The 54,729-nt window shown below is 52.3% G+C and overlaps 2 protein-coding genes across 8 annotated transcripts in view; both read left to right on the plus strand.

Annotated features, from left to right (window-relative positions):
- Nucleotides 1-6,627: 6,627 nt before the first annotated feature.
- BDKRB2 (bradykinin receptor B2) lies at nt 6,628-35,784 on the plus strand. 2 transcript variants are annotated; one of them, XM_070250329.1, is made up of 3 exons: nt 6,628-6,983; nt 29,046-29,153; nt 32,099-35,784. In XM_070250329.1, exons 2-3 carry the CDS (start codon nt 29,080-29,082, stop codon nt 33,267-33,269), a joined length of 1,245 nt encoding a protein of 414 aa, XP_070106430.1. In that variant the 5' UTR covers nt 6,628-6,983; nt 29,046-29,079; the 3' UTR covers nt 33,270-35,784. The 2 variants fall into 2 exon arrangements, with proteins under 2 accessions (XP_070106430.1, XP_001489322.1); XM_001489272.5 differs by having other exon boundaries at nt 6,677-6,983; nt 29,041-29,153.
- Nucleotides 35,785-45,058: 9,274 nt separating this feature from the next.
- Nucleotides 45,059-54,729, plus strand: part of BDKRB1 (bradykinin receptor B1) — a 20,700-nt gene continuing 11,029 nt past the window's right edge. For 3 of the 6 annotated variants that reach the window (XR_011432306.1, XR_002803673.2, XR_011432305.1), the window contains exons 1-2: nt 46,260-46,396; nt 52,588-52,695. The gene's annotated coding sequence lies outside the window, so the exon portion shown is untranslated. Of the gene's footprint in view, nt 46,397-52,587; nt 52,696-53,434 lie in introns of all 6 variants that reach the window. The other 3 variants (XM_070250331.1, XM_070250330.1, XM_023628349.2) reach the window with 3 other exon arrangements.

Consider the following 54,729-nt stretch of genomic DNA (forward strand, 5'->3'; position numbering starts at 1 on the left):
ACTCCACTGTGTGCAAATTTTCTTTTAAGTTTTTAAATTCAGATAAGACCCCTCCAGCAGCTGTGAGGAAGAAGGGTGGGAGGGGCCAGAGAGGAAGTGGGAAAACAACTGGGGCCTCTGCAATGACCAGGGAGAGAGGCTGGGTCCAGGCGGGTAGTCCCCGCGGGGACATGCATGTGAGCTCATGGGAGCTTCAGTTTCCTCACTGGGGACGTGCGCAATGACTCCCACCTGGGAGCTGTCCATGCCCATTGGAAGTGCCACCTGTAACCTGCCTAGCAGCGCCTGGCTAGAGCAAGGCGCTCAGCTCTTAGGAGCCTGGCTGATTGCGCTTTGCCAGAGGGTGGCTGTGACTGACTTTGACTGACCTTGGGGCGCCTTGAGGTGAGCTGTCCCCTGAAGGCTCTGGTGGAGGCTGGGAGCTGCGGGGGCTGCATTTGCAAAACCAACCTGAAGGTGAACCAGAGGGGAGTTACTCAACAGTGAAGCGCACTTGGCTTGAGGCCCCAGCCTGTGGATCAAGTGACGTCACCCTGGGCAGAGGAATGCAGCCCAGAATGTTGTGTTTCTCTCTCCCAGGGAGGCCCGAGCATTTGGGTTGGGGCTCAATCAGAACCTAACTGAAGCCCGGCCTGGGAAGAAACGGGTGGAGGGCAGACAGCTCCCGGGGGAGCCTGACTTGCCTGCGATCCACTGGGAGAGGGAGACTCCGGCAGGAGCTTGCCATCACCCAGGCCTGGATTCCCCCTCCAACTCGGCCGTCTTTCGCTGGGGGCCCTCAGGCAGGTTCCTCAACCTCTCTGCCTCATGGCAACGTTCAAACAAGTAGCACATGGGAATGCATCTCAGCAAATGTAAAATACTCTAACCAATTTGGGGTGAAAAGGATGCTGAGGTGATGGTGATGAAGGACTGACCGCTGAGTGGGTCAAATGGCCCCCGGGTCAATGTCCTTCCCTCCCAACAGCATCAGCGGGCTGAGTGTTGGAACCTGTGAGTGTGGAGGAAGCCAGAAGGGGGATGCTGCTGGTGCAGCTGCTGGGAAAACGGTCTGGCTGTTCCTCAGAAAGGGTAACAGTCACCACAGGACCCAGCAATTCCGCTTCTGGGTATTTACCCAAAAGAACTGGAAACAGGGACTAAACAAATACTTGTACCTGAATGTTCATGGCAGCCTTATTCATGCCAGCCCAAATGCCCATCAGCTGATGACCGCGTAAACCAATGTGCTCTGTCCACGGAAGTGACGGCTGCAGAAAACTGCGAATGCACCAAGTGATACCAGACAGCAAGCTTTAAAATGGCTAATTTTATGTTATGTGAATTTCACCTCAATTTTTTAAAAAGGATGGAAGGGAGCGTGCTTATGGTCCACACGCCGAGAAGAGAGGAACAATTTGGTGAGGGCTGAGCGTGACCCAAATTCCCCCTCGGCCACCTATGGTGGATTTGTTGAAACCCCCATTTTACCACGAGGAACCTGGGGTTCGTGCCCAAGTTTGTGCCACTTGTGATGGCAGCACCGGGCTTGAAGTCAAGGTTGGTACCTCTGCGTCCACCCCTGCCTTGTGCCTGTCGCTCTGCTGTCCCTGCCTCAATCATCTTTTCTGAGTTTCACAATCTGCAAGGCAGGAGTTATTGTTTCCGTGTTAGGAAAGGGAACTGATGGACAAGGCAGTTAGAGTCACATGTGCGGAGCCACCGCACTAAGAAATGACTCGGGTACAAGAGGACCTGGCCCCATAGCCCTAAAGGAAGACGAGTCATGGGGCTGTTGCAGAACACAGACAGAAAGTGAGCGACTGTACCCGTGAGCTCAGAGAGGAGGGGGGCTTCTGGAGCAGAGGCACCGTGCTGCGCTAGAGAGCAATGGGAGTGGGCGTGCAGAGCTGAGGGGAAAGGAATCCAGGTGAGGGAACAGCGTAGCAGAGCGCAGTGTGAGCCCAGATCAGAGGTGCAGTGGGCCACAGACTTAGGTGGCCAAGGGGCCGACTGGTAGACAGACAGGACAGGTGGACACAGCCAGGTCATGCAGGGGGCTGTTCCAGGTGCCAAGCCCTCCCTGCTGTGTCTTGCCCGAGCACCAGGCCCACCGTACCACCACTGGTGGCCAAGGGATGGAGCCCCGATCTGGGATGGGAGGAGGAGGGCAATTTGATGTCCTTCCTGCTCCCCTTTCCTTCACAGCTCCAAACATTCCAGCCAATCACTGCAGCTTCCTCCCGGCCTCCGCAAGTCCTTTGAGGAGAAGCTACAGCAGACCCCATCAAATCCCAACTCCACCGCCCCCTGCAGGGACTTCCCTCCCCAGCCTGGGTTTTCTGATGGAGATGACAAGGAGGGAGTGGGAAGGGGAGAGGAGAGGCCCGGGCACTGTGCCTGCCTGGGGGGCTCCAAGCTGGTTAACCAGACAGCTGGGTGCCAAGGCTAGGACAGGAATAGGGGGTCCCAGGTTCGGTGAGGGGTTCGAGGACCCTGCGGGTGGAGCCGGCTCCCGGGGGATCCTGTCTCAGCAGTCAGTCCCGGGAGAGGACCAAGGGATGCCAGGAACCAGCCTCGGTTCCTCTCCTGAGGACTTCCCAGCCTTGGAAGCCCCCCAACCCCCACCCCCCGCAGCAGGAAGTGAGTCACCACCTCTCAAGGCCTACCGGCGACAGCCGGCGGCCAAGGACAGCGTTAGGAAGCGTGACCAGGCTGACTGGCAGACCAAGGGCTGGTTCCCGCCAAACCTGGGGTGATCAATGATCTGCCAGCCCCACAGGACCACGTCCCCCCACCCATCTCCCAGGGCAGCAGGGAGACGGACAGAGGGACGGAGGCAGGACTGGCCTCCCCCCAAGGCCCTGTCCCAGCCCCTCCGGCCGTCTTTGCCCCAGGAACAGTGAGGGGTTCACTCCCTCCTGGAATCGGAGGAGGGGGTTGTGGGGGAAAGCCAAGTCGGACAGAAACTGTGGGGGAAATGCTCCTATCGAGAGGTTAAATACAAATTTTTCCAGACGAGTTTGTCTTCTGCCGTGTTTCCACTGTTCTGGTAAGAACAAATTGCACAGGCACGTATCAAGCTGTGACACGTGAATTGTGTCGTTTTGGTGATTTCGCGTAGGGGTTAAATGCGCTGGTATTGGCGTTGAGCAATATAAAGATGAATGGTAAGATGAGTGCTGATTTAATTAAAAATTAAATTTTTTATTTTCCTTTACTTGGAGCAACACAGGGCTGCACAGGAGGCCTGCGGGGTGGGACAGAGGCAGGACGGAGAGGGTTGCACAGCAGTGGGGATGTGCTCTGCAGGGTCCACAAGTGTGGGTGTTGGCGCCAACCAGTCAAACTACAGGCTTTGCACATGTTTTGCTATAATCAAAGTCAGACTTACCTTCTGGTCCCGCCTTCCAGTTTTCCAGGACCCGTCCGTCTGGGGCGTGTGGAACAGAGAAGAGGGGGTGGCTTTCCGGTCAGGATGTGGAGCTCTGGACAAAAGCTCAGCCCACGCCTGGAGACCGATGGACAATGGCCTTGCCGGGGGGTTGAGGACCTAAGCCTCACACACAGACATTTGGAGAGAATGTTCTGAAACGCTGGGGTGGAGGGGCAGACATGCATAAACAAATGTGAGCATACACATCTATAGTCTGCTTTTGTGCTATTCTGTCTTGTTTGGTCTTTTCTTCACCCCAAGGAGTTGGATTTTTCTCATAGGCTGGGTTTTGTCTTCATTCCATCAGCAGGTGTTCACAGGGTGCCTACGATGTGCTAGGAAATAAATAGCAATAAGTCAGACAGCAGTCCCTGCCTCCTGGAGTTCACATCCAGTGGGGCTGCAGTGGGAGGCAGTCAGGCTGCTGAGTGCTGACAAGACACAGAGCCCTACCAGACGCATCAGGAAGGGCTCCTGAGCAGCCTCCTAAGAGAAGGGCAGGAGTCACCAAGTGGACACAAAGGAAGGGAGCTCCAGGCAGAGATCACAGCACATGCAAAGGTCCAGAGTCAAGAGCCATCCTGCCACGTTCAGGAGCCTTGGGTGGTTCCATGTGGCTGAAGCTTAGGGACTGGACGTGAAGCTGGAGAGGCCAGAGGGCAGGAGGGCAGGTTCTTAGCACGCCACAGAAAGACGCCCTGGCTTGGTGGAAGGCCGTCAGGGTTATACAGGAATAACGTGATCCCACTGAATGCAGCTGAGCTGGCTGAGGCCCGGAGTCCTGGCAGGGCTGAATGGGGACGGGTATTAGTCAGTGGCTAAGGAGATTTTGCAGGAAGGGTTTAGCCAAATTTTCTCATAACAAAAATGAAGTACGAAAGACATGCTAATGGAGATATTAATTAGTGTGGGTTGTTACTGAGTCCATAAGGAGCTTCCTTTTGAAATGGTTCCCCACCCTGGCTCTGCCCCTAGGCAGGGCACTGACCTCAGTGACAGGCTCCTCCTAGGCATGAGTGGGTCTGATTCATTCACTTTTGCCTAACAATGCACAGCCAGCTATGTGGATGCCTGATATATGAGTGGATGGGTGGGTGGATCAATGCATACATGCCTGGATGGATGGATGGATGAGTGAATAGACAGGTGAGTGGGTGAGTGGGTAGATGAATGAATGGGTAGATAGAAGTGTAGGTGAATGGAAGAGTGGGTAATTGTTTTATAAGATTTGATTTGAAGATTCTTTTGATAGCAGGACACAATACAATGGCACTTGGATAGATGAAAGGCAAAACTTTTTGTTACTTTAGTTCCAAAAGAGAGAAGGCTTCCAGGCAGGGCCATACAGGGGTGCACCTGGGGAGAGGTGAACAGCAAGCTGGTGCTGTAGGCAGCCGCTTATGTATGGGAAACTGGTTTCTCAGACTCCCTGAGGATTGGCTAATTTGAATAATTTTTCAAGTTCCAGGTCTAGGGGCTGTCCATAGTGATGAGGTACCCAGCCTTGGGGTGATTAGGGCGGTTGCAGATTCGGGACCAGAGTGTGAGAGTCTGATAAGGGAAGTGATTAGACTGCAAACAGCTGCTCGAGAGCTGACCAGCCTCCAGCCAGGACTCCAACACTGGGTCAAGACATCTTTTTTTAAAAAAGCTATATTACAGTCGTGGATGGAGAAGTGTGTAGATGGATGGACGGATGGACGCCTTTTGAAGCTCTGTCAGTCAACGGTATTTACAGAATCATCGACCTTGGATTCAGATTTTTGAGGATCCTCCTCTCATAGATGTGGAACCCTAGAACGTCTGGGCTGGAAGGGACTCCATGAGGTCTCTGTCTGTCCTGATGGGTCTCCACAAGCTTCGGATCATAGGAGACCCCTTCAATAATTCGATGAAAGCCACAGATCCTCTCCGCTGGAGGAAGCACAGACACACAGTCCCATATACCATTAGAGGGCTCATGGACTCTGGGAAGCCTGTCCACAGAGGCCCGTCCCCACCTGGGAAGTCAGAACCTGCAGATTAAAGAGCCTCAATGGCGTGTGCAGAGGAGTCAGCAGAGACACCCCGGTCGGGGAACGGACTTTACTGAAGTCTATGCAACCAGTTCACAGCCAAGCCAGGCCCAGATCTTGGGCCTCCCCACAAACCTTTCTGGGACTCAGTTTCCCCATCTCTATGTTGATGGAATTAGACCCCATCACTGGTTCGTAGACTTGGGTCAGAGAAGATACAGGGGAACAGGAGACAGCAGGTGGGGTTCCAGCCTCCCTGTCCATTCCCCAATCCACCAGGCCCACTTCATCTGCTCTCTTTTGAAGGAAAGGCTTAAGGCTTTTTAAAAAAGTGTTTGAAGCCCCTGCGCTTTCCAGCCTCTAAGCTTCTGAGAGAGTTGAGTGCTGCGGATTGTCAGTAAGTCTCCAGAGTGAAGGCAAGAAAGCTGATCAGGGTTGAAGGGGCAGGAGACCACAGCCAAACACCCCCAGAGAAATGGTTGTGTCTCCGTGGGACACGCACACTTAACCGTCGCCAGAAAACAGGACCGGGAAGGATACTCATTCTCTGAAGGTGTCTCTGAGTTTCTGTCACCGTCACCCCACGGGAGGCATACACAGCATAAAAAAAAAACAATCAGAGCTCCTCCTGCCCACTGTCTGTGTGCATCTTCCGTGTAAATGCCCGCTGTTTGCACCTACACTCAGACACAAAACAATCATGTAGGGAAAATAATGGTGGCAATACACGTTATATTGGACAATTTTATTAACATATGGAGTGGGCCAGCCACCTACCTCATTGCCAGAAGGAAGAAAACTAGTATTTAGGAGCCACCTGCTACTCATCCACTAGCCACAGCCACTATTTCATCTAATTGAGAAAGGGGATAGCGTAGTGGTTAAGAACACGGACCTTGGAGCCAGACCGCCTGGTTCCTGTGAGGATTAGCAAGTTGATGGATTTATGTGCTTAGGAAAGTGCCTGACACAGAGGAAGAGTTACATCCGTGGCAGGCGGTTGTCAATCCTTACCACACCCCCCCAGAGATTTGTCACCATCAGCTCCATTTCACAGCTCAGAGAGGTTAAGCAACTTGCCAAGGTCCTCAGCCAGGAAAGTGACAGCTCTGGGACTGAAATCCAGGACTGGCCGACCGGCAGCAGAGGACATGACACAATAGCCACTCCGAGGCTCTAGTGGGCAGCTGCCGGTCTACACAATAGAACAGTGCTTGGGCTAATCTGGAAACCTTCCGTGTGGCTCACCAAACTCTCCAGGCAGAGCCCTGAGCGGCTGCAGCCACTCCACCTGGACTTTGCAGCCCTGGGTCCTAGACACTGCAGCCCGCTGGCTCGGCACTGGGCAGGACCGCGGGGCCAGGCTGGAGGTGGAGGGAGGAAGTGCTCAGGAGGGCTATGACATCACCGCCCAGCCCTTGAAAGATGAGCTGTTCCCGCTGCCACTCCAGCTCCGCTCGTCTCTGGCGGCTTCTCAGAGGGGCAGGGACGTCGGGTGGCCCCGCTGAACCAAGGGAGGAACCGAGACCGGCGCGCGGCTTGCTTCAGACAAGGTAGGTGCTGGGCAGGGGCTGGTCCAGCCACCGCCTCACTTTTGCCAGAGGACAGCAGGTCCCAGCGCCGAGGGAGGGCTGGCAGGTGGGTGTCACAGGGGCCGATTCCTGGGCTGGGGGAGAAGTTTTCCTCGGGTCCCGGGGAGTTTGTGGAAAGTTCCCTTCCTTCCCTCATCCTGACAAGTGACTGGAAAGAGGAGTTGTCCTGTTTGTTCTATGTTTGTCTTCTTCCTGAATCGAGGTGACAGACAGCATGTGTGTACTTGTGTGAGCGACTTAGTGATTTGATTTTTATAGATTCGGGGTGGACGCCTCGGACTAAAGCAGCAAGGAGCACGTGTGGTACAGCCGGGGTGGGCGTGGGGTTTAGAGGCTGGAATCTAGCTTTTCACTCATGGCTCTGCCACTCACGGGCCCTGTGTGAGGCGGGACAAGTTACTTAACCTCTCTGAGCCTCAGTTTGTCTGCAGAGTACTCTGCTCGCCTGCTCCCTGGGGTGGCGGGGGTTAGATCAGACTGCAGCCGGGAGGAGGTTTGTAAATGTCAGCTCACGCTTCTCGTCCCTCCTGTCTCAGACCTGGCTGTCCGGGTCGGAAGGATAAAAGGTGTGCTGGTTCAGAGCACAGGCTTTGCATCCGGCCCTGGGTCGGAATCCCAGCTCTGCTCTCGTCCCCTGGGTAACATTTTTGAGCAAATTATTTTCTCCCTGTTTCCTGAGCCATAAAGATGACCTGGCAGGGTGGTTGCAAAGATAGAAACGGGTTCATGCCTGTGAAGCGCCGCATATGCAGTCGGTGCTCGATAAATGGTAACGATTATTAGAGCAGCTGAGGGCAGGGAGTGTCATGAGCCTGGGCTGGGTGGGCGATGGGTGTTGCTCTCCTGGGCAGGTTAGAATGTGCCTCCCTGAGTCACAGGTTGCCTGTGGCTCCCGCGGGTGCAGGATGTAGGAGCTCTGGCCCAGGTGTGGACAGCGGGGCCCCCTGGGCCAACCCACCTCTTAGTCCTTCTCTGAGCGAGAGACGATGGTGATGCTGGGTGATGACAACATTCCGAAACTGGGAGCCCCACAAGCTGGAAGGAAGGATTTGCTGTTTTTCCCTGCCTGGGGCCGGAGTCGGGGGGCGGCTAGGGAATAGCCGGGAGAAGGAGTTTTGGCAAACATTGAAAATAAGCATGTGCTGGCTCCCCAGGCAGGACCCCCGGGTATCATTCCAGCTTGGCTCTGAATTCACAAAACCCTCGCAACTGTGTGCTCCAAGCCCCTCGTGGTACAGATGAGGAAACCGAGTCTCAGGGCAGGGACGGAACCTCAGCAAAACCATTTGCTCAACCTCCAGGAAAATGCCTCAACCTCAATGGGACTCGGGCCCCGTCACCAGTCAACATGGGAGGTTCGATTGATTGACTGAGCCTGGATGGTGAGACTGAGGACTGGGGATTAGGTGGAATTCAGGAGACGCTGGCCAAGGGCACCAAGCAGGGGAAATAGCTGGGCCACGTGGTCTCAGCTAATATGGTGACTGCATTCAGATTAAAAGTTCAGAGGGGTGCGAGGGGAAAGCTGAGGGCTCCCTTCTCACCAGGTGGTCAGGGAGAGGCCACCCCAGGCAGGGGAGATGCCCTGCTGGCCCACCAGGGCACTCTGGTTTTCAGAATGAAAATAGGGTTCTCGTCTGTGCCTTCGTGGCTGCCTCCTCTGCACTGAGAATGGCAGCCAGCACAAAGAGGACACTGGTCAGTGTTTGTTGAATGACTGAATGGTTGGGTGGATGGATGGATGGGTGGGTGGATGGATGGATGGATAAATGAATATTGGTCACGTAGCAGATACTAAAAGCACACAGAGCATACTACTAAGTGGAAGAAACCTATCTGAGAAGGCTACATACTGTGATTCCAATTATGTGACATTCTGGAAAAGGCAAAACTATGGAGACAGTAAAAGACCAGTGGTTGCCAGGGGTTAGGGGACAGAAGGATGAACAGGTGGAGCACAGAGGATTTTCAGGGCAATGAAATGATTCTGGATGATACTGTCATGGTGGATACGTGTCGTTACACATTTGTGCAAACCCACAGAACACGCAACACAAAGAATGAACTCTGGTGCACCCTGCGGACCTGGGTGATAACGACGTGTCCCTGTAGGTTCATTGGTTGTAATAAATATACCTCTCTGATGCGGGATGTTGATAGCGGGGGAGATTATGTGTGTGTGAAGGCAGGAGGTATAGGGGAAATCTCTGTACTTTTCACTCAATTTTTCTGTGAATCTAAAACTGCCCTAAAAAACAAAGTCTATTTAAAAAAAAAAAAAAGCCACACAGAGCAGATCAGAAGGCACGTGAGCATCTCAGGGCCATGAGTCAAATGGTCAGAACTTACTAAGACTTGATACCCTGAATGCGTCACTTCCAATACCCACCCGGTCCAGGGACGCCCTGACCCCTGAGTGTCTCAGTGCACATGCTTCCGGAGATGGAGAGCTCACTACCTTACAAGGCCAGCTGCTCTATTTCGGGAGAGTTCTACCGTTAAAAAGTCCCTCCTTAGGGGGCCGGCCAGGTGGCGCAGCGGTTAAGTTCGCACGTTCCGCTTCTCAGCGGCCCGGGGTTCGCTGGTTCGGATCCCGGGTGCGGACATGGCACTGCTTGGCAGCCATGCTGTGGTAGGCGTCCCACGTATAAACTAGAGGAAGATGGGCACGGATGTTAGCTCAGAGCCAGGCTTCCTCAGCAAAAAGAGGAGGACTGGCAGTAGTTAGCTGAGGGCTAATCTTCCTCCAAAAAAAACAAAAAACAAAAACACAAAAAAGTCCCTCCTTAGACTGAAGCTAAACTCCACTCCCCCTGAGCGACGGTCCGCTTTCTATTTCTCGGAGTTGCCCTGAGTAAGTCTGGTCCTTATTGGTCCTCCCTGAGCTAAACATCCACAGCTCCTTAATCAAAACAAGCTTTCCACAACAAACCCACGAAGTCAGCTGTTTCTTTGACTCTGTCATCAAAGTGGGATCTGTGGGGTTCTGGAGGCTAGAATAATGTGAACCTCCCAAAAAATCATCAGAATACAAAGCAGGGTGGAACAAACATGAGCTCCAGGTTCAAATCCTGATGCTTTCCTGGCTAGAGCTGCTCTCTGAGCCTCGGTTTTCTCAGCTGTACAATGGGAATAGTCATTCCTGTTTCTAGGACCCTGGCGAGGTTTAACTCAGACGGTGCTGATGGGGGGCAAGCAGGTGCTAGGTTCCCACAGGTGCCCACCCAGCGGAGGGATGGCCTACGGGGACAGGAACAAGAGCCTGTGTCTACCAGAAGGGTTGTCTGTGTCCTGCAGCGGGGCCGCTGTGGTTTTGGGGTTCCTGGGAAAAGAAAGGGCACCCCCATGATGCTCATGTTCCCAGGCCGTGCATCTCTGGGCGGCGACAGCAGGAGCCCTGTCATACCTCCCTTAGGGGCTCAGATTTTAGGTTTCCGCCCCACCCACCCCCAACACCTCGCGGCCTCTCTGATCCCTGTGGCCCGTGGAGCGCTGTGAGGTGGGGCGCAGAGAGCTGACTTCCAGACCCAGACCCAAACCCTCTAGCTAGCTGAGCAAACTAAGGCAAGTCACTTTGCTTCTCTGAGCCTCATGGGTCCGAATCTGAAAATCAGCAGTGCCTGCGCCGGATGTCTCATGAGGGGTTGTAAACTGTAGAGTGCCAGGCCCTGGAGCAGCTGCAGCGCTCCTGTGGTTGTTATTGCGGTCATTTGCACCCGTGATGCCATGTCTCCTCCTCTTTCCTGCGGGTTCCCCAAGTGGCCTACTCCAGGGCGGATGTGGCCTCAAGGGGGAAGACCAGCCATTTTCAAACTCTGTTGTACATCCGAGTCACCCGGGTGTTGGTCCCCCATGTTGACGCTGGGGCCTCCCTTGGGACTCCCGCTGAGATGACTGGGTGCCCCAGGACTTGCCAATATCTCCAGGGACTTAGAAGCAGGGGACCTCCGTCCACACTTTGAGACAAACTGCCTTAGCAAGGGGCTCTCTGAGGGGAGCAAACTTGTCCCTGCCCACCCTCCCAGACCTCTGTCCTCACAGCCCCCAAACCCCTCCCGGGGCTCCATCACTGCCCCCTCCCACCTCGTCTCGGGCACAGACAGAGGCCCCCTCCCTGAGAACTCGGGGCCTCAGGCGGCTCCCAGCCCAGCTCTCCTGGAGGCAGGTTTGGACCTCAAAGTTCTGGGAAGCGCCATCTACTGTGCACATGGAATACGCCTGCGGGGTGACACCTGACTGCGGAGGGGAGGTCACTGGGGTCCTTCCAGAACCCCTGCAATTGCACCTTCTCAGCACGGGCGCTGCCTCCCAGGAAGCCCGGGGGTGGGAGGGACGTCACCTCTCGGCTGCACCTGGCGCAAGTGTCCCCCTCTCTGGAGCCCACTTTGCCTGTTAGTAAATCGAGGGGTGAGAGAAGGGGCTTCTAGGGTCCCTTCTGCCCAGAAATGTCCAGAAATGAATGGCTAGAATGCAAGAACATGACAGGGGAGGTGAAAAGTCAGACCAGGTGGGAAAAGGGTGTGGACACCTGGTCCAGGTATGCTTACACCGGGGAAAGGTCCTGCAGACAAGGGGGTCCTCACACAGCCTTTGTGGCAGCCACAGCAATGGAAAATAGGGGACTTGTGAAATGTATCGGGGCTCCTGGAGAGATGGACTCTCGGGTCCATGGTGCCTCGGCCCCGTCCCCACTCTTCCCCCTCCTTCTCCCTTTTCTGCTTCTTCTCTTACTCCTCCTCCTGCTGCTTCTTCGGAAGCCAACCGCAGGGATGCTGGTGGGAGCCTGAACCCTGAGCGGGGGCGCTTCCCCTGCTGGGGCAGAGTCCCAAAGCCCCAGCTGGGTGCTAACTCGTCTGGCTGGGACGCCTTGCACGCCCCGGGCAGTGGACATGTGTGTTTACCGTGAGGATAAATATCAGCCTCAGGGACTTTCCTCACAAGTGGCCTGGGAATGTCTCCTGAGAGTCTGTTTGGACTGTGGTGCCTGTGGCCAAGGGGGTGGAGGTGGGGGCACCGGGGGCAGTCACCTCACAGGACAATCCCTGGATCTGGGGGAAGAGCAGGTGACAGTTACTCCCGAGGCAAGAAAGGGAGCCAATGGCTAATGAGATCCTGGATGCCAGGGTGATCCCACTGGGTCCTCACCGCACCTCTGCCCCCTGGAGAGAATGCTCCTAGTCCTTCGAGGGGGAGTGCCCAGGCTCAGAGTGGGGGCCACTCGCTTAAAGCCACGCTGCTAATAAATGGCAGAGCTGGGATCTGAATGGCACCCGTGCAACTCCTCGTCCAGGCTCTTTCCTTACACAGCAGGTTGGCCTCACAGGCCAGAGCTGGCTGGACTTAGCGTGGCCTAAGAGGGTGGCAAGGTGAAGCAGCCAGATAAACCAGAAGTGGGGGGACCAAGGAAACATATAAAGAAAGAAAAGTCAGGCTGGCTGCAGGTTTTCCACAGCGGCAAATGCATCAAACCCAACAGAGGAGCGTCTGCAGACTTAGGGGAGAAACAGGTTGCGACTCAGAGTGGCCCTTCACGAGTGAGACACACTCCATGTGAAAGTTCCTCATCCATCAGGAAAAGAGTCACTCAACAGCATAACCCAGGGGACAGAGGCGTGAATGGAAATCAAGATCAGAGGCTGGGGAAGGATTTTCTCTGTCCTTTTCCTTTGTTTCACTGGGACACCAAATTCAGAAAATCAGTCTGAACCTTGTGACAAGTGGCTTTTGCAGCCCGGCAGGAAATCCCGTCTTCCCAGAGTTTCCCTCGACAGCAACTCCTCTGGGCGCTGTCCCCACGGCCCCACTGTCCCCACTGGATCCACCTGCTCAGCATGGGTGGTTGAGGAAAACAGGAAATCATTGAAGAAACAGTTCGAATATTCTGAACATTTTGTTTTCAATGAAAACATGATTACGCATTTATTTACCAGTTTTCACATAAGCAGGTCCTTTCTTTGAGCATGAGTTGGCTGATTATTTTTCTTACGTAAGCTAACCCATAATTCATCCCCGATTCTTAAACAAACAGGAGAAAACACTTGGCTTACTTAAATATTTTCATTACCAAAGTAATACATGTTCTTCAGAGAAAAACTGGAGGCTACCACAAAGAATTAAAAAACACAAAAGCAACCCGGGATCCCAGGCTCAAAGGCAGCCACTACCAGTGATAATCTGGTATCTTGCCTTCCAGATTTTTTCTTATCATGTTGTATATACAGTTCAGCGCCCAGCTTTTACTCCCACTTGACATGATGTCAGAAGTATTCTCTTTTTTGATGAACTCTTTGGAGCATCATTTTCACATATTTAACAAGTACCCTGTCCTAAAAGTCTCAGCTTTTCTTATTTTCCTCTTCTAAATGATGATGAGCATCTCCATGCACAAGGCTTTTCTCTTCCTTTTGACTATTTTCAGAAATCCCAAGCAAAAAGGAAAGGGCATTTTCTACATTCTTGATTTGCTTTGCCGAATTATCCAAAAATGGAATTTTCTGGAGACAAGTTGGGGAGCTACTCAGCCCTCTCCTGCTTGAGCCTAATCAGAGAAGACATCCAAGCTACTATCCGCCTGCCCCTCTGTCTGTGGCTGGCCCAGGAAACACCTGCAGACCAGATCGTTCTCACGTTGTCTTGGCTCCAGAGCTGCCTACAGGAATCGAGCCAGGCAGCCGGAGGCTGGAGACGGGGTGCTAGCATCGCATCAGACGCCAACTCCTACTCATAGTGCCCCTGATATTGAGTGAGCACCTACAATAACCCATCCCGTTTCGTGGAGAAGGAAACAGAGGCTCGGAGAGGTTAAGGGACCTGGCAGGAAGCAGAGACACAGAACCATGGCCCCACTTACCCCACAGCAGGCTTGGAGCAGGGCCTCTGCCTGGCACAGAGGCACAGTGGGCCAGGTGGGGCATCTCAGAGGCTTTTGTTTCTGGTCCCCAAACTGTGAAATACAAGGGGGCTAGGCAAGCTCCTGCATGTCAGAAATTCTTCTTGAAGCCCTGCTTGGGAAACAGGAATTTTCCACTTCCTTTAGCGCCAGAAATGATAAACCCCTTTATCTGCGCTCCCAGGCACGATCTGCAAAGGCCTCTGAGCCCTGGACCAGGTCACAAGACCCCTTGCCAGCTGGGCTGAAACCACGGACCCTCTGCAGGGTGGCACAGTAGAGATAACCATGCTTCCCCCTTCTTTCCTCACCCCTCCCGGGCCCCCCGCCCCAAGAAGCAAGTCAGATGGGATAGAATAAGTGCACGCTTTGGGTGGTCTGAGGCTGAACTCTGCACTTCACAGCTGGGTGGCCTTCTGGGGGGTGGTGGTGACCTCTCTGAAGTTCATTTTTCACCCTGAAATTGAATGAGGTCACACCCAGTGTACTCCTCTTACAGTGTTGCTTGGAGAATTAAGGGAGAGCAGATCTGTGACTCTCCTGACATACACTCCAGTACCTTTGAATCATACAAATTTAATATATGTGTCTTGAACCCGAAAGGCCGAGGGATGAAGGGGGCTCTGGTGTTGGATGGGGCAGCCATATATAGTCCTAGTGCTTAAATTCATAGAATTTAAAGAATCTCGGTCCAAATACACCAAAAACATTGCCAGACTTTACTTGAATACCTCCAGTGACAGGGAACTCACCACTGCAAAGAGCAATGCAATTCCACAAACATTCAATGAGCAGCTCTGTTGCGCCAGGACAGGGGATTCAGAGAAGCAAGATTCTGCCCTATGCTCAAAGGACTGACCATGCGGAAGTCAGGATGGGCGTAAAGAAAAAGAAGTGCACACCTGTGTGTGTCTGCATGTGTGTGTGTGTGTATGCATGCACGTGCAAACAGCAATGACTAGAATACGTATTAATAGAAAGTTGCTACAATGTGAGACCCATCCTGGCATCAGAATGGACAGATTTAGAAAGGTGCCAATCACAGACTGTCCAGGCTGGAAGGACCTTGCAAAATAACCTGTGTCATCACCTACTCCTTGCCCTACAGATGGAAACTGAGGCTGGCAGAGGGAAAGCCACCTGCCCAAAGGCACATGCTGAGTCAGTGGCCCAGGGTAGTCTAATAATAACCATAATAGTAACAGCAACAATAACAACTCTGATGGCAGCTGCCAGGGGTGGACGCCGGCTGGGTGCCAGCCCCTGGGCTAGGTGTCTGACCCCCTCGCTCATTTCATCTCACGACGCCCGACAGGGGGCACTATGACTATCCCCAACTTGCCACTGAGGAAGTGGAGCTTCAGAGAGAAGTGAGGAGCTGGGGTCGAGCCAGGTCTGTCTGTCACCCCAGCCCTCCCGGCAGCCCTGGCCCCTGGCTGGCATTTGGCCACCAGGGCACCTTTGTGGGAACCCCAAAGAGGGACAGATCATGTTAGTAAGAAGCCCCTGGGCTCTGAGAGAGCAGCCCCATAGGTGCCGGCAGACGGGGGTCGGGGGGGAGGTTCATGAGCCCTTCCTGAGCCCCAACCTCCAGGCCCCTCCAGGGAGATCTGCCTTATACACTTGACCAAGAACAACTCGGCTCTTTCTTGGTTCTTTTCCTCCCTCTGATGGCTTTGTGAGTGGTTACCCGGGTCCCCGCTTTGAGTCTATGACCTTGGAAGAATCACTTCTCTGAGCCTCAGGTCCCTCGTGTGAAAATAGGCATAACAGGCCCTTCTCAGGACAGTTGTGAGGATCAGGGAGAGCACCGATGCGCAGACCGCCCTCGCATAAACTGTAAAGTGCAGTGCCCATTGCTGCTAAGTAATCGGCATGGTGGGGTGGTGGCAAGTGCGGAGGAGTGGGGCCAGGACATTCGTGCAGGATTTAGGACGGGTCATCTCCCTCTCAGAACTTTAGTTTCCTTACCTGTTAAGTGAGGGTTGGACTAAAAAACTCTCTAAATGGCACGATTCTTCCGCTCGAAAATTCTATGGCTCTGACATGTCTGTGGTACTTGGCAGTTTACAAAGCACTTCTGCTTTTGAGAAACATGAGTTCGAATCCTACCCCATCTGCTCACTTAATAGCCGATGGCCTTGTCCCAGGCCCTTTACCTGAACTGTGACAAGCCTCTTGCTGGAATCTGAGCCCGTGTTGCTGTTTATTGAAATGAGGACGATGCCGTGAGCTCCCCCTTCTTACAGGACGGAGGGAGGCCCAAGGACCTGCGAGCAGTTAGCACAGCGTCCCAGGCCTGGCTCTGCTGCTGAGTTTTGCTGAGGCTCAGTTTCCTTGTCTGTAAAATGGGGATGTCAGTGCCTGCCTGCAGTTGTTGTGAGCATTAAATGAGTTAATATTTATGTGCTCAGAACAGAGCTGGCATATGGCAGATGATATGTGCATTTGCTGTCAACATCATCCTCATCATTATATTATTTATCCTTTCAGCAAATATTCCCTGAGCACCTGCCATGGGCCAGGCCCAGTGCTAGGAGGAGAAGATACAGTGGAGGGGACGACAGAGCCATTTGGGGCGGTCACAGAGCTCTCAGCCTGGCAGGGAGAAAGACTGTTAAGTGAGCTGTTTACATAAAGTGTGCTGAGAACCATTCATAACGGGAGCACAGGGGCTGGGGGCCTTTCTGCAGAAAGGACTCCATGGGGCCTGGGAAGGCCTCCTGGAGGAGGTGACATTAAGCTGGATCTGAAGGATGAACAGGAGTTAGAAGGGCTCCTGTCCTGTGTAGAGTGGGGAGTGGGCAGGGAGGTAGTCCCATGGCTATGGTGTGCTGGGGCCCAGGGTCCTAGAGACAATTATTACATTGTCAGGAAATTTGTGAGCTCACTGACATGTCACACTGGACTTGAAATCAGCCATGGTGGGAATACTTACACCACGGAAATCTGCAAAGGCTACAAATCAGAGCTTTTGTCCCCAGAGAGCCAGTTGTTAACATTTGCCAGCTCACCACTGCCTCTGTCTCCTGTCAGTCTGCCCACGAAGCCCACCCTTGTCCAGAGACCCCCAGGGCAAAGGGCAGGACAGAGGGAGCAAAAGACTCCAGTTCCACTCTTCTTCCTGCGAGCAGTCAAGGGGACCCTGGGAGTATTAACTGAAAAAATCTTTACTGGGAAGCTACCCTATGCCAGGGGCTTATTGGTGAGTCCCGAGAATTTGTCCCTTGAGCACAAGTTTCCACACCAGGACAGATAGACCCCGGAGTGCTGTGAATCGGCAAAAAAGAAAAGAATGAAAAAAAGGCAGACGTGGAAGGAAGCTGACATCTTGGCTTTAGGAGCAGCAGAGGTTGGGAACAAGAGGAACTACTGAGGTTTCCTGTCCGCCTTCTGAGGACGTAGGGACCACCTGAGATCCTGCAGGTGGAGGTTCCAACACAGGACCCAGAGTGCCGCCCTCCCCTGCTCCATGCCCCCTGCCTACCCCATCAAGGCCACTGATCAACCCTGCTCAGCCCTCACTTCACCCTCTCTGGAATCCCCTCCCTGCAGCTCCCCCTCCCCCCATCCCCCTCCCCCGTCTCTCCCTCCCCCCACCACCCCCTCCCTGCATCTCCCCCTCTCCATCTCCCCCTCCTTCCATCTCCCCCTCCCTCCATAAACCCCTCCCTCCCTCACTCCCTCCCTGCACCCCCCCCCCCATCTCTGGCGCCATCATCTCTCCCGCCTGGCTCCCCCCTGGCTCCCTGCCTCCAGATTTAGCTTTGCCAACTCCCTCAACCCAGCCAGAGGGATGGCACCAGTCATAGCCCAACAACATCCTGCTTCAGCTGTCAGGCATCCTAGTGGAGAAGCCAAGAAGATGAGGTCTCTACATAAAAGCTGTACAGTTGAGATGGCCTGGTGTGTGTGGACGGGATAGAGGCTCCCCCAGGAAACCTCCCATGCCCCACACCCTTGGGCATAACTCCCCACCACCTGGGAGACAACTGAGGGCAGGTGCCAGCTCTCATTGCCACTATAGTCACACTATAAAGAGAGACAATGCAGTGAGGTTCCAGGGCTCAAAACCCAGCTCCACCAGTTATCAGCGGTGTGTCTCTAGACAAGTCACTTCACCTCCCAATGCCTCTGCTTTCCCATCTGCAGAATGGGGATAGTAACATCTCCATCTGCGATGGATGTGGATTACATGCATTAATTCATGGAAAGCATTTGGAATGCTGCTTGGCAATCATCGTAAGCCCTCAAAAACTGAAGCTATTATCGTGTCTTGGTGGCTGGAACATAGTAGGGACTCATAATCTGGTTGAATGGGTGAAGTATAAGCACTGATTATTGATTACATGTTGAAATTATATTTTAGATATACTGGGTGAAAAATATATTATTAAAATTAGTTTAGCCTGATTTCTTTTTCCTTTTTTTAATGTGGCTACTAGAAAATGTGCAATTGTTCCGTGGCTCACAGTATATTGCCATTGGACAGCACAGCTCCAGGCTGTGGGGGGGCACAGAACAACCCACCAGGATTCATTAACGAGTAAATTGGAAGGGAGAAAAGACAGAGTGAGAGATGCCAGGAAAAGCTCTAGAGGAAAAGAGACTTAAGAGACATACCAACCAACTTAGTATGTAAATAAGTCAGGTTCTGATTCACGAAAATAACAGTAAAAAAAATAGCATGAAATGTACGAGACCATTGGAAACTGGCAGCCCGCCTGGACAGTCCGTGCTCATCAGGAGTGATTGTTAGGTTCTTTTCGGTGTGATAATGGGTGTGTGGCTATACTTTTTGAAAAGAGTCCTTATCCTTTAGAGATGCACCCTGGAACATTTATAGATTGAAGGACAGGCGTGTGAGATCTGTGTCAAACCTTCCATGAGGGGTGGGGCGGGTTTTGGCATGGAAGAAACAAGGTTGACCGTGAGCTGGCGACTATCGGAGCTGGGCGATAAGCTCATGGAATTTCATGTACTTATCACCTGTCTGCTTGTTTATGCAATCAAAACTCTCCCTAAGAATAACTAAAAAATACCTGGCTTTTTTCTGCCTGGTTCAAATCCTAACTCCACTGCTGGCTGTACCTCAGTTTGCTCATCTGGACAACAGGGACGATACCACTACTCCCTACCCTGCAGAGGATTATCTGTAATGCGCTTAGAAAGGTGCAAACAAAGTACATTTATTCTGCAGGCACTTTTCACATTGTCACCAGTCTTCACAATACCCTCTGCAGGGGAGTGATTCCCGTTTTACCAAGACGCCTGCCCCAGCTCATCCTGCCAGACAAAGCCAAGACACGGCCCAGGTTTGCCTGGCTCCCGAGTCCGGGCACGATGCGAATGCCTGTGCTTTTCCCCACCTCCCTGCTTCTCCAGTCCTGGGAGATTCGACGTCCATTCTTCTGCAGATCAACTTTAAAAAACGTGCTGCCCGCCCCCTACTCCTTTCTAGAAAAGACCTGACATTGGCAGAACCCAGCGCTCTGGAATTCTGAAGGTTGACTCCCTGCATTCCAAGGGGCTCCACCTCCTCCACCTCCTGCCTTGGAACTGGGCAGAGGGCGGTGGTCACGTGGCCGGGGCAGGGCTTTGACTTGACTGTGGCTTTGACTCGGGCAGGCCTGACAGAACGGGGCCGGGACTTGGGATCCTTGGAAGCTTCAGGGAGCTGGGCAGGGATCCAGGGAGATACCTCTGCTGCGCCACACCCGGTGAAGGGGAAATGGCTGAGACTGACTCATTCCACCCTGCTCCATAAGAGCCTTTGGATGCCAAGGAGTGAGGAGATGAACCCCTGGAAATGCAGTGTGTTGATCCCATTGCCTCTGCTTGCATGCTTCTCAGACTGGGGAGCTCACCACTCCCCATGACACCTCATTTCCTCTTTAGGGACATGGTTGTGCAAAGGTCTCCAGAATCGTGTCTTACAACCCCTCTCTCTCTCAAGGAGGAATGCAGGCCCAGAGATGTCGAGGCATTCATCCAAGGTCACACCAGTACTCAGTGCCAAGGCAGAACTAGAACCCAGGGCTCTGACCCCCAGACAAGGCTCCGTCCACTTCTTTGCTATAGAGTCTCAGACAAGGGAGGGATCTCTGCTGGCTGAGAGGTCAGGGAAGGCTTCTCAGAGGAGGTGACACTTGAGACAATCCCTGAAGGATGGTGCTAGGATGTGGTTTGAGGTCCAAGTTCTCTTTGTCCTGCCCACCATGTCTGTGCTGTTCCCCCCTAATTTCACACTGAGCATGGCAAACAAACAGGGAATAGAAGTTTGTTGAATGAATGAATGAAGAAATGGGCAGGAAGGCCATTCACAGGAGGTGAAAGGGCAATGGTATAGGTCCCTTCAGAGCCAAGGGCATGTTGTGGGGTCCTTTAGACCCCAGAGGTCACCATGTGCAGGAAGGGACAAGCTCCCCCTGCCCCAGATTCGGTGTTCCTCACTGCTCCTCTGCACGCGCCTTGGGTAGGACCCAAACCACTTCGTGCCGCGAAGCGTTGTTTGTCCTCTGCAGCTGGCTGGAGGCTCCGTCTCTGTTTACTCTGTCTTCCTCCTCCGTGTTTTGTAAACTGAGCTGGTTGGGAAGACAGGTCACGGCACACGCCTGCATGTGGCGGAGGCCCCTGGCCAGCTGCCCTCTCCTCCCACCCCACCGGGGCCAGCACGACCCCCGGGCCACCATGGACCTTCAGGGAGCTGGAGAGTCTGCGGTAGAAAGACCAAACCCGAGCTGTTCCCGAGGAATTGCTTTTCTGGAAAACACACTCCCTCTGGACCCGCAGCCTTCCTTTCTTCCGTGGTCTTTGGTTTTGTTCTCTGCCAAGGATTTCTATTGCCTCTCATTATAAATGATTTACATGCTCATGATAGAAACCCTGGAACATCCAGGAAAGAGGGAGGAGGACATCTTTATAGTCACGCAAAGGCAGCTGCTCTTCAGGTTTTGGTGTGCGCCACCCCCCACACACATTTGCACGGGCTGGAGGTATGAGGTTTGGGTTTTTAAACATGTTCACAATCGGACAATGTTAGCACACAGCTCAGTCTTCCACACGGGTTGGGGGCAGCTGTAGGATGATAAAAAGGAGCGGGTGGCCTGGGTATCAGGATTCCAGGACATGAGTTCCAGGTTGACCTCTGCCACTAACTGGCTGTGTGTCCTAGGAGAATGTCCACCATCTCTGGGCCTCCACGTCCATTTCTGTAACATGAGGGGGTCTGATGAAATCGTATCTAAGAGCCCTTCCCACCCTGTCATCCCAGGATCCTGTCAGGCCCACCCGGGAAGAGTTTCCAAGGATGGAGGAAGAAGGAAAGGGGGATATGCCTGCTACAAGAATCCCAGGCTTCAATTAAGACAGCCCCTCGAGCAGTGTTCCCCAAGGACCCTGGACCCCTGAGTGCCTCCAGACCCCCGGTCACCTCTGGCTGCGACCAGACCCCTAAAATGCCCCTCCAGCAGGAATCAGGCAAGGCCTTGCTCTTCTTGTAGGCTGTCATGTACTGAGTGGCTTTAGACATCTAATCACCTCTCTGAGCCTCAGTTTCCCTCTCTGTAAGAGAGGTTGGGGCTAGGTTGATCACTTTCTTTTTAAGCAGCACAACTCTTTCCTCCAATAAAACTGTGTGTAGAAACCTCATATAGAGCAGAGAGAGAGGGAACCCTGACGTTTACAGAGCAGCAAAAGTGTGTCAAGCATTGTTGTAAGGGCGCCCCATTCTTTGACCCCACAGAGTGGGTGCTCCTAGCATTCCCATTTGACAGATGAAGACACCGAGGCCCTGAGGGCTTCCGCTGCCTGTCCAAGGTTCTACACAGCTAGCAAGGGTTAGAGCTGGGATTCTGACCTGGTTGAATCTCAGTCATGAAACCCCAGGTCCCTTGTCATTCCAACCCCTTGGGGACGTCCCCAGACACCCAGCCCACGCTCTTCCACATTCACACACGCGTGTGCACGCACACACACACACACTGTGGTTGCTCCTCAACAGCCTGCCTTCCAAGCTCTGCTCAAGCCCAAACCAAAGGTAGCTGGTGAGACTGAGAGACTTGGAGGTTGTCTGCCCCAGAAAACCCACGTCACCAAAGCATCCCAGTGACCAAGGCTGGGGTCGGGGGGTGGCGATTCTCAGCCCCGCATTGACCCCGCAGCCGCCCCCAGGCAGCCGGCCAAGCCCTGGTCTGAGTGGCAGCCACCTGCACGGAGCTTCTTCCCTTGAGCCATGAAGCCGCAGCACCCGCTCCGGGCTGGGGACAGCCAGGCCTACAAGCTCAGTCAAGCCCTCAACTGCCCCGTGGGGGTGTCCTGCACCAGGAGCTTTGCCAGGTGGGAGAGGATCTGGTGCAAGAGAAAAGACTTGGGATCTGGACTCGGCCAGACCCGGGTTTGAATCCCGGCCTTGCCCCTGGCTAGCTGTGTGAGCCTGAACCATCTCGGGCTGCTTTGCCAAGCCTCTGCCTTCTTATCTGTAACATGGGAATAAGGATGCATCCACCACAGTGTGTTCTTAAGGATGTAGCGGGTGGGGCACACAGTGAGTCCTTTCATTTCCCATTGCTCTGCCCTGCAAATGTGTCTGCTGGGGAGAAAAAGAGAACTAACGATCGTCTTGCCCTCTATTGGTCAATCAACGATCATTTTTGGGGCACGTACTAGGGGTTAGGCACGCAACAGAAAAAGGAAGAAGTAACACATGCGCCTCTGACAGACGTGCTCTAACTAAACATCACGGAGAAGAGGGGTGGGCAGAGGAGGAAGAGAACGCCACTGCTCGAGGGTGTTCAATCGGAGAAGGAGACATGTATTAAGAGGTTTATTGGGAGGAACTGGCTTATGTGATTATAAGGGGCTGGCTAGGCAAGTACAAAATCCATCCAGAAGGCTGTCAGGAAGGGCAGGCTGGAACTCTCAGGCATGGACTCAAACTGCTGTTTACAAGTGGAATTTCTTCTTCTTCTTCTGGGAAACCCTCTGCTCTTAAGGCCTGTCATCTGATTGAATCAGGCCCACCCAGATGGTCCAGGATAATCTCTCTCGCTTAAATTCAACAGATTATCGACTTGAATCTCATCTGCAGTAACACCTAGAGCAGCGCTGGATTGAATAACTGGGGGCTGTAGCTTCGCCAAGATACACATAAAACTGACCGTCGCAGGGCCCTCTGGAGGCTCCACAGAAGGGTCATAACTGAGCCGGTCTCGACTTCAACAGGCAGAAGGGCAGGAGGGCGCTCAGGCAGAGGGGCAGCCCCAGCAAAGGCGGAGGTGATGGGAACGTAAGAAACATCCTTGGGGGACGGGAGTGGTCACCGTGGCTCGGACACCATGAAAATATATTCCATGCAAAGGGATTGGAATAAAGGAATGGTTAATGATACAACAATGAACAAATACGATGCATTTTTTAAAGGTGTTATGAAAAACCATGGAACAAGAGGGAAAAATTCCCTTGATGTGATATTCCATTTAAAACCAGAGATGAAAGGATGGTTAAATGTGGTTACGAAAAGAGCTGTGTTTAGGGATGGAACTTGGAGATTTAGTATTTTTAAATGCTCTTTGCTGTGGTTATATAACTGAATTCAGTGGGTCGTCTCCTGGTGAGTGTGGAGCCGAGAGGCACAAGGAAAGAATAAGTAGGCGGAGAAAGGTTTATCACCTGCACAGGCAATGGAGAACACTGGGGCTCTCTCCCAAAGCGGTGTCTCCCCGGGAAGGGGTGTGGGGGCCCGTCTATCGTTAGATCAGAAGGAAGTCCATGAATGCGTAGTCAAGAAAAAGGCGGGAGATTGGGTCTTACTGTGTAACCACGTATGTCCCGTGGCACATGTGTGGCACATATGCATACTACTACATACAGCACATGATCGGAAAATGGCAGCTTGGTCCCTCCCAGAGGAGGAGAATTTAAGATCGCAACGAGATTATAACGGGGACGGAAGGTCAGGCTCTTCCTCAAAATTTCTGTCTGCAAAACACTCAACAGAGGATGTTAGTTTTTATCAGATCCTCGGTACCACTTTCTTTGCCTGGCTCCCTGGCTACAGTTACATTATCTTTTAAAACAAAAAGGGAGATGTTATTTTTTTAAGGGGAAGGAGTGGTGTTAAGACGTCAGATGAAATCGCTCATTCATTAAAACCACAAAACCCAAGGTGGGGAAAAGAAACAAAACACGCAGGACAGAATCCCCTGCCCATAATAAACAGGAAAGAGATAAAGACTAAGACAAGCGCCCGGGGTGTCTGAGGGTGGCAGAGTCAGGCAGGCGTGCCTTGTCCCCTGCAGAGAGCAGCATGGGGGAGGCACTAGGCTTCTCAGGCTCCCTGAGTCCCCCCATAAATATTTCCAAAACATCCCAGGCCCAGAAAGTGTCCAGATGCCGGAAGGGCCCCATGCACGTGTCTGGGCTGAACTGGAGCTTCCGACCCAGCTCTCTCCAGGAGTTCCTGGAATGGAGGTTGGCTTCCAAGAACCCCATCCTTCCCCCGAGACAGTTTTGGCCTTGTACATGGCTCCTTGGGAACTCTGGGCTCAGGCCACACTTCTCCCTGCCATTGAGGCTGGTAGGCATGAGGCCCCATTGCCCGTCCTGATCCCCAGTATTTACTGTGACCTGAAGTTTACCTTCGTGACTGTCTAGAAACAGCATCCTTACTTGGTAATCATGTCAATCAGATTTTAAAGGGAACATTTATTCTGGAGAGGGGTCCGGGAAAGGGTTCTGGGCTGGGGTCCAGGAGACCTCGGTCTTTCCATCTCTGTCCTTGACTCCATCTTGCTGGTGGTCTGAGAGATTGCACTTACCTATGGGGCAAAAGTTTTTCAAGAGACTAGATGCTAAGATGCACACGATATAGTCGCAGGCACAGAGGAGGGTGGAAAGAGCCAACGAGGCAGGTCCTCCCATGAGGAGACGCAATATAATGGGACAGATGTGCCCACACACACACACACACACACACACACACACACACAAGCGGCTGTTACTGAGGGAGGGGATACGAAGGAGAGTACCCACCCTCCGCAGAGGACAGAACTGCACAGTCTCAGGGGTCCCCCTGGATTGGCAGGCAGGTGATGTCCCAGTGACAGCTGGTCTCTCCATCCAGCTGTGGAATCAGCGTCTGGAACCCTGAGCTGGGTCTGCGAGCTGGACAGCAGGCCACGTGGAAGGGACTCCTCCTAACCCCACATGCCGTGGTGTGGCTGAAGCAGACGGGCCCTCTCAGGGAGTGCAGGAAAAGCTGCGAGCATCCGGGAACACATCCACCACGTGCTTCCTGCATTTGACACGCAGTGACTCATGGCCTCCTCCCAGCCGCCCGAGGAGCTGGGGGCTATTTTTATACTAACCGTCATTTTACAGTCAAGAAAAACGAGGTTAAATAACAAGGTTGACGGAGAGGCACCAGTTCCAGGTCTGCTGCGGAGCCCACGAGCCCACCCACCAGGCCAGGCCTCCCGGTTTGTGACGCAAGTTTCCAGCTAGCTGTGTTAGCGTGTTTCCACATTCAGTCATTCCAAGGCACAGTTTCTGCCTTCTCTCTGTCACCTGTACAACTATTCCTTTAATACGGACTTACTTTTGAACCATAACTTCACATGGCCAACTTACATCGAAAATTAGTACCATTTGTCATTAAAAAAAAAAACAAACTGTAAAAATAAATACGATGGACTATAAACCACGCTATTGCAGTCTGGTTAGACTCGAGGGGCCAGCCCAGGCCCTGGGCCCGCTTCCTTTGTTGAAAGGGGGTTACAAATACCAGAGAGGTGTTGAAGACACACAGCACCCCCGGAGGCTTTCTCCACGGCCTGATCAGGAGTGATCATCCAGTGTCCCGTCCACAACCTTTGCTTTGGGACACACCTCCTGGCTGTAACACACAGCCACAAGGTACTGGACTAGAGTTGGCTACGAGGTGGGGGGTTCCGCACTAGGCAAAACTTGGCCCTTGAGAAAGTGATGCTGTGCATTCTGCAGCGGCCACAGCCTCTGAGCCCCTCAGACATGGCTCCTGGGGACACCAAAATAGCCTCCCTCTGAGACTAAAGTGGAATTTGCTCCCGACAGCACCAAGGTCCAGTGTTTATGTGATTCAGCGAGGGGAAATATTTTTAAAGTAAGTCTTCTTGGACAGAATTCTGAAGGAGACGGAATCCGAGTGAATCAGAATGTTGGATGTTCCCTCCAAAGCATCAGTTTGAAAAATGAGGGAAAAGCCCAGAAGCAGAGTCCTCTCCTTTCCCATCCCGACTCGAGCCACGAGGATCAGAGTCTGGGGGGCATGGGTCCACCCACCTGGCTCCGTGGATGAGGAAATCGAGGCCCAGGGGGGATTCAGGGATTCCCCGAAGATCCCACACAGAGGCCCGCCCTGCTGCCCACCGCCACCCAGCCACCAATGTGCCCCCTCATCCAGCTCCCCCCACGTTCCCGTCAATAGTCCTCTGACATCCGAGTTTAGACTCCCAGGATACATTGGTCAGGGTCCCAGTAGGAAAGAGAGGGCCCACTCAAACTGGGTAATATGAAGAGAATTTTAACAGACGCTCTGTTTACAGAGATGTAGACAGCATGCAGGGCGTCACAAGGGCCTCAGAGCTAGCCCACAAGGGCCTGAGCCAGCCAGAGGAGGTGGCCGTTACCAGGATCACCAGCACAGCAGGTGGAAAGGACGCCTGGATAGGAGCATAGGAGCAGGGACACCAGCCCAGGCCCAGCCTGCCTGGGGGCGCCGGAGGGAGGGAGCCTGGAGCCAGCGCCGCATCCTCAGTCTCCTCGTCTCTCAGCCTCCCGCCATGGCATCCCCAGCGGGAAGCTGGATGGCAGAGAGTCCACGGTGCGGTTCCCCTGGTCGCGGGGCTGCTGGGAGCATGACCTGGCACAGCCCTGGCATCCCACACTCGGGGGTCCTACCCCTGGGCACGCCTCCAAAGCACATGCAGAGAAACAGCCAGAATCAGCCAGAATTGCCTCAGACTCCCAGTTTCTCCCAGGTCCTGAAACCCTTGCTCTCTGGATACCACAGAGAGAAAAGCTCTCACCTTTGTTTTGAAAATGAGAGCAATGTTTACAGCCATTAGCAAGCAATTAGGATCGGACAGGGCTCATTCAGCCAGACCCAGGGACACCCAACCAGGTGGACTCATCACTGAGGCCGTGAGGAAACACTGTCACCTCCCCAGGTGATGGAGCTGGGAGGCCCTCAGTCACTTGTGTGGCTGTCGCTGTCCCGGTGGAAATAGGGGGCCCCGCGGGCAGGCTGAGGTCCCTGAACTGGACAATTTAGCTACAGAGGGAGCCCCTTGGGGACAGGGGCAGCTCGTCTTCACTCTTCCCCACTCATCCTCCAGCACTCGAAAAACTTACTCAATGATTGTTGTCGAGGAATGAGTGATTCGAGCACATGGCCCCTGACCCCCAGTTGAATTTTCTTTCCAGGCCCAGGCAGGGCCCCTCAGCAAGGCAATCCACTAGGTCTTTCTTCCCCTCCCCCACCTCCCTCCTTGAAGGATCAGAAGGACTTTGCTGCTCATTGCATCTCTCACAAGTTCCAAATGCTGACCTCAGCTCCGCTTAGGGGTTTGGGCAAAGCTTTTCCGGGTGTTCATTGAGTATCTTGCGCTTCATTTCCTGCTTTCCACTCATCCTTTTTTTCCAATTGTGTTCAAATTTCCTGAACTGTCCGCTGCCTTATCTCCACCTCCCACAACTGAAGTAGGAAAACTGGGCTTCTAGAAGCCGGAGTGTCCTGTATCTGCACAGACTCCTCCAGCCGAGGAGTGGCTGAAAGCTGGGATGGGCAGATCCGTGGCTGCACCCAGGAACACACACACATGCCCGCCTGCACCCAGGTTTCACCCTCTTCCTAGACAGGAGCAAGAGGTCACATGGTCCTCCTGGAGAGAGATGGAAGTCTGGCACCGGAAGCGGGGGTTTAAGCCCCACCTCCAAGTCTTGCCAGCAAGGGCACTCGGACAAGTCACCCCACCCCGTTCCCCCTTTGCAAGGCAAGCATGCAGCCGATGCCTACCTCCCTGGGGGGGAGGGCAGGTAAATGTGAAGCGGGATAGAGAAAGGCTTTGTCAGCGCGAGCCCACCAGACAGAAGGCTTCCACTTTTCACCCGGCGCTCCGGCGAGGGCCCGACTCAGAGCGTGAGAGCACCTTGCAGCACTAACCAGCACAATGGATGGCAAATACTCCTCGGTACCCATCTCCCTCATTAGGCTCGAAGCCCCAGGAGATCCTGCATCTAATTTGCCTCCATTGCACCAGGGTGAGCCTGTCCTCCAGGCCAGACTGCTCCCCGGAGCTCTGGGCCCAAAGGCCACTTACACCCCAACCTGCAGGTCTCAAGAGCACCTCAGACTAACAGGTTCAAGGCTAAACACGGGGTCCTCTCTCTTTGTCAGCCCTACCCTTCTTCCTTGATAGGAAACTGCAGCAGCTGATGAGGGAGCATCCTTGACACCTTCCTCACCCCCTTCCCCATCCCCTCCATGTCCAATCTCGCACCAGGCATGTCTCCAAATACCTCTGGACTTCACCCTCTCCGGTCTGCATCATCCCATGCCTAGACTGATGGGCAGCACCTGCCAACAGGTCTCCCTGCTTCCAATCTGCTCTGCCACAGTCCCACCTCCCCCAGCAGCCACCAGGGCCTAACACACACCAAGCATCTTCCCGCCTCAGGGCCTTTGCACCTGCTGCTCCTTCCTCCCAGACACCCTCCTCGCCACCTCCATCCTTTCACCCACTTTACTCCCCCTTACCCTCAGGTCTCATAATAAATAGCCACTCACTTCCTGCCCTGGGCTGGTTTAGGACCCGGTGTTACGTGCGGTCATGGGACCTTTCACTTCATTGCTGTTGTATCGGTTTGCAATTGTTGGTGACTGTTTGAGTGATGGCTGATCCTCCATTGACTGTAAGCTCCTCAGGACAGACGCTGTGCCCATTCTCACCTTCATGTCCTGAGTACCCAGTGAGCAGTAGGTGCTTAACAAATCTTTGTTAGGTGAAGGCCTCCACTCCCTTCCCTAGTGGAGCATGTGCGTGTTTATGGTCTCTGGCCCCCCCATCTAATCATCTTTTCTCCTCTGGTCAGCCCAGCCGAGGCCTCACTCACGTCCCTCTCTGAGGCCAAATGTTCTCAGCCTGGAGGAGACCAATGTTCCTGTCTGTTCATGAGGACTCTGTGCCCGTCATGGCCTCTTCCAGGTAAGTCGAAGCAATTCCTCGATTCACTATTTATGGTGTGCGGGCGGGGAAGAGACAACCTGACAACACCCAGGAGAGGGCGACCCTCATCTCCTGGGTGACAGTTGTGGCAACAGGCAACGTTACATGCTCCCAAGGGCTGGTGAGGCTGGTGTTCGAATCCCCGTAGACCTGTCGGGAGCAGAGGGAGTGGACTGCTCTTTGGGGCTTTAGGGGTGGGAGCAGGAAGAGAAGGACACATTACTGTGGTCATCTGTGAGCTATTCCGGATGAACTTGGAAATCAAGAGAGTGAAACTCTGAAGTCGACACCAAAGGAATCAGACAGAGATGGGCCCGGTCATTGTGCCACCGGGCCACCTTCTGATGATCCTGTGGCTTCTTGAGCCAGCTATGGGCCAGATGCCAACCCGTTGGCTAGAGGTTGTCTTGCTGGGAAATAAACAAGTAGCATCTGGTGCTCCTTCAGTCTCTAGAGAAACACACCACGAGAGACAGCTCCCCAAGCCCAGGCACTGAGGAAACAGCACTTCTGTCGCTGCAGAAATGGGGCCAATGGCTGGACCAAGGGGTACCCAGGGGAATCTGACCTTCCGAGGCTCCGCAGAGAAGTCTGCCAGTCTCCACGGGTCGGGAATCGAGGGCCCAAGGAGGACGGCTGGTCTCTGTTCCATGATGTTTGGGGCCTCGGCAGGAAGACTCAAAGGCTGGGGAACCAGAATCAACTGAAGGCTTGGCTGGGGCCGGAGGACACTCTTCTGAGGTGGCAAGCTGGTTCCTCTCCACGGAGCCTCTCCACGCGGCTGCTTGAGGGTCCTCCACGCAGGGGCTGGACTCCCCCAGAGCGAGCAACCCAAGAGGCGAAGGAGGAAGCTGCAGGGCCTTTAATGACCTAGTCACGCAAGCCACACACTGTCACTGCCGCCACGGGTGGGAAGCGAGTCACTAAGTCCAGCCACATTCACTGGAAGAGGAATTATCTCCACCTTTGGAAGGGAAGAACATCAAAGAATATTAAAACCACCGCTCCACCAGAAGGGTCTCTCCGGGGCACGTTTTCTACTCCATCCCTCCCTCCTTCAAGCCATCGGGTGCAAGACCTCACTTTCTTAGCATCCAGTGATGACTCTCCTCCTCCCCTTATGCAAACTTGCCACTTCTCACCTCCCTGTCCAACCTCTAGTCCGCCTTCCAGAACATGCCAGAGGCTTCCCCACTTATGTGCCTCTGCTCGAGTTGCTCCCTCTGCCTGGTCTGCCCTCCCTCCTTCTTGTACCCTGTTGACATGCTCCTCATCCTTCGAGACAGCTCCAGAGTCGCCTTCAACCTTCTCTACCTCCTCCCCCGAGTTCTGTGTCCTCGCCCCTCCTCCCACCCCTCAGCACTCATCACACACACAGGAGCTCCTGCAGAACAGGGACCAGGGCTATTCCCCGCTGGTCCCCCAGCCAGGGTGGAGCTCAGCACAGAGAAGATGCTCAAGACGCCTTTCAAGGGTAATTGCATTGATGAATGAGTCCATCGCAGGGCCCCAGTCTGGCCCCTTGCAGCCTGCCAGCTGCTCCAGGAAGCAGAGGGACTTCCCTGGGAAATCCCAGAGGCCATCAGCAGATTCTGCCCCATAATTCATGCTCAGCTCCTCCACCAGGAGCTTGCCCAACAATCAACCGTTGTTGACTGAGGAAGAGCCCTCTACCTCCCCTGGCCCACCCCGTGGGACACTAGGAAAATGCCCCACAGTCCTGCCCTGGGGGTTGTGCTGTTGGCTTTTCAGTGTGTCTTCATCCCCACTCTTTCATCTGCACCTTGCAACAGCCATGCAAGGCAAGTCGGGAAGAGAGTAATAGTCTACTCCAAAGAAAACAAAATGGAAGCTCAGAGAGGTCAAGCAATTTGCCCAAGACCACACAGCTAGGACAGGAACCGAAGTCTGTCTGAGCCCCATGTCACTTTGCTGAAGGTAGAGATGAATTAGCCTTAAAAGCAACACTCCTAAAAACAGTCCTGTGGTCTGAGCCTCACCCAAGACTGAAAGAGGAGCCAGTGGGTTCATGATGAAGTCGCCGATACAGGAGCAACAAACTGCAAACAGGGGTGCTGGAGTTTGACACTGGTTGTTTTAATAAGTTCACAAAAACAGATACTTATTCATTTTATTGAACAAGGCAAGTGCTTGGGGCTTTTTTGCACATTGTCTCCAATCCCCACCAGACTCCAGAGAAGTAGATTTTGTTATTCCCATTTTATAAGGTAGGTCTTGAGGTCAGAGAGGTTAATTAACTTACCCAAAGTCACACAGCTAATGGATGAGCTGAGATTCGAACCCAGCAGACTGTCTGGCTCCAAAGCCCCTGCTCTCCCTTTCTGTCACGGAACCTCTGATCATCAACACTTTGCTGATGGAAGCATGATGCCACCCTCTGCCAGGAGGAGACAGGGAGTGGGCAGATGGGCTGTGGTCTTGGAGCCAGAGAACCTTCCTGTCTGGAATAATATCATCTTTCTCTTCTAATAAGTTACTCACCCATAGCCAGACCATGAGAGGCTGAAAGATGACCCGCTCCCCTGGGAGGGGCCCGAGGCGATAAGGAACGGATGTGCTGTGCATCGTCTCATCAAGGACGTTTCAGGGAGGTCCAGAGTCCACGACTTGCGATGCTTAGGGCTGGTGATGGACGCTGGCCAGAGGAACGTCCCAGCGGAGCCACAAGGTGAACAGGAGCTCTCAGTTCAGGCCCAAGGAGAAGAGGCCCCTCTCTCAGACCCGGCGAGCCAGAGAGGCTCCGAGAACGGCACAGACAAAGCCTGCGTCCCCCCGACTCCACCTTCCGGACACTGTTTGCTGGGCGGACGAGCCGTCTTACTCCCCCCCTCCTCCTGCCCCAGTTGTTTCTCCTTCTTCCCGTGACCTTGAGGTGTAACAGCCTCTCTTCCACTTTCTTTCAGCGCCGAGATGCTCAACCTCACCTCGCAAGTGCTTGTGCCCGCTCTCAACGGGACCCTCTCGCAGAGCAGCCCGTGCTCGCCCTCCGAGTGGGTGAGCTGGCTCAACGCCATCCAGGCGCCCTTCCTCTGGGTCCTGTTCGTGCTGGCGGCACTGGAGAACCTCTTCGTCCTCAGTGTCTTCTGCCTGCACAAGAGCAGCTGCACGGTGGCGGAGGTCTACCTGGGCAACCTGGCCGCGGCGGACCTGATCCTGGCCTTCGGGCTGCCCTTCTGGGCCGTCACCATCGCCAACAACTTCGACTGGCTCTTTGGGGAGGTGCTCTGCCGCGTGGTGAACGCCGCGGTCTACACAAATCTCTACAGCAGCATCTGCTTCCTCATGCTGGTGAGCATCGACCGGTACCTGGCCCTGGTGAAAACCATGTCCATGGGCCGCATGCGTGGGGTGCGCTGGGCCAAACTCTACAGCCTGGTGATCTGGGGCTGCACGCTGCTCCTGAGCGCGCCCATGCTGGCCTTCCGGACCATGAGGGAGTATGCAGACGAGGGCTACAACATCACCGCCTGCATCATCGTTTACCCATCCCGCACCTGGGAGGTGTTCACCAACATCCTCCTGAACTTCGTGGGCTTCCTGCTGCCCCTGTGCGTCATCACCTTCTGCACGGTGCAGATCATGCGGGTGCTGCGCAACAACGAGATGCAGAAGTTCAAGGAGATCCAGACAGAGAGGAAGGCCACGGTGCTGGTCCTGGCCGTACTGCTGCTGTTCGTCATCTGCTGGCTGCCCTTCCAGATCAGCACCTTCCTGGACACGCTGCTGCGCCTCAAAATCCTCTCCAGCTGCTGGGATGAGCACGTCGTCGACGTCCTCACGCAGATCGCCTCCTTCGTGGCCTACAGCAACAGCTGCCTCAACCCGCTGGTGTACGTGATTGTGGGCAAACGCTTCCGCAAGAAGTCGCGGGAGGTGTACGGGAGGCTGTGCCAGAAAGGGGGCTGCCTGTCGGAGCCCAGCCAGACGGAGAGCTCCATGGGCACGCTGCGGACCTCCATCTCGGTGGAACGCCAGATTCACAAGTTGCCGGAGTGGGTGGGGAGCGGCCCACCCTCGGGGAGCAGCAGTGGGAGCGGACGTCCCCAGGGCTACGCTGATTCGCGTGAGGACTGACGGACAGGTGCTCTTCAGGATGCGCCTAAGAAGGAATGGAAGGCACCCCACGTGTGACCTCGGGCGACGAGGAAGTGTCTCCATTAAAACACAGGAGCAGAGTTTGTGCCCTGCCCAAGATGCAGTGAGCAAGGCTGTGAGGATGGGTGACCCTGTGCACCGCAAGGGCTCCATGAAAACGACGGCATTATCGTCTTATCTGCTGCCTCCCCTGGGCAACTGTGCTCCCTCCTAGGACTGGAGATGGGGAGAGGTGTGACTGAGCCTTCCTCCCACGTGGCGTCCCCCCTGCCCCAGCACGACAGCTCAGATCTCCAGGAGAACTGCCACCCCGGCTTTGGTGTGGTGGCTGAGCCCACGCACGGGGCCTGGCTGAATTTTCGCCTGAGGTCTCTTCAGTCCTCTCAGCTAGCACTTCAGAGGATGATTTCTCGGATTGATGAAGGTTAAACCCTGGGGGTCCCTTCCCTGGGAGGAACCCAGAGACCAAGATTCTGTTTCTCCCCTCGCCCATGGACAAGGTGCAGCCTGAGCCAAAGAAAACCCAATAAGCACTGATCCAGCACTTGCTGTATATGCAGCATTGAGCACTGTGGGCAGGAGGGAAAACAGAGACGTTGCATCTTCATCTTGAAGGAACTTGCAGACTCCTGTGGGGACGACAGCGCATGTGCCACCCCCAGCAGGCTGTTCTAGGACTGGTCCAGCGCAGCCCTGTGGGCAGCGCAGGGGCAGAGGGAGAGAGGCCGGAGCCGGCTCAGCTATCAACTAGTTGCACATTGCCTTGTCTCTGCCTCAGTTTCCTCCTCTGTAACATGAGGTCGTTGGAGCACTTGGAAAAGCGAAAGATGCTGTGCATATGTGAGGCTTTATTATGCGCACAGAACAGAGATAAATTTCTTTTCAGGAAAAAGACACTGGTGTGGCATAACTCTGCAGAGGAGAATGCCAATTGTAGCTAATGGTTGTGTAAAGCACCTATCAATGTCTGTCACATAGTAGGCACTCAATGGTATTAGTTTCCTGCCATCTTTCTTTCCCGTCACTCTGCACCCCCCCCCCCAACAGGTGCACGCGCAGGCATCTTGGGGGAAGGCCACCCCCTCACCCTTTGATCTGTGATGAGGCAGAGAGATTTCTGATCCAACAGGCCCAGGGGATCCCAGGGCTCAGAGCCTCAGCAACGGAGGGGGCCAAACCCAGGTTTCTCTGAGGGTGGCCCGGTGGGGGCCACCCCGGGGCAGCAGACCAGTGATCCAGGCACGAAGGTCATTTACCTCAAAGCATTGCTCCCAGGACCAACCTCCCTTACACAGCGGGCTGAGCGCCTCATGGGTGTCACCCTCATCCCTGGGCCAGCAAGGCCTGTGTCCCGGATGGGGTGCCTGGGTCCAGGTGCACGTGACCGTTAGGAAGCCCTGGGGACAAGGCCCCACACGATGAACAGGTCCACGCTGAACAGAGATGGATGGACGCCCTCCTCAGGTGGCCTCCCCGCTGACAGCTTGCCGGTAGAACCAGCTGCCGAGGGGCCGCAGCTCCGCCTCCGGGGGGGCGGGGCAGGGCGGGGCGGCCAGTGATGGGCGGGGCGGAGGGCCGGTCCAGGTGTCAGGCAGGAGGAAGCTGGACCAGCATCCTCCGTGAGAGACTTAAGAGACAGCCCTGCCCCCAAGCCCCAGGTCCTTTAGGGGGAATTCGTTTCATCTTCTACACGTCTTACAATCCACCTCCTGTGGCCGGCACCGTGCCGAGCCCCTCGGGGAGATGTGGAGGACGCACCACCCAGGCTCCAACATCAGGCCGCTTTGAACCAAAGCAGGGAGGGGCCCTCAGCAGCAACAGAGTTGGGAACCACGCAGGACAGTAAGACAGGCAGTGCCCGGGCAGCACTCACTCGCTCAATAAAATAAATGAGTATTTATTAGCGGGCTCTCCCTGGAGAGGATAGCAGCTGGAGGACCAGGGCTTTGGGATGGCAAAGATCCCGTAAGTCCTGACCAATCCAGCTCTGGATTTTAAAACAGAGTCAAAAAAAGATTTCCTCCCACCCTCCAGCCTTTTTCCCCCCTCCCCCCACACCCCTCTGCTCCAATAAACTACACACTTGTAGCCGCAGAAAGAAAACGGGTGAAATAAGAGGCAGGAATGTTTAGTGTTAGAATGAAGCTAACCATGCACTATTGTGAATGAAAAAAAGGAGGCTGCGCTTTGTAATGTGAAGCACTCATTCATCAGCGGGTGTGTGCTGGTCTGAGGGTCTCCTATGAGCAGAGCCACGTTGCAGCCCTGGGCTCCTAGGGATCATTTAGGGGCGTCCATGTGTGGTCTGAGGAGCAGTCAGTCTGTGGGAGGGGAGCCCCCTGGGGGTTGTGTTGATACTGTGGCAAAGATTATCTGTCCTGTGAAAGACACAAAGATGCTGCTACATTGTAAAGAGGGAGCATTTCACATACAGTGAGAAAATGGATGTAATGTGTCTCTTCTGTACAGCATAATAAACGGATGAGGAGGTTTTGCATAGCTCTTTCATTTGTGACAACTCCCAAAACCCTGAGTTTTGTCGGGGACACTGCCATGGGCAGTCGGAGGCTGTGGGGGTTCCACTGGTTCCCACTCAACCTACGTTAGGGCTTCTGTCCTGTAGATCAGTGGTGTCCTAGCTTTTGTGATTGTGCATCCCTGTAAGTAAAAGAATTTCAATTATGCATACCCAATATGTATACTTATTAACATGTATTAAAATGTACACTCTAAAGTACATGTACTGAAGTAGAAATTTAAGAAAATATAATGGGGTTTGAGTATTTCCCCCCATCCTACATTCCTCCATTGGTAACTCATTACCAAGCTCCCATCAGGTGCCTGTGAGGCCCCATGAGGCCCTAGAATCATAGAGATGACAGCAATCCGATCACTCATGCAGGCAATATATATTTATCGAGGGCCTTCCATTTGGCCTCCCTTTCAAATCAGGAGTGCCTTCTACATTGTCTAAATTAAACAGCTGTCTAGCCACTGCTTGCATACTCCCAGTGATGGGGAACTCATTACCCACTCTATTTTGAGACCCCTTCATTATTCATGTATTCATTCATTCACTCATTCATTAAACCAAACTTGCATCCTATGTCTGCAGAAATGGCACTGCTCGTTCTCCACATCCATCCATCCATCCGGAAACCTGGGGCTTATCATTGAACGCACCCTCTTCTTCATCCCTTCCACCTAGGGGATCAGCACCTCATTTAGATTCCACCAAAGTGTTTCCTGGATCCATCTGCTTCTTTCTGTGTCCAAGCATCATCTCTCATTGGTGTCCCCATCACTGATGTTAATCACCATCATCTCCCAACTCTTATTCTCCAGTCTGCAGCCAATGATGTCTTTTAAGAATGCAAATGCAATCGTAGGAGGCTAAATGTAAAGAACAGTGTTTAGGAGCCAAGGCTTTGGGAGCAGGCAGACCTGGATTCCAGTTCCAGTTCTGGCTTGGGCTCTTATTTGCTGTGTGGTCTTGGGTGTCTCAAATATCCTTTCTGAGTCTACACTTACATCTGTAAAATGGGGATAATAATGGCATATACCTCATAGAACTGTTAACAGGATTAGTGTATGAAAGTGTTTAGCACAGTGCCTGGTAGATAGTCGGTACTCAACATGTGTGAGCTGCCATGATGGTGATGACGATGGTGGTGATGATGATGGTAATGACAATGGTGATGACAATGGCTGTGATGAAGATGACGGTGAGGGTGATGATGGCACTTTCTAACAGGAAACTTCAATAGTGTCCCATCACTCTTGGGATAAAGTTCCACCTCCATAAACATGGCTGGCAAGACCCTCCATGAGCTTGCCCCTGCCTTGTCTCCTTCTCTCTCGCTAGTCCCTGGCTCATTCTCTACCCTCCCACCATATTGGACACAAGTGCCTGGACAGAGTCCCACAGACATTCCATTCTCCCTTCAATGCCCACACTTTCCAACCAGGCTGCACCTCTCACCAAGGCCCTGAGCTTGGAGAAAGTTTCCCACGAGTGCCAGACGAAGCTCACTCATCTGAGGGACTTTGTTCACAGATGTGAGCATGACGCAAGGAAGTCTGCAATCCAGATGGAAGCCACTTGGCTGGAAATTTGAGTAGGGCTCTCGGCAGACAGAGATAGGCTGGGAGAGCCTCCCTTCCCACCTCTTCCCACCACAGCCAGGTGACAGGAGAGGCCCATGTTGCTGCTGACCCTCCTTGGCCCCAGCAGACTGGTGAGATGGGAAGAAGCCCAGGGGGTGCCTCTGGTGGCCTCAGAACCAAGCCATGGGCCTGGGTCCTGAGTCTGCCCTGGCCAGAGCAGGTGAGGGCCTGGTCTTCGGAGGCGCAGACTGAATGCCATGTGAGCAACCAGGCTGCAGGAGGATGGGGGTCAGGGGTGAGTAAGGAGGTCATGGTTTGGCAATAGCAACGGCTGAAAGCTTAATGGTTTGTCTGTGGTTTTGTCGCTGAGGTCAAAGGGGCCCCATGAACATGTCTTACACGGTACTGAGCTCTTGGTAGAGTAGATCTCACGAGGACTCAGGCAGGCAGGTGCTCAGAGCACCACCAGTTCCACCAGACGAGGAAACTGAGGCCCCGAGAGGGAAGTGACTTGCTAAGACCACACAGTTCTTCAGGAGGGCGCTCTGGGAGCCCAGCTGCCCCTGGTGTGTTCCTGCCTTAACACACGACGCAAGTTCTGTCACCAAGACAGCCCTCAAGGTGCCTTCTCACATGAAGAGCTTCCGAGCCTGGGCTCGGGCTGTTTCCGCCCCTGTAAACAGACTCTGCATCTTCTAGGCCTGGTGAATACTCGCTTCCTGCAGAATCGGCTCCCGGAGGCTGCTGGCTGCCACCTTACACTGAGGTTTTGTAACAGCAGCCTTGTCAAGACGTAATTCACATGCCATACAGTTCACCCACTCCGGTGGCCTTTAGTCTATTCCCAGCATTGTGCAACCACTACGTCTCTCTAATTCCAGAACACATCCATCACCCCCAAATGAAACCCCACACCCGTTATCAGTCCCTCCCATTCCTCCCTCCCCGCAGCCTCTGGTAGCCACTAATCTTTCTGTCTCTGGATTGGCCTGTTCTGGACATTTCACCAAGATAGAATCACACAATATGCGGCTGTTGTGTCTGACTTCTTTCACCTAGCTGACGCTGAGATACAAAATTTGATCGTAGACGAAGAACTTTGGAGGCCCGGACTTGAGTCCCTACCATGCCACCCACTCACCATGTGATCTGGACAAACCACTTTACTCATTCCCCGCTACCCCTGGCCTTTGGCCTCAGTTTCCTCACCTGTAAAATAGGCAGATAACACAATAAATATGAGTTTCTCCCCCAGAGCTAATGACGCCGGGAAAGGGGCTTTGTAGACAATAAAGGGCAGCAGTAACATCACAGGGGATGCCCCGCGCTTGGAGCCAGGTTCCCCGGTCACATCCCAGCTCTGCCACTTCCTGGCTGTGGGAATTCAGACAAGATCAGTTAACTTCTCTCAGTTCCTGGTTTTTCACCTATAAAATAAGGATCCAGGTGTTGTGAAGATTAAGTGAGATAAAGGTGTTCCAGTGAGTTGAACAGTGTCCCCAAAATTCACATCCACCTGGAACCTCAGAATGTGACCTTATTTAGCAACAGAGTCTTTGCAGAAGTAATTAGGTTAAGACGAGGTCATACTGGGTTAAGGTGAGCCCTAAATCCGATGACAGGGGTCCTTATAGGAAGAGGAGAGGACACACAGAGGCACAGGAGGCAGAGATTGGAGCGATGCTTCTGCAGGCCAAGGGCCACCAAGCTTTGCCTGGAACCACCGGCAGCCAGGACACAGACAGAGAACAGAGTCGCCCTCAGAACCTCCAGTTTAAATGTTGGAGTTCCTCTGGCTTCAGTTCTAAGCACCCTTCTTGTATCTCTACAAAGTTCCCTAACTCGTCCCAGCCAGGATCGTCACTCTCAATACCATCTCCAGGGGGAACCAGCCCCGCCGACACCTTGACTTTGGACTTCCGGCCTCCTGGGCTGGGAAAGAACAAATTTCCGTTGCTGTGAGCCACGCAGTCTGCAGTCCTCTGACGTGGCAGCCCAAGCAGACCAAGACAGGGGTTTTCCTAGTTCCGAGCACATGCTCCCCACTGAGCTTGCCATCGCAGTCCACACAGACCCCTTTCCCAGCAATGGGAGAGGGAACCCCATCTCCTGAGGGCTGGAGACCCTGGTTGGTATAGAAGGTTTCCTAGGGAATTTTAAAGTTTTCAAAAGCAGGCTCCTGAGGCCTCTTCCAGGGTCACGAGGATGTTAGGGGCCGGAGTGTGTGCACCAGGGCCTGCTGGTCCTGGTTTTAACCACTTTGCCTCTGCTGGTCCAGGCTCAGGCCACCCTGTTTCTCTCTTCCTTCCAAACCCCGAAAGGGTGGCTGATTCAGAGTCTCAGACTAGGTTAAGAAGAAGCCACCAGGCCTGGCTCCCGACTTCCAGACAGCCCAGCCACCTTGGCGGGAGGCTGTTTACAGACAACCCTGAAAGATGGCCCAAGACGGGGCTCCAAGGCCCCTCTGGAGCGTCCTTCCATGCTGAGTCACCCTCTGTGGCCCACTCTATGCATGCCTGTCTCCGGTCTCCAGTCCTGGCCGAGCCGGAGGACGGCTATGTAACCCCTCCTGTGTGACACCACCGCTGTCTTGTGCAACAGCAAAATGATAAAATCAGAACAGCTACGCTGGCTGCTGACCAAGGGCCAGCTACGTCACCACATCATCTCCCATGATCCCCCAGCTCTGAGAAGAGGCCAGCTTCACAGACTAAGGAACCACAGCCCCAGGACGCGGTATGGAGAATGGTCCAAGTTCACCCTGCTCAGCGGTGATGGAGTAGGGCTTAAACCCTGGCGAGGTGGCTCTGCGGCCCAGACCTGCCCACCTCAGCTTCCAGCTCAGACCTTAAGGACCTGGGTCTTGCTTTGGAATCAGATTTTTTCACCAAGTACCTGTCCACCTGCTGGAAGATGAGGCAGTGAGACCCCAACCTCCTGACCTCTGAACGGCCTCTGGGGGCAGTCTGACCCTCATCTTCGTGCTCCATGGTGAAAGAACAGATGCTCTTGTTCTGAGAACGGGTTCTCTCCCATCAGCAGCCCCACCCCATTAGTTGCCTGAATTCTCTCTTCAACTCAGTCCTGACATCATTTTCTTCCAGAGCTTCAGGGCTCGCCTTCCATCTTTTAAGCTATTTTGGTGCCTTATTTACTTCTGCAGAGTTTCCCAAAGTTTCTCAAAAAAAACCTGGCTCCCGATTGGTCAAATGAGTCTGAGAAATGCAACTACCACATCTTCCTCGAGGGGCTTCACAATGCACACACGCGTATTAAAGGCCCTGAGAAGTCCTGCAGGAAAGACGCCTGCTCCACTCTGCTTGTCTAACCCAGGGTCTCCTGGACTTGATCGGCACAGAACCTGTTTGTCGCTGGCTGCTGCTTCATGCTCTCCTTGCCCAGCGCCTGCTTCTCTCCCTGAAGTTTAAATGTTGGAGTTCCTCTGGCTTCAGTTCTAATCACCCTTCTTGTATCTCTACAAAGTTCCCTAACTCGTCCCAGCCAGGATCGTCACTCTCAATACCATCTGCGATGGTCAGTTTATGTGTCAACTTGGCTGGGCTCCAGTAACCAGTTATTTAACCAAACACAAATCTAGGTGCTGCTGTGAAGGTATTTTGTAGAGGTGGTGAAAATCCACAACCGGCTGACGTTAAGTCAAGGAGATTGCTCTCGCTAATGTGGGTGGGCCTCATGCAATCATTCGGAAGGCCTGAAGAGCAAAAACAGAGGTTTACTGAAGAAGGAGAAATCCTGCCTTGAGACTGCAGCACCAACCCCTGCCTGCTGGCCTGCCCTACAGACTTTGTACTTGCCAGTCCCCACATCACATGAGCCAATTCCTTGCAATAAATATCTTGATTGATAGATATAGATAGATATAAATAGATATAGATAAAGGATAGATAGAAAGATAGATAGATGATAGGTAGATGGATGGATGGATGGATGGATGGATGGGTGGATGGGTGGATAGATGGATGGATGGTTAGATAGATATGAATAGATTAGATAGTAGACTGATAGAGAGATGATAGGTAGGTAGATACATAAATGGATGGATGGACAGATAGATGGATAGACAGATATCCTATTGGCCCAGTTTCTCTGGAGAGTCCTGACTGATACACATCTATGCCAACAACTCTCAAACGTTCTCTCTCTTCTGTGGAACCGTCCCTGACCCCATTACCTACTGGGCAGCCCCAAGTAGGCGCTTCACACACGTCTCCAACTCAAATCCAAACCAACCCGTTTCATTCTCTCCTTCTGAAACTTAATCTTCTCTTCATCTTCTCCACCCAGTTGCTCAGCCAGAAGCCTAGATACGTCTTTGTTTTTACCCCCTTCCCCTCCTCCCACATGCCTGCGCCACCCAGCGCCCCTGCTTCCACCTCCAGGCCGCAGCTCAAATCCACCCACGTCTCAATCTCCTCTCCAGTCTTGAACCTTTCAATCCATTTGCCACACAAGAGCTGAGGCGATCTTCTCAAACACTTGAAAACCTTTCATGGATTCCCGTTTCTGCTGGTTGCGGTGAGCGCCGCCCAGACGCTCCTTCAGGAATGAAGGACTTATCACCCCAGCTGCCAGGAATGCTGCCGCCAGACGAGGGCGTGGCTTCGCCCAAAGTCAAGCCCCTTTCCAGGGCATCCTGCCTCTGATGACTGAGACAAGGGGAAGCCCAGGCCTCCTGCCCCAGCTCAGACGGCTTTGAAGAGTCATCGCATTTGAGAATCTTCCCAGGTCGACTGAGGCCTCTCTTAAGACTGCCCTGCAGCTCAGTGTCTCCCTTGGCCCGATCCTTCTCCCTTCCCTTCGCTTTCACAGGTGCTGACCCCTTAGAACTCCTGCAACCCACAGTACCTCTGGACCTAGAAAACTCCAGACCCCAGGAGCTGCTCTCCCAGGCTCTGTCTGAGCTGGCCCCTGCCCACTCTCCACCTCCTCTCCTGCTGTGCAGCCCAAGGCACTCCTTCTGCCCTTGCCTCTTCAGTTCCTCGAGCATATCAAGCTGAGTGATGGGGGCCTGCGGCTTGAACCTGGGCTTTCTGCCTCCAAGTTCCAAGTGAGCCTTCCAGAAACACGTTCGTGCATATGTGTGTTTATAATACATATGCTGGTCCTTCCACCTACAATGTTTTTCTCAGCTTGCCTGCCTTGCAAACTCCTATTCAACTCTCAAAACCCAGTTCAAATATCCCTCCACCATGAATTCTTCTCAGCCTCTGTCTCGAGCAGAATTAAATTCTTTCCGTCGTCACACTCAGACAGAGCCTTGCCTCCTCCTTGCCACTTCACATTCCACAACATACAGTCATGGAATGTCTGCCTGCCTGTGTCCTCAGACGGACTGAGAGCATCTCAGGGGAGGACAGAGACAGGGCTTTCTTTTCCCTGTCCCCCAGTGCCCACAGCTGGCACCCACAAGGGGTTTGGGACGTGTGTGTTGACATAGAGACAAACTACTGATATTCATATATAGAAATAAATAGTTATTAATTCATTCAGCAAATATGTATTGAGCGTGTCAGCCCTGTTGTAGGAGTTGGTAATATGACTCTAATCCAGAGATAAACCCCTCGCCTGGTGAAGCCCACCTTCTGGCAGGGGAGTCAGGAAGTACAAAATAAACGAATAAGGTTTCCAGGTGTTTGTGCTTTGTTAAAACTACCTTTAGGATTTTCTCTTTATCTCCCTACATCTTGACACCTGAGTCTCGCCCCATTCTTCCCCCTCTCAGTCTGCACGCTGCATGCTCTTCTACGGCGGGGTCTGTCACACTCCGCTGCACGTGTTTGCTTGCTCACCTGCCTCATCTGTCAGAGCGTGAGAGCCCCAGGGCAGACACGGAGCCTTCTTCTCTCTGCCCCTGGCACCCAGCACCCGCCTGGCACCACACAGGCTCCCCGCGTGTTGCAGAGCAGAAGGATGAACAGAGAGGAGCAGAGGGTTACAACAGGACTTGAATGATGGGTGGGCATTAAGCACGGAGAGAGGAGGGGAGGGCATTTCTGCAAAAGCTCACTGGAGGCGAGTCCAGAGCCCTGGGAGTCTGCGGGTCACCCCTCGCAGCCGGGACAGAACAGCCAGGGTGGAGGGCAGCTCTGGGTGTCACAGCAGGACCATGGAGGCATCTGTGAATTCCAAGGGCTGGGCTGTTGTCCTGTGAAGGGACAACATCGAGTGCTCCTGGGATATTAATCTAGCCAAGGATAGACTGAAGGAAAAAAGTCAGAAAGCCAAGATATGGTTTGGCGTTCTTTGTCATAGACGTGTTTGTTGCCCAAGTGTCTAAACCTAGGATAGGAAGGAAGTCTTGAGCAGAGGTTAAAGGGCACCAGCCAGACTGGAACTAGGAAGCTGCCTTTAATCCTGGTGAGAAATTGGCCCGCGTTGGTCTTCTTTCCTTCATCTAGAGTGGAGGCGGTAATATAGACTCCAGATGCTGTCAGGACTAAGAACCCTGAAGATGCTTGGCCTATAAACACTGTAGAGATGTGCTGAATGAAATACACCGGGGTCTTTCCCCTCGAAGAACCTGCTAGATACGGCTAGGAAGGGGAGGGGACAAAGTAACTCCAGGGTTCAGTGTGACCCTGCATGCCACGGTGGGGACTGTGACCCATATGTCCCCAGGTTCTTCAAACTCCAGCTCACCTTCCCGTGAGTATGCATCGGGCACGGTCCGAGCCTGCTGGTACCTGGGGATCCAGCCAGCCCCGAGTCCCCTGCGTTAGCAATCAGGACCATCCCAGCGATGGGTGGCCTGTCCCACCCGGCTGGCCAGGCTGTCCTCTATGTCTAGATGGCAGCCCTGGGTCCTCCCCTGGTGGCCTCTCCGTGCCTTCTAACTGTGTCTATGCTGTGTGTTCTCCCTATGTGCTCCCCGCGAGGCACCCAGCACCCAGGGCACTTTCACCAAGTGCAGCTCACAGCGGACTATTCCTGTCTCACCCTCAGCCTCCTCCCATCTTCTCCACGTTCACAGGGGCCTGTTGACTCTTAATAGACTCAGGGTCCCCTCACTTGGCCCTCAGCCCCCAGATTTAGCTCCCCCGCCCCACAGCGTCAGAGGCAGCGGGAAACCCTCTCCTCCCCTGGACCGAGGTCTGCTTTCCATTTCCCATCCCGGTAAGCAACAGTGAGAACATCCATTCTCTTAAGATAACTTTCCTTTCCACCCCTGGTGTGGGGCCCCCACAGCCTTGACAAGGCTGCCACAGAGTCATTTCCCGAAGTCCAGCTTACTCAGCCCTCACTAGAGGCATGCAGGTCACTGACAGTCCCAGCCACGTGGCCCTGCCACGCACTGGCCACTTCTCACCATCTGTCTTCCCCGAGAGGAGAAGCCAAGCTCATGATCTCCTGCAAGTAAATACACACTTGGGCAGGAAGCCATCTCCCAGAACAGGTACTTCTCAGAAACAGGCCTGTCTCAACCCACATGGAAGGGAAAAAAGCCAACTGCTTTCTGCAAAGGCAGGGTTTGGCAGCCGAGATCCCAGCCTACATTCCTCATTAGGAAGATGGGGACTGGGAGCTTTCCTCTGATTAAATAAGGGCAAGCACTTGTCTGATATCTAAAAACGTTCGGTATCTCCTGACATGAAGGGACTTTCCCCAAAGATAATTTTTTTTTTTTTTTTGAGGAAGATTAGCTCTGAGCTAACATCTGCTGCCAATCCTCTTCTTTTTTGCTGAGGAAGAGTGGCCCTGAGCTAACATTCGTGCCCATCTTCTTCCACTTTATACGTTGGATGCTGACCACAGCATAGCTTGATGAGCAGTGCCACGTCTGCACCTAGGATCTGAACCGGCAAACCCTGGGCCGCCAAAGCAGAATGTGCGCACTTAACCGCTGCACCACCGGGCCAGCCCCTGGAGTGTTCTTTTTTATTTTCCCCTGACTCCACAATTGTAAGATGTCCAGCAACAGGAGAAAACTGCTAGAAAATTTGAAAGGGCAGTTTGTCCCCATTGAGATATCAGTGACAGAAAAGGGAAATGCGACGAGAAGGACAGATTCTGAAAACAAAGGGGACATTTTGTGCTCCAGACACATTGGGTCCAAGGTTACTCCCAAAGGTGCAAATGGAGCATCAAGACGCAGGACTAGGGTGCAGGGAGAGCCGAGGCCTGCGATTTGGGGCGTCACCTTTCCAGAAGCCGGAATTCCAGCCCTGGTGGGGACACATTCTCCTGCAGTCAGGCAGGGAGCTTGAAACGGCCTAGTTTTTAGGAGCAAAGATAAACGGTAAGCGGCATTTGCTTAGAGGATCTTGAGGCAGGACTCTCAAAGAAAGCAGGAAATTTCTCACTGTCTGAACAAGAGGGCTTGAGTAGTTCAACTTAACATATGCAGACTTACATCAAAAACAGGCTTCAGAACAGCCAGGGAAGATTAAAAAGTGCATCTGATCTTAATCAACTCTAGACATTGCATGAGTCAAATTTTTCCTAGCTCGCTGTTTGTTCATCCAGCCTGATGGGTTCCTGGCAATGTATCCTTCGTGACCAAAATTCAAAAGGGGACATTCAAGTCAGCTCCCAGGAAAGCTGCTGTGGAGCCCCAGGCATCCAGAAGCCCAGCGAATGGGACAAAGTCATGGCTCAATGTCCCACCGATGCACGAGAGGCTTGTGGGGACGCAACGATGCCGAGGTGTGTTTCAAGGGCACGTTGGCCAATGTACCATTCTTGGGTGGGATCACGGGCCTCCCCAGATGTTATCACAGTAACAAAGGAGGTGGTAGCAGAAATAATCTCCTGCCAGCCCCAAAATACAAAGCAGTTTTCCTTTCAAAACCCTGGCTCACTTCCTCCCTCTGAAAGACTCACTTTTTGTAATCCCTCTGATGACCTCATTGGAGCGAGCGGAGGTTATGCAATTAAAGCCGCCTCATTTCTACAGTGCTTCTCACAACAGAAAACACCTCCGAAGGCAGCTCTCGCCATCAGGAATCCCAGCCTGAGTCCGGAGCGCTTTCATCTTCTGAGTAAGTAAATGGCCGTCCTTTTTTATCTCTTTCAAGAGAGTAAACTATAAGAGACTCCAAGTCTCTTACAGAAAAACAATAAAAAAAGCTTTCTTTCACAGCTAACTATTGGCAAATTTTCAGCTTTCTGTAAATGTACGTTTTTTTAAAACGTAATTCTCAATCAATGTAAGAGACTTGTATTCCATGCCTACTTGGGGTTTTGTTTTTCCAGAAGAGAAGGAGGAAGGAGAGTGTGGGGTACAGGGAGCGAAGTTTCCAGCAGCTCTTCATGTCAAGGTCCTAAGAAGCATGCAGAGGCTGAACACAGCAGTCAGAGCTCCGTGTGGACCCTGACCAGTTACAGTCCACAAATTCCGTTTATAAAAATCAAATTGGTTTCCCCAGGATCGCTCCCGAGATTTCATAAGGCCGAGAACTGGTTGGGTTATTTGTGGCTTGAAAATAGTATCGTATTATGGGACTGGGTTGACATTCTTTAATATGTGTCTATATTTCAAATGCCTTTACCATCACATCACTGTTGAAATTGGAATTAATTTGAAGAAGGCTAGTTTGTTGAAGACAGTCGCGCTGAGTCCCAAGGAGCAGGTGCCAATGTGAAAATGGGCAGGATTCAAAAAATATCACGTAGAAATTACAGAATCGTCGTCTCTAGTAGACTTGCCCAATGTCCCCTCTGAGTTTTACAAATGGGATCAAATATTCCTAATAACGTAAATAGCTGCTGTTTATTGAGCACCTACTCTGTGCCAGGCAAATATCAGAGCCAAAACTAAAGACCAGCGAAGGAAGATTTGTCCTCTCTGGCCAACTTTGTATGAACGCAGCCAGCAGCTGATGAAAACAACCCCTTTAAAAACAAGCCCAGCTTGAGCAGATACATCGTGTGTCTGCAGTGGCCATGGCCACAGCCGGGTCAGCAGGAAGGAGGGCAGTGTCTGCTGGCCTGACCAGATTCGAGCCACATCAGAGGTCTCTGCTGGTGGCACAGGTGGCAGTTCCTGATCTCCTGGGCAGGATGAAGTCTCACCCCCTGGTATTAGTTTCCTGTTGCTTTTGTAACAAATTAGTACAAACTTAGTGGCTGAAAATAACACAAAGTTATTATCTTACAGTTCTGGAGGTCAGAAGTTCAAAATCAGTCTCATGGGCTAAAGTGAAGGTGTCCGCAGGCTGTGTTCCTTCTGGAAGCCCCAGGGGAGAATCTGTTTCTTGCCTTTTCTGCCTTCTCAAGGTTGCCTGTGTTCCTTGACTGGTGGCCCCTTCCTCCATCTTCAAAGCCAGCAATCTCTCTCTCATCTCCACCCACCTGCGTCCCTCTTCCACTTACGTAAGGACCCTTGTGATGACACAGTGCCCACGTCCATAACCCAGGATCACCTCCCCATCTCAAGATCCTTAACTAAACCACATCTGCAAAGGCCCTTTTGCCTTGTAAGGTACCATGTTTGCAGGTCCCAGGGACGAGGATGCAGACGTCTTTGGAGGCCATTATTCTGCCGGCCCCACTCCCCTTCAGCCCCTCGGCCCCGGGGTGCAGCCCATCCTTTAGCCTGGTGCTGCCTGGGCAGCTCCTGCCTCTTGCTGACCTTTGTGGTCTCTCACAAGGACACAAGAGTGGGCCCCCTTCACAGCACCCCAAGAGCCATCCTTTCCTGCCCGGGCACCCACATTTCAGAAAGGACACGGACACCCCTTGCATGGTCAAGGACACCTGGAGAAGGACAGGGGGCGAGGCAAAGCAGAGCACATTCGTGGTCTCTCTCAGCCTCCACGATGAACCCCCTCCCCTCTCTTCCAGTTCCTTCTTAAACCTCCTGGGGATAAAAGCTCCGAGGCTGGAGACAAATGAGAATCCCATCGCCAAGAATCAAGCCCTCTTGGAACTCAGCCTTCTGGAGTTTAGCACCTTAGTTTCCTAGCGTGCTGGGTCCCAGGTCCCCTGAACTGTTCTGTAGCTCGGGAACTGGAGAAAAGGGGCTCCCTGGTCCTTTCCAACCTCACGTTACAACACCAGGGTGGTCCGTGTGAAGGCAAGGCTGCCTACACTCAGAGGGACCAAGACGCTTTAGCATCACCCTCATCAGGATTTCCATACAGTTATTGTCATTATGATTGTGGGGGTCCTCATTAAAGCCTCGTATGGATGCTTTAAACCTAGGACGGGATTTTACATGCATGGTCTCATTCAAGCCTCACAATGACTCTGCAGCAGCCACCACTGTCCCCATTTTACAGATGAGGAAACTGAGGCTCACAGAAGTTATGTGACCTGCCTAGAATTATAGAGTTTGGTGACCCCAGGACGCAAACCCAAGTTCCAGGCCCCTTCTCTTTGTAGTCACGGCATACTGTGTGAAAGAGAATGGACTCCGAGCTGGGCCTAGAAGAAGAGCTGTGTACAAACGGACCGGCTCATCTCGCCAGGGGAACCTGGGCGGGTCACGTCACTCTTCTTCCCCTCAGTTTGCTCATCTGTACAATGGGCATAAAGGTACCCACCCTTCCTCCCAGGTATGTGTCAGGATCAAGTTACCTAAAGCCCAGCGCAGGCGTGGACCCAGCGGAGCCCAGGTGTGGCTGACATTGGAGCGTCCGAGCTGAGCATCAGGTCTCACCCTGCAGCCCCAGCGCGTGGGATGACTGGGGCCGAGACAAAGGTGCTGTGCGGGTTTTCCTTGGCACAGAGAACTTCCTCAGCATGTGCAGAGTTGTGCACAGGAAACAACGGCATGAGGCCCGGTGGGAATTTCAGGAAGCAGCTCCCACGAGAGCGTGTCGTATGAGGGGCCTTCCTGCATGGTCCACCGGGCATCTGAGAAATCAGGCTGGCTGGATGTATCGGTTTCCTGTGGGCTGTAACAAATTACCACAAACTGGGTGGTTTAATGCAAGTGGGTTGTATTACATTGATGGAGTTATAAAGCAGTTCTAGTCAAAAACTATTTTCAGAAAAATTATGTATCTAACTATATATATATATATATACACACATATATACATATATATACATATGTACATATATATACATATATACACATATATACATACATATAGACATATATACATATATATACATACATATATATATATATATATACACACACACACACACATCAACAAACTGGTTGTATTATATAGATGGAGTTATAAAGTAGTTCTAGTCAAAATATATTTTTAAGAAAACATGTCTTCGGGGGCCGGCCCGGTGGCGCAGCGGTTAAGTTCTCATGTTCTGCTTCTTGGCGGCCCGGGGTTCGCCGGTTTAGATCCCGGCTGTGGACATGGCACCGCTTGGCACGCCATGCTGTGGCAGGCGTCCCACATATAAAGTAGAGGAAGATGGGCACGATGTTAGCTCAGGGCCAGGCTTCCTTAGCGAAAAAGAGGAGGACTGGAAGTAGTTAGCTCAGGGCTAATCTTCCTCGGAAAAAAAAGAAAAGGAAAAAAAGAAAACATGTCTTTAAATATATCTATACACCTACATATATTAAAACACTTTCTTTATGTTAATTAACCGAACTTTGAAAAATAACATAAGGAAAAATAATTTTATAACGTAAGCAAATAATTTGTACCAAGCCCCTCCATGTGCTACAGTCAGTGTCTTAGGCTTGTACTTGACTCGGATATGTCATTGGCATTTTCCTGAAGAATGTATTTTTCTTTCGTTGTGGTCTTATTATCACTAACTGTTCCCAATGATTGTCTGAAATCTTTTCCTTCAGACTTTACGGTTAATAAATTTAAATTAAGGCCTTCAGTTGACTCTTCTCTTGGACCAGAATCTATTTAAATTAAGAAAATGTTTCCTGTGCAGGTGCTGAGGTACCTGTTAGCCTCTGAGCAATTCCGCCAAGCAGAGTCTACCCTCAAATCCTATTCTTTGCATGTGGAATTATGTAAACATTTCAGCCCAGATATTTTCACAGGTACTGTTTTTATGCCTTAGTTCTAGTTCCTTTCTTTCTTTTTTTCTTTTGAGGAAGATTAGCCCCGAGCTAACATCTGCCACCAATCCTCCTCTTTTTGCTGAGGAAGACTGGCCCTGAGCTAACTACTGCCAGTCCACCTCTTTTTTGCTGAGGAAGACTGGCCCTGAGCTAACATCCGTGCCCATCTTCCTCTAATTTATATGTGAGACGCCTACCACAGCGTGGTGTGCCAAGCAGTGCCACGTCTGCCCCCAGGATCTGAACCGGTGAACTCCAGGCCGCTGAAGCAGAACGTGCGCACTTAACTGCTGTGCCACTGGGCTGGCCCCTAGTTCCTTTCTTAAATGAATATTTTTACAGATTAAACTCTTCAAATAAGTTGTAGCTATTTATAATTTTTGGATGCTTTGTCAAATTGAGGTGCTGCAAATCAGAGGCTTTCTCAATTTCATCTCATTTCTGCACAGAACAAGAATTTATCCAATTGAAAAGATTCTTCCTATGAGTTGAGATATTCCAAAGCTCACGATAGAATTTTAAAATTAAATGGTGTGCCATTTAAGGCCTCATCTCTTTATTTGATCGTTTCCTCCCTTGCTCTTTAGAAATAAATTTCCATTATTTTCTGCATAAAAGCTTTGTTTTCAATAATTAGCATCTGCTAAAAGCTTTAAAAGCTCACATTTTGGTACTTCGTTTGTTGAAGACCTTGATTAAAGATTTCCGATGGATTTGGAACGCAATCAACAAAACTCTGGAACTCCGCTTTAACAAAGAGTTTAATCACATGTTTGGGCAATTAGACTCAACATCTTCTAAAATTGATTGACAATGGGCAGCCAGAAAGAAAACACATCTAAAGTTGTCTTTTTTTAAAATTTGTCATCAATCTCATCACAAACTCTTGGTAATTCAGTAACTATGTTTCAAAATTTTGTAAATTTTGTCAGCTATAACTTCCATTTCAATTGGTAGACTATTGAAACTTACTTATATGCAATTACAAATTACGTTTGCACCGTGACCTGTTCAAAGTACATTTCTGTTTCAACAGCCTCTTAATTTAATAAGAAAATTGTTGTTACCATGACACTCTCTGCCCACCAAAATGTGCATGTGTGTTCTCTTCACAAAAATATAACGAATTTATTCCCAACGTGAACAGTTTAAACTGAATTTGGAGCAGCATTCACAAAACGCCCGTCGTTTCGCTTCACCAGAACGAACTTCCAAAAGCTTCGCTTTGATTCTGTTGAACTGGAGTCAAAGAGCTGATGTCACGACTAGAATTGACTGATTTTTCTATTTCAAGAATCTGAGGATACTGATATCTAGCTGGCACCATTTCACTGTCTGTGGAGTTCTGAGGGCGGTGACACTGAATCAGCCATCACTTCCATTGCTGTACATGCAACCGAAAGTTCGGTCTCTGAACCCGACGCCAATCCAAATAACGAGAACAGAGTCTTGAGTGGAAGAGGAAAGGTTTTTGCTATGCCAGGCACAGGGAGCAAAGCAGGGGCTCATGCCTCAAAAATTGCTAGCTCCCCATGAGGAATGGGTAGGGATTTTTATTTGGGGTTTTGGGTAGGGGAGGGGGGAACATGTAGCTTGTGCAGTTTGGCGTTTTCCCACCAGCCTGCGTTTGGCCTTGAGAGGCTGCTTGCAGCAAGGCTGGGGGAGGGTGAGATAGGAGGATGGCAGGTGGGCCTCGTCTTCTTGCTTGAGGCGGGTTCGAGCGGCGGGAGTGAGGAGTTGAGGTCTGGGAAGCCCCTGCTCCTTAATATTTTTGAGACAGCGGCTTTCCTGGCAAACTCAGGACACATGATTAGCTAAACTTTAGTGTGCCTCCAGCTCCAGGCCACCTGGGCTTTTAGCAATTTGTAACTCCCATTTAGTTGTAAAGCTCAAGGAGTCCAAGTTTACAGAAATAGGTATTTACACGTGAGTGGAGCTAGAGAAGCAGGAAAGGGGGTGGTGAGTTTTAGTTTTCACCCCATATACGCTGGGTTCAATGTGGGGAAACTGATATCAGGGCTGATGTTAAGAGCCTGTAACATGCATGCACAAGATAAGTTGGAACTAAAAATGAGCTGGATTAACTCAACAAAGAGTTGCTCGATCTAAGTGAAAAATCATGCCTCCGAGAGTGATCTCTGACAGCATCTTCTGCAGCTATGTGGGTGAAACTGATGTCTTAGGGCGTCATCTTTTAAAATTACTAACTTCTGAAGCGGCCACTTTGTGTCTCAGGTTTTCCTGTGGTCGGTGAAATCGCTGCGGCCCCCACAGGGATCTAAACATCCACAAACATTTTGTGCAACTTACACGTTCCTCATCAACTTCCTTGAGAAACAGAAGGTCAGTACTTAAATTTTCATTAAACATTCGCTTTTTAGCTCATTGATGCCAGAAGTGCTTATTGCAAAATTTAAAAGTATTGCCAAATAACAAAATAAATAGTTAGTTGTGGGTTTACACCCTGCAATAGTGACAAGAGTGTCCTAACTCCTCGGCACACTCTGGGTCAGAACTCCATATGCCACAAATATTTCACAGCCTCCCAACCCTTAATCTCTCATGTTTCCCACTGACTTGTCAACTGGAAGCCCAGCAGCTTATTCTCTTCCCCGTCTACACTCTCCCTTGGTGATTTCATCCGGTCTTGTGGCTTTAAATACCATCTATGTGATTACAACTCTCAATGGTGTATCATTATCTCACACTCGGTCTCTGAATCCCAGACTTGAATATTTAATTGCCCACTGGACACCCCCACTTGATGTCCAATAGACATCTCAACCTCAACGGGTCCAAAAGTGAATCCTGATCTCCTTCCCTGCAAAAAAGCCCTGCTGCATCTTCACTCTGGAATCTCCATTCAGTTGATGGCCACTTCATATTTCCAGGTGCTCAGGCCAAAAATCTCAGCATCTTCCAACTCCTCCTTTCTCACGACCTGTACCCGATTGAAAATCATGGTGGTACTACCTTCAGAATAAACCTAGGACCCGATCCCATCCCGCCATCTCCTCTGCTACCCTCCCCTGCTAACGTATTTATCCAGGGTGCTCCCTGTTGTTGACTCTCTCCTCTCTAGGCCAGAAGCACCCTGAGGGCAGGGGCTTTTGCTTGTTGGATTCACTGCTGTGCCCCAAACACCAGAACACCTGTGCCTGGCACAGAGCAGGTGCTCAGTAAATACTTGTTCTGCGGATAAAGGACTGGAGAAACCGGTGAATTAGACCTGGTGGGAATGGCACAGTGAGTGAGTTACAGACAGCGTCACATCAAGAAGGTCCTCACGTCTCCCCCGGATGAGGAAAGTCAGACTTGGAGACACGAAGTGACTGCCCAAGGTCGCTTACCCAAATAGACTGTTCCAAGACTGGCTCTTTCTTACACAGTATCTTGTGTTGGATGCAATGAGGCTTTGCCCAGTTGACAGAATCTTGAACGTCACCAAGCGATAACAACAATGATCACCATAGTTGACATTGAGCAAGTGCTTCTGAAGAGCCAGGACCCATTCTAAGCACTTTGCATATATTAACTCATCCAGGTTCCGGGAGGAGTTTTAGGGGTGGAGTCCCCAGAAATCCCACAGGGCAGGCAGCTGCTCACTGTGTGTCTGGGACTGTGTGCGTCCACTAAGCTGGCTGTGGCTGGCATTGCTGGCAGGCACCCACAAATCCACGAGTTCAGGATGTGCTCTCATCTCTCCACGGTATTAGACGGCTGGGAGACGTGGTCCGCTTCTTTCCCACCATATCCTTCTCCCACTGAAATGCAATGCAGGCACCTGGGAGGCTATGAGCATGGACTTTGGGGTCAGTGCAGACTGGCCCTGTCGCTCACCAGTTATGTCTCCTCAGACAAGTCATTAACTTCGGAGCCCGGTTTACCCATCTACCAAGTGGGGACCAAACGTGCAGCAGAATAGAACAGAACAGAAGGACTGCCTGGGTCTGAATCCAGGCTCTGCTACCAATCTGCTGTGTGACCGTGGACAAATGACTCAGCCTCTCAGTGCCCCATTTTCCGATCAATCAAATGGCGATTACAGTGGCCCTACCTCACAGGGCTGTTGAGAAGATTAAATGAAAAAATATGCAAATGTAAAACTCTTAGAATGGTGCCTAGAACATAGAGACCATTTAATAAATGTTAGTTATTCTTTTATTACTTGTATTTTTCAAGCCCAGCTCAAGAACCTTTTCGTTCTCTAAACCATCCACCATTGCCTGCCCCATCCACCCTACTGGTCCTAGCCCCAGTAGATCAGCTCCCTGCTGGCCAGGCCTCTTCCTAGCCCCTGGTTGATTTCATCTTGGGTCATCAGCCACTGCCTCCATGTCTGCATCCCTCTAGACAGTGAGCGCCTGCAGGCTGGGG

Source organism: Equus caballus, chromosome 24 (genome assembly GCF_041296265.1).
Source record: "Equus caballus isolate H_3958 breed thoroughbred chromosome 24, TB-T2T, whole genome shotgun sequence".
In the NCBI taxonomy this organism is placed as follows: Eukaryota; Metazoa; Chordata; class Mammalia; order Perissodactyla; family Equidae; genus Equus; species Equus caballus.

Excerpts from the sequence above, each read along its gene's own strand:
- BDKRB2 (XM_070250329.1), top strand. The coding sequence starts at position 29,080 with ATGTTCTCAGCCTGGAGGAGACCAATGTTCCTGTCTGTTCATGAGGAC. Across the intron at positions 29,154-32,098 it reads CCCGTCATGGCCTCTTCCAG|CGCCGAGATGCTCAACCTCA; the intron begins GTAAGTCGAAGC and ends ACTTTCTTTCAG.